Source organism: Gopherus flavomarginatus, chromosome 3 (assembly GCF_025201925.1).
Source record: "Gopherus flavomarginatus isolate rGopFla2 chromosome 3, rGopFla2.mat.asm, whole genome shotgun sequence".
Lineage (NCBI taxonomy): Eukaryota > Metazoa > Chordata > Testudines > Testudinidae > Gopherus > Gopherus flavomarginatus.
This window is the reverse complement of record NC_066619.1, coordinates 132,242,284-132,314,372: the sequence shown is the minus strand read 5'-3', so window position 1 is coordinate 132,314,372 and position 72,089 is coordinate 132,242,284. Positions and strand designations below refer to the sequence as shown.

The following is a 72,089-nucleotide window of genomic DNA, read 5'->3' as shown; positions in this document are numbered from 1 at the left end:
TTGAAGACATGGCATTAGGGTTGCCAACTTTCTAATTGCACAAAACTGAGCACTGTAGCCCCACCCCTTGCCCTGTGGCCCCGCCCCTTCTCTGACCCCTCCCACTTACTCCAGCCCCACCCTCAGTCATTCACTCTCCCCCACCCTCACTCACTTTCACTGGGCTGGGGCAGGGGGTTGGGGTGTAGGGTGGGGAGGTGAAGGCTCCAGCTGGGGGTGCGGGCTCTGGGGTGGGGCTGGGGATGAGGGATTTGAGGTGTAGGAGGGGGCTCTGGGCTGGGGTATGGGGCTGGGGTGCAGGAGGGAGTGCAGGGTGCAGGCTGTGGGCAGGGGGTTGGGGTGTGGGGTCTGGGAGGGAGTTAGGGTGTAGGAGGAGGTTACGACCTGGAGCAGGGGGTTCGGGGTGTGGGCTGCAGCTGGGCAGCGCTTACCTCAAGTGGCTCCCAGTTGGTAGCACAGTAGGGCTAAGGGGTAGGCAGCATGCAGAGCTTCCCTGATTGCCCCTGCACCTAGAGGCCAGACATGCCGGCCAATTTGGGGGAGCTGCGCAGACCTAGGGCAGGCAGGGAGCCTGCCTTAGCCCCGCTGCGCCACTCACCGGACTTTTAACAGCCCGGTCCACAGTGCTGACCAGAGCCGCCAGGGTCCCTTTTCGACTAGGCATTTCAGTCGAAAATCGGATGCCTGGCAACCCTATAGCTGTGCATATGTGTCTGTGTCCATAGTTAGATCACCAAAAAAATACATCATTTGTTCATAACTTTGTCAATAAAGTTGTTCTACCCTGCAAGTGGCTTCCTGAGCCCACCTCTTATCAAGGTTCTACCTGTATAAATTCCACCTGCAGTTTCAGTTGGAGACAATATTCTCCTTCCTCTAAACTACTAAGTAGTGTTGTGTTCTACACCAGAGGTGGTTGCATTTCTCTTAATGGGTGGAGTGACCCTTACATATCCCTGACCTAACTCACAGCAGCATTTGAGGCTTAATTTGTGGTTGCAAAACACTTTTAGATCAGCAGAACTACAGTAGAACAGGCTAAAGCACTATTATTGCTCTAAAACACGTTGCTCTCTGAACCAATGCCACAACCCTTGTGGAAATGGAAATTGCTTAATGCATGTGAAAGCACAGAAACAACATCTCTGGAGGTAGGCAGAGTACAGCACCATACACACTGACACAGACTGATTGATCTCAGTGAGGAAGCTTACACTGGTGCTCACTCAGGCCAGAACGATTAGTCCCTTCCTTTTATGAGCCTTAAAATTCATTTACAGACTTGGAGGAGATTGTGGGAGGAGCAATACTGTTCCGTTGCATACCTAGCTGGATGCACAGTGAGTTTCTTCAAGGAAGTATCTCGTTTTATTTTGTTGCCACACAAAATAACCCATCACCACTATAACATGGGATTCATTCCACTAGGAGAGGGGCCATCTGACAGCAGATTTCATTTTGTTTTAGGGTGTGTTGGCTCTTCACTGCTGCAGTTGCAAGGAGGGCACTGGCAGATGGTTAGAACTGATAGAAAAACAGTGCTCTGAACTGTTTTTCCAGTGGAAAAGGCTTTTGTGACTAATGCATAAATAAATAATAAATAGAATAAAGTGAACTGCATTTTGGCTGAAATGTTTTGTTTGCCAACAAACTTGTCAAGTGATTTTTTAAAAATGTATCATTTTAGTGGGGAAAAACTGACTCTCACTTTTATGAGTTAAAAACGAGTGAGAGCCAGTGATGCAAAAAATAAAAAAAAATAAAAAAAAACTTTCAAGGGAAGCATTGAAATAAATAAAAACATTGATTTCTTTAGAAATGTGCAAAAGATACAATCCTTTTCTTCACCACAGACTAGCTCTCAGGCTAGTCTCTCTAGCTGGCGCAGGAAGGAAGACAATAGGGTAGGTCAGACCAGAATCAGGCCCAATATAAATTGGGGGGATGTTTACTGAAGCGGATGAATCATATTCACCAGTGCACTCTACTGGCTTGCACTGCTTCAGCAATCTGCAGCATCTTAACCAGCCAGTTAAATGGGGTTTCTGGCTGCTTTGTGGTGTTGGGCTGGTGCATGGCACAGGGCCCAGACCCAGTGAGTCCAGCCTAGTGGATCTACATGGGTCCAACATAAAACAGTTGCAGGTGCGTCACTCCCAGTAAAAGCAGTTCCAGTAAGAATGATCTGCCCCTCTTTGCTCCTTAATGGGAATGGTTTCAGCAAGTGGGGACTCAATGATGCTTTCTGACCTCAGGCCACTGCACAGTATCTTACAGCTGTTTAATCTTGTATTAGCCATGATGGGCCCACTTCCTATGACTAGCTGACCATCTTACACACATCGTTTTGTGGCTTATAGTTTGGTACATGAAGGAATCTTTGATACATGGAGGAATCAATATCTTCATCAACGAGTTAGATATTGGCATAGAAAGTACACTTATTAAGTTTGCAGATGATACCAAACTGGGAGGCATTGCAACTGCTTTGGAGGATAGGGTCATAATTCAAAATTATCCGGACAAATTGGAGAAATGGTCTGAGGTAAACCAGATAAAGTTTAATAAAAACAAATGCAAAGAGCTCCACTTAGGAAGGAACAATCAGTTTCACACATACAGAATGGGAAGAGACTGTCTAGGAAGGAGTACGGCAGAAAGGGATCTAGGGGTTATAGTGGACCACAAGCTAAATATGAGTGAACAATATGATGCTGTTGCAAAAAAATCAAACATGATTCTGGGGTGCATTAACAGGTGTGTTGTGAGCAAGACACGAGAAGTCATTCTTCCGCTTTACTCTGCGCTGGTCAGGCCTCAGCTGGAGTATTGTGTACAGTTCTGGGCACCGCATTTCAAGAAAGATGTGGAGAAATTGGAGAGGGTCCAGAGAAGAACAACAAGAATGATTAAGGGTCTAGCGAACATGACCTATGAAGGAAGGCTGAAAGAACTGGGTTTGTTTAGTTTGGAAAAGAGAAGACTGAGAGGGGACATGATAGCAGTTTTCAGGTATCTAAAAGGGTGTCATCAGGAGGAGGGAGAAAGCTTGTTCACCTTAGCCTCTAATGATAGAACAAGAAGCAATGGGCTTAAACTGCAGCAAGGGAGGTTTAGGTTGGACATCAGGAAAAAGTTCCTAACTGTCAGGGTGGTTAAACACTGGAATAAATTGCCTAGGGAGGCTATGGAATCTCCATCTCTGGAGATATTTAAGAGTAGGTTAGATAAATGTCTATCAGAGATGGTCTAGACAGTATTTGGTCCTGCCATGAGGGCAGGAGACTGGACTCGATGACCTCTCGAGGTCCCTTCCAGTCCTAGAATCTACAAATCTATGAATGTTCTTAATCATTTTGTCAGCTGCAGGATCCCAACATCTTAAAGTCCACCGACCCTCAAAACAAGTTTGCAGCCTATGTGCCAAGGGTATTAGAGACTTATCATAGCCATGAATCTATGTAACCAGAGGAAGGGTTGGTTTGGTTCTCTCCAGAGTGAACTTCTCCAGTACAAGGTGCGATTCAGAAATAATGTCCATAGTCTTTCAACGAACAAGCCACATGCATCCAAGTGTGAGCTGCAGAGTTGGCCCAGTGCTCAGTCAGTTTCAGGAGCTGAGGCAGTGATTGCAAATGGTGCTGAGGTTCATGCACTAACTCAGTCCAAATGGGAGCTGCATGTGTGTATGTCAGTGGCATTTATGTCCTTGAATAGCTGCAGGATCCTTTGGCCCCACCTGATGGGCTCTCAGCCCCACTGCTGCTAGCTGGAGGAGCCATCCGAGCCCTTTTGGAAAGGTCTGGGGGCATTTGTGGTGTGGAGATCCCAACCTGACACACAGGGAAGGATTGGCTGGGTACTTTCTTCATCTTCTTGATTCTGACTAAGCCAGCAGCTTGGTGTCCTTCAGGCCAGGCTGACAGATATAATTGCCCCCTCCCTTTAGGATGACCAGATGTCCCAATTTTATAGGGACAGTCCAGGTTTTGGGGGCTTTTCCATATATAGGCACCTATTACTCCCACCCCCATCCTGAATTTTTACACTTGCTATCTGGTCAGCCTACCTTCCTCTCCCGCCCCCCACCTCAGCCCTATCCAAACTGGGGCCCCACAGTTAGTAAATGCAAAACTATAGGGAGCCCCACTGGGTAAGCACCCCCACCCCAGCCAATGGGAGCCTGCCATCCCTGCATTCTGCAACAGCTGCCACTCAACCCCTAGCACAATCAGGGTCTGGGAGGCCAGATGCCCAAGCGCACCATGCCTCAGAGAAGATACACCCAATCCCCAAAGCCTCAGGGCCCAAACGCCAGGGGCAGCTCTAGGGATTTTGCCGCCCCAAGGCGTGCCTGCAGGAGGTTCACCGAAGCCGCAGGACCAGCGGACCCTCCGCAGGCAAGCCGTCGGAGGCAGCCTGCCTGCTGCCCCCATGGTGCTGACAGAGTGCTGCCCCGCAGCTTGCACCAAGCATGCACTTGGCGTGCTGGGGCCTGGAGCCGCCCCTGCCCAAAAATCCATCCCTGACGTAGCAGAACGCTTCTGCCCCTCCATGGGTCAGGATGGCAGGTGCTGCTCTGGGACTGGCCCAGGTGCCCCAGCTCAGAGGGCTGCCCGGACAGAACTGGGAGCTGGTGGCAGGGCTTGGGGCATGGATCCCCCTCCTGGCTCTTATTCTGCTGTGATGGGCTGGCTCACAGAAACCATCCTGGGAGCTGCCAACTGATGTTCCAAGACTACTTCTGCCCCTGTTTTCCTTCCCAGCCTGGGACTCCAGCATCCTGTCTTGCTGAGCCAGACAAGCCCGTCTGCTCCAACACAGACCCAGGGTCTGAATTACTTGCCCCAAAACTGCAGACTTAACTGAAAGCAGCTAACAGAAGTGTGCTTGTCTCTGACATTCAGATGCCCAAGTCCCAATGGGGTCTAAAACCAAATAAATCTGTTTTACCCTGTATAAAACTTATACCACGGTAAATTCATAAATTGTTCGCCCTCTATAACGTTGATAGAGAGATATGCACAGCTGTTTGCTCCCCCAGGTATTAATACATATTCTGAGTTAATTAATAAATAAAAAGTGATTTTATTAAATACAGAAAGTAGGATTTAAGTGGTTCCAAGTAGTGACAGACAGAACAAAGTGAATTACCAAGTAAAATAAAATAAAACATGCCAGTCTATGTCTAATTCAACTGAATACAAATAAAATCCTCACCCTTAGAGATGCTTCACTACGTTTCTTCACAGACTTTCAAAAAGCCTTTGACAAGGTCCCTCACCAAAGGCTCTTACACAAAATAAGGGATCTGTACTGGGACAAGTGCTGTTCAACATATTTATAAATGAGCTGAGAAAAGAGGTAAACAGTGAGGTGGCAAAATTTGCAGATGACACCAAATCATTGAAGATAATTAAATCCAAAGCAGACTGCAAAGAGTTACTAATGGATCTCACAAAACTGAGTGACTGGGCAACAAAACGGCAGATGAAATTCAATGTTGATAAATGCAAAGTAATGCACATTGGAAAACATAATCCCAGCTATACATATAAAACTTAATATTCTTAACACTCAAAAAGAGACCTTGGAGTCATGGATAGTTCTCTGAAAACATCCACTCAATGTTCAGAGCAGTCAAAAAAGCGAATAGAATGTTGAGAATCATTAGGAAATGGCTAGCTAATAAGACGGAAAATTTTATAATGCCACTATATAAATCCATGGTTTGCCCAAACCTTGAATACTACATGCAGTTCCGCTCATCCCATCTCAGAAATGATCCACAATATTAGAATTGTAAAAGGTACAGAGAAGGGAAACAAAATTAATTTAGGGTATGGAAAAGCTTCAGTATGAGGAGAAATTAAAAACACTGGAACTTTTCAGTGAGGAAAAGAGATGACTAAGGGATGATATGACTGAGGTCTATAAAATCATGACTGGTGTGGAGAAAGTAAATAAGGGAGTGTTATTTACCCATTCATATAACATAAGAAACTTCATCCAATGAAGTTAATAGGCAGCAGGTTTAAAACAAACATAAAGAAGTACTTCTTCACATAACGCACAGTCAACCTGTGGAACTCATTGCCAGGGGATGCTGCCAAGGCCAAAACTATAACAGGATTCATAAAAGGAAATAGATAAGTTGATGGAGGATAGGTTTATCAATGGCTATTAGCCAAGATGGTCAGGGATGCAACCCCATGCTCTGGGTGTCCCTAGCCTCTGACTGCCGGAAGCCGGGAGTGGATGATAGGGGATTGATCATTTGATGATTACCTATTCTGTTCATTCTGAAGCACCTGGCATTGGCCACTGTTAGAAGACAGGATACTGGGCTAGATGGACCCAATGGTCTGGCCTAGTGTCATAACATTTCTTCCTAGATCTGGACCTTAGCGTCCAAAATATGGGTGTTAGCATGAAAACCTCCAAGCTTAGTTACCAGCTTGGACCTGGTATTGCTGCCACCAGCTAAGAATTATACAGTGCCTAGCTCACTGTGGTCTCCCCAAAACCTTCCCTGGGGGACCCCCAGACTCAGATGCCTTGAGTCTTACAACAAAGGGAAATAACCTCCTTCCCTTGTTCCCTTGTTACTTCCTCCCAGGCTCCCCTCCCTGGACGACCCTAGGAGATTCCCTGCTTCCAGTCCTGGAAACACAAGTACCGAGAGATCTAATCTCTCCCCCTCACCCAGAGGGTATGCAAAGTCAGGCTTAGTAAATCTAACACAAAGAGATTTTCCCCTTGACTTCTTCCTCCCACCAATTCCCTGGTGAGCTGCAGACTCAATTCCCTGGAGTCCCCACTAAAGAAAAACTCCAACAGGTCTTAAAAAGAAAGCTTTATATAAAAAGAGTGAGAAAGGACATAATATATAGTCTCTGTATCAAGGTGGCAATATACAGGGTCAATTGCTTAAAGGGAAAAAATGAATAAACAGCTTTATCCAAAAAGAATACAATTGAACACATTCCAGCAACTACACACATGTAAATACAAAAGAAAACAATATAAACCTATTGTCTTACTATCCTTGTACTTACAACTTGGAAACAGAAGATTAGAAAGCCAGGAGATAGAAAAATCACTCTCAGAGCCGAGAGGGTCAGACCCAAGACAAAGAACAAAGAACTCACACCCAAAACTTCCCTCCACCCAGATTTGAAAAAGTCTTGTTTCCTGATTGGTCCTCTGGTCAGGTGTTTCAGGTTCCCTGTGTTAACCCTTTACAGGTAAAAGAACATTAACCCTTAGCTATCTGTTTATGACACGCCCCCCAAATTGCAGACAGTGGGGAACCTCACTGGCCGCGATTTCCTCCTAGAACTTTAAAATAAACAGAGTAATACAACACATGCACATTTACATATACCACTAAGTATATAACTAACAGACTTTTACATTTTAAGAACACGTTTTAACTACTGGATTCTGGGAAACTCTCACAGGACAGAGCATCAGCTACTTTGTTAGAAGCTCCTGAAATGTGCTGAATTTCAAAATCAAAATCTTGGAGAGCTAAACTGCAACAAAGAAGTTTCTTGTTGTTCCCTTTGGCAGTATGAAGCCACTTTAGCGCAGCATGGTCAGTTTGTAGTTGGAACCACCATCCCCAAACATATGGGCATAGCTTTTCCAGGGCGTACACAATGGCGTAGCATTCCTTTTCACTGACTGACCAGTGACTTTCCCTCTCAGACAGTTTCTTGCTGAGAAACACGACAGGATGGAAGTTGTGATTCGTTGCTTCCTGCATGAGAACTGCTCCTATACCACGCTCAGATGCATCCGTGGTTACTAGGAATGGCTTGTCAAAGTCCGGGGCCCTGAGCACAGGGTCAGACATGAGCGTCGCCTTAAGTTGGGTAAAGGCCTTTTGACACTCATCAGTCCACTTAGCTGCATTTGGCTGGGTCTTTTTGGTCAAGTCGGTCAGTGGGGCAGCGATTTGGCTGTAGTGTGGTACAAATGGCCTGTAGTACCCGGCCAAGCCTAGGAAGGATTGAACCTGTTTCTTTGACTTTGGGACAGGCCACTTTTGGATAGCATCCACCTTGGCCTGTAGGGGGTTTATGGTTCCTCGACCCACCTGGTGTCCCAGGTAAGTCACTCCGTTTTGGCCTATTTGACACTTTTTGGCCTTAACAGTTAGTCCGGCCTGCCTGATGCGCTCAAAGACCTTTTCCAGGTGTTCTAGGTGTTCGGGCCAGGAGTCAGAAAAAATGGCCACATCATCGAGGTAGGCAACTGCCCATTCGCCCAGTCCTGCTAGTAAACCATCTACCAGCCTCTGGAAGGTGGCGGGTGCATTTCGCAGCCTGAAAGGAAGGACATTAAATTCATACACCCCCACATGGGTGACGAATGCTGACCTTTCCTTGGCAGGTTCGTCTAGCAGTACTTGCCAGTACCCCTTGGTTAAGTCTATTGTAGAGATGAACTGGGCACGTCCCAACTTCTCCAATAGCTCATCGGTGCGTGGCATTGGATAGTTGTCCGGACGAGTTACCGCATTTAGCTTACGGTAGTCCATGCAAAAGCCTATTTCCCCATCTGGTTTGGGTACCAGAACCACTGGAGATGCCCATGCACTGGTAGATGAGCGGTTTATACCCATCTGTAGCATATTCTGGATCTCCCGTTCTATAGCAGCTTGGGCGTGAGGAGACACCCGGTAGGGTGGGGTTCTAATGGGGTGAGCATTACCTGTGTCAATGGAGTGGTATGCCCGTTCAGTCCATCCTGGGGTGGCTGAGAACAATGGGCCAAACTAGTGCACAGCTCCTTGATTTGTTGCCGCTGCAGACGTTCCAGGGTTGTGGAGAGGTTCACCTCTTCCACGCCACCGTCTTTTTTCCCGTCATAGTAGACACCTTCAGGCCACTCAGCATCATCTCCCTGGACTGTAAACTGACAAACCTGTAAGTCTCTGGAATAGAAAGGCTTGAGAGAATTAACATGGTACACTCTGGGCTTTAGTGAGGCATTGGGAAATGCTATGAGGTAGTTCACAGTTCCCAGGCGCTCTTGGACTGTGAACGGCCCTTCCCATGATGCTTCCATCTTATGGGCCTGTTGCACCTTCAAGACCATAACCTGGTCTCCTACTTTGAAGGAACGTTCTCTGGTATGTTTGTCATACCAGGTCTTTTGCTCTTCCTGAGCATCCTTTAGGTTTTCTTTAGCAAGAGCTAAAGAGTGTCAGAGGGTGTTTTGTAGGTTGCTTACAAAGTCCAGAATGTTAGTTCCTGGAGAAGGCATAAACCCCTCCTATTGCTGCTTCACCAACTGTAATAGCCCCTTAACCTCGTGGCCATACACAAGCTCAAACGGTGAAAACCCTAAACTGGGATGTGGTACAGCCCTGTAGGCAAAAAGCAACTGCTGCAACACTAGGTCCCAATTATTGGAGTGTTCGTTGACAAATTTACGTATCATGGCCCTCAAAGTTCCATTAAACCTTTCCACCAGGCCATTGGTTTGATGGTGGTATGGGGTGGCAACCAAGTGGTTCACCCCATGAGTTTCCCACAGTTTTTGCATGGTCCCTGCCAGGAAATTAGATCCTGAATCATTAAGGATGTCGGAGGGCCAACCTACCCTGGCAAAAATGTCTGTTAGGGCCTGACACACAGCGTTAGCCCTGGCATTGCCTAGAGCTACTGCTTCCGGCCATGGGGTAGCAAAGTCCACGGAAGTCAGTACGCACTGCTTTCCTCTGGGCGTCTTTTTTGGGAAAGGACCCAGATTATCCACAGCGACTCGCTGAAATGGGACCTCAATTATGGGGAGTGGCTGGAGAGGGGCCTTGACCTGGTCTTGGGGTTTTCCCACTCTTTGGCATACCTCACAAGACCGGACATACTTGGTAACATCCTTGCCTATCCCCTCCCAGTGGAAGGACTTCCCCAATCTGTCTTTGGTTCTGTTCACCCCAGAATGGCCACTGGGATGATCATGGGCTAAGCTTAAGAGCTTCCCCTGGTACTTAGTTGGAACCACCAACTGTTTTTGCGGTTGCCATTCTTCCCGGTGTCCACCAGAAAGAATCTCCTTGTATAAAAGTCCTTGGTCTATAACAAACCAGGATCGGTGAGAAGAGCTGAGAGGCGGTGGGGTGCTCCGTGCCGCTGCCCAAGCTTTCTGAAGGCTATCATCTGCTTCCTGCTCAGTCTGGAACTGTTCCCTTGAGGCTGGGGTCACCAGTTCTTCCTCAGACTGTGGACTTGGGCTTGGTCCCTCTGGAAGCGATGTAGGTGATGGGGTTGTTTCCGTTGCTGGTGAACCGCTCTCCACTGGTGTACCTGAGGGTATTTCAGTCTCTGGCTGAGCCTTTTGGGTATGGCTGTCTGTTGCTTCTGCCAGTTCTGGCTCGCTGGCGCCCTCTGGCGTTGAGTTTGAAGATGTGGTTGCAATTGCTGGTGCTGGTTGCTGTTCCAGTTCCGGGCCTGGGACTGGAGGTGCTGTGGCTGTTTGAGTGGTTGGCATGGAATCCGGGTCCACTACCTCTGTCTGGGTCTCTGGTAACACAGACGGGGCGTCTGTGGACGGCTCAGGAACAGGAATGGGTCTGGAAGCTTGCTGGGTTTCGCTACGTGTAACCATTCCCACTCTCTTGGCCCGCTTCACCTGGTTGGCCAAGTCTTCCCCCAGTAGCATGGGGATGGAATAATTGTCATAGACTGCAAAAGACCACATTCCTGACCAGCCTTTGTACTGGACAGGCAGTTCAGCTGTAGGCAAGTCTACAGCCTGTGACATGAAGGGGTAAATTGTCACTTGGGCCTTTGGGTTGATGAATTTGGGGTCAACGAAGGATTGGTGGATAGCTGACACTTGTGCCCCCGTGTCTCTCCATGCAGTAACCTTCTTTCCGCCCACTCTCAAAATTTCCCTTCACTCTAAGGGTATTTGAGAGGCATCTGGGCCTGGGGATCTTTGGTGTGATGGTGGTGTAATGAACTGCACTCGGCTGGCGTTCTTTGGGCAGTTGGCCTTGATATGTCCCAGTTCATTACACTTAAAGCATCTTCCAGCTGACTGGTCACTGGGTCGAGGTGGGTTACTGGAGACTGGTGAGGTGGGAGAATAGGGTGTCTGTGGTTTTCCTTGGGTTGTAGGTGGGGTCTTTGGCTGCCCTCGGTTGTAGGGTTTATTGTCAGTGTGCCCTCTGGGGTATTCGTTCCCCTTGACAGTAGCTTTCTTGCTTTCTGCCACTTCCATCCATCTGGCTCCAATCTCCCCCGCCTCGGTGAGATTTTTGGGTTTTCCATCTTGTATGTACCGTGTTATGTCCTCAGGAACACCATCCAAGAACTTTTCCATTTGTATGAGGAGCTGCAGTTCGTCTCTGGATTTAACATTGGTTCCTGATATCCAGGCCTCATAATTCTTTCCAACGTAGTAGGCGTGTTTGGGAAATGACACATCTGGTTTCCACTTTTGGGTTCTGAAACACTGACGGGCATGATCCGGGGTTATCCCCATTCTGTATCTGGCCTTGGTTTGAAAAAGTTTATAGTCGTTCATTTTCTCCTTAGGCATTTCAGCTGCCACCTCTGCTAAAGGTCCACTGAGCTGTGACCTCAATTCTACCATGTATTGGTCTTCAGGGATGCTGTACCCAAGACAGGCCCTTTCAAAATTTTCTAAGAAGGCCTCAGTGTCATCACCTGCCTTGTAGGTGGGAAATTTCTTGGGATGTGGAACCATAATTGGCGAAGGGTTGTTAGGATTGGCTGGAGCATGCTGCCCAGCCTGCGCTAACTCCAGTTCATGTTTTCTCTGTTTTTCCCTCTCTTCCCTTTCTTTTTGTTGTTTTTCCATTTCTCGGTGGTAGGCTGCCTCTTCTTCTGCTTGTTTCATTTTGTGGGCCACCTCTTCTTCTTGTAGCTTTCTGTGGTGGGCTGAATTTTTGGCGTCTTCTTGTTTTTGTAGCCTTTCCATCTCTTGTTTGTGAGTTGCCTCATCTCTGGCCATTTGTGTTCTTAGTAGTTCTATCTGTTTTTCCATTGCTTCCGGCTATACTGCTTCTGGTTTTCGTGACATTCTGGTTCCTGTTTTCTTGTGTTGGGGTGCCCTCCGGTGTTTATTGTCTGAACTGCTGGCTCTGTTGTCTCCTGGGGTCTGCCTAGCAACAGTGCCTTTTTCCATTTCTTCCTCTAGCTAATCTTTTAAATGTAAAGTAAACCAGAAAAACCACTTTATTTGCATGTGTATTTTGCTGGGTACTTGACTCTCAATTGGAGTGCTATTGTCTCGCAAAAGACCCTTAATAGTTCCTTAATGGTTCCTTGCTTAATATGCAAGCTACTGCCAGGAGAGAACAGAAAAAAAAATTTCTCTCTGGTTCCTTTTAAAACCAAACCCTCTCTGCTTAAAAGCCCCTAGCAGAGAAAAGGAAAATATAATATTCCTATTGGCTTCTGGATTCTATCTTTCCACACCACTGCACACCATGTCATAACATTTCTTCCCAGATCTGGACCTTAGCGTGAAAAATATGGGTGTTAGCATGAAAACCTCCAAACTTAGTTACCAGCTTGGACCTGGTATCGCTGCCACCAGCTAAGAATTATACAGTGCCTAGCTCACTGTGGTCTCCCCAAAACCTTCCCTGGGGGACCCCCAGACTCAGATGCCTTGAGTCTTACAACAAAGGGAAATAACCCCCTTCCCTTGTTTCCTTGGTACTTCCTCCCAGGCTCCCCTCCCTGGACGACCCTAGGAGATTCCCTGCATCCAGTCCTGGAAACACAAGTACCGAGAGATCTAATCTCTCCCCCTCACCCAGAGGGTATACAAAGTCAGGCTTAGTAAATCTAACACAAAGAGATTTTCCCCTTGACTTCTTCCTCCCACCAATTCCCTGGTGAGCTGCAAACTCAGTTCCCTGGAGTCCCCACTAAAGAAAAACTCCAACAGGTCTTAAAAAGAAAGCTTTATATAAAAAGAGTGAAAAAGGACATAATATATAGTCTCTGTATCAAGGTGGCAATATACAGGGCCAATTGCTTAAAGGGAAAAAATGAATAAACAGCTTTATCCAAAAAGAATACAATTTAAAACATTCCAGCAACTACACACATGTAAATACAAAAGAAAACAATATAAACCTATTGTCTTACTATCCTTGTACTTACAACTTGGAAACAGAAGATTAGAAAGCCAAGAGATAGAAAAATCACTCTCAGAGCCGAGAGGGTCAGACCCAAGACAAAGAACAAAGAACTCACACCCAAAACTTCCCTCCACCCAGATTTGAAAAAGTCTTGTTTCCTGATTGGTCCTCTGGTCAGGTGTTTCAGGTTCCCTGTGTTAACCCTTTACAGGTAAAAGAACATTAACCCTTAGCTATCTGTTTATGACACCTAGTATGCCCTTCTTATGTTCCTACAGAGCTGGAACAGAGCTAGTAGGCCCCATCCTGACACTTTCCCAATAGCCAATGCACAAGCCCTCCCCAAGGGACATTATCCAGGGTCTGTCCAGACTAGATTGAAATTGCCCAAGGGAAGGTGCTCTCATCTATCCCATGGAAGAGATGATTCACCAGATCTCACTGTCATCAGCCTCTATTTTCCCTTCTTTAACACTGTCCCCTCACAGTTGGTTATGTCCCCTCATTCCACCCTAAAAAATTCCTCGTTTACAACCTTCCAAGGCCTAGGCTCTTATCCTGTCTCACATCGCCTGAGGCGCCCCAAACTAGACGGGTTTCCTGGAGCTCTTTTCATCTCCCCTGATGACTCAGTCCCTCTATTTCTGTTACCCTTCTCTGGCCAGCCTCCAGTTTGCCCTGATCTTTCTCTTTGCCTAGCCCTGGGCTCAAAAATTCAGGTGCTATAAACCCAGGCTCTTGTAGTCAAGGCCCTGAATATTTCAGAGCATGCTGGATCTGATTTCCCCCCATTCCCAGGCACTTGAGTGCAGCAGATGGAAGTGCATTTTAATTAAAAAAGCAGCAGGTTGTGGAATGCAATCTGATAATGACTAATACAATCAGTACAGTAGCTCCCTTTGCCATTTGTTATGCAGTAAATTCCTCTCGGGGGGGGGGAAACTGAAATAGTTCAGCCAAAAACTGAACACTTTGGGGTTTTGGACATTTGGATTTTTGATGAAATATCAAACTTGGCTGCAAAATGCAGACACTTTTCTCACACACAAATAAACTGTTCCATCAAAAACTCAATTTTTCATCGAAAACCAACTTGGAGCGGAAATTTCTAACCTGTCCTAGTTTTCCCTTTGAGTTATCAGCTTGTATTTACAACCTGGACTCCATCTTAGAGCATTTGTTGTTTGGGGCTGGGAATTTCCTTAGTTCTTTGCTACAGACGTCAGGGAAAAAGCCTGGTTCCCACGCTAAGTCTGGCTCTCGTCTCTCCACTCCTCCGCTGATCTGTCATGGGGTGGGAGGAATAGAGCACTCCTGCTACACACAGTAGCACTTGGGGGAATTGGCCTCTCTTGACCCCTCACAGGTCTCAAAACTGGAGAGGAGTCAGATATTGTGGTTCTACCCTGGCCTGGAGATGGGCAAGCCCCTCTGCCCCCTGTACTGCTTGCCATAGTGCTCATCCTGTTCTTTCCTCTTTTGAAGATGCTAACAGACATTTGCCTTTCTTAGCCCTCGTCCAGACTAACCCGCGGCATCGGCGGGTTAAAATCGATTGCTCGGGGATCGATATATCGCGTCTAGTCTGGACGCGGTGTATCGATCCCCGAGCGCGCTTACATCGATTCCGGAACTCCATCAATCCGAACGGAGTTCCGGAATCGACACGGAGAGCCGCGGACATCGATGCAGCGCCGTCCAGACTGGTGAGTACCTCGATTTTAGAAATTCGACTTCAGCTACGTTATTCACGTAGCTGAAGTTGCGTATCTAAAATCGATTTTAATTCCTAGTCTGGACGTGGCCTTAGGTTTGGCTCCTTCTGCAGCCAATCGACAACAATATTTCTTGCATTTCTTCCGTTTGCTCCTCTAATCTTTATCCCTTGCAATCCTGAAGATGCTGCTTCTGTGAGAACAGAAGCGGATGGGTTTCTAACGCTGAAAAGGTAGATTTGGCATCCATGCGTTGCCAGAAGCAACACTAAAATATTTGTTTGTTCTTTCTCTCACTCCCAATTCCGTCAATCCGCAGAGGGAACAATTTGATGGTTAGACTCATAGATTTTAAGGTCAGAAGAGACCATTGTGATCACCTGGTCTGACCTAGTTCTTTTCCTGCTAGTAGATAGAACCCTCTATTGTAAAAAAAATTTACCCTGATTGTAAGCTCAACTGTAAAACTTAGTACAAGTTTATAGAATGTTACCATAACCCACAACAATAAATGTTAATGGAAAAAGGTACAAAAGGAAAACAAATAAACAAAAAAAGAGCTACTTATATAATTTAAGAACTGTGTTAAAACCATGCCTGGTGAATAAGGGACATGTGAGAGCAGAAATCAATGGACCAAAATTGGTGTGGCAAAAATGAAACCTAATTGGTAAACCAAATAATAAGGCGATTCCATTCATCACTCCCTTCTGGGGCCTTTAAAAGAAAAGATGTTGGGGGAAAAACAAGGAGGAGAGTGAACACAACAATTGCTGACAGAACGAAGGGAAGGAATGAAATTAGCCATTATGGCTGCCACCTGCCCTTGGGTTCTACTGTAACACCACTGGGCCTTTAATCCCCAAAAATGTCCTGATGAGGCCAGGCCAAATAAAGGGACCCAGATGACATCGCTACCTCCACCTGCTTTGAGTAAATCCCAACCATCACCTGGGACATAATATTTTGTCACCTACACCATCTCCTTTTTCCTTCTGTCTGATTAGAATCTGGCTTAGCCAGCCAAGACTGCGTCTCTGGTCACAGGCTTACAAGAGTGTTGCAAAATATGCAAAGAAAAGTAATGGCCAAATCAGCCTGCTGCTGGTACAAGGTTGCCAAGTCTTGGAACGGCTGATAAGAAGGCCTGCTATGCCTGTTTTTGTGGTTGCAAGTAAAAATCAGCAGGAGACATAGAAGTTGCATTTTCTATCTTTGCAGTTCTTTTCTCTCCTCTCTTGTGTATATATTGCTCTCCCTTCTAGAAAATGGGATCAGACTTTAACAGCAGCAGCAGCAAGAACGACAACTCCAGTCCAGTTCAACAACAAAAAAAAATATTTTCCACAAGAAAAAAACAGTTTTTCTCATTGCTAGTACCATCTGAAAGACTGTCAAATGAGGAAGGGGGGCTCCTTTTAAAAGTTTTCTCTAGCTAAAGGGAAAGGGAACAAGAAATGTTGTTAAAACACTCACATCTCACTGAATACTTTACATTTCAAATGCTTTAACTATTTTCCTTCAGTTCTGTTTCTTTCATAAAAGGTTAAAAAACAATAATGTGTTTAGGGTGACCAGATGTCCTGATTTTATAGGGACAGTCTCGATTTTGGGGTCTTTTTCTTATATAGGCTCCTATTACCCCCCCCCACCCGGTCCCAATTTTTCACATTTGCTGTCTGGTCACCCTAAATGTGTTTGCCATGCTGAGGTCTCTGAATCCCAAACCCTGAACCTTGCATAAATCTGTTTAATATTGGACAGTTTCAGGGTCATTTTAACACTCTTGGGGCCCCTTTATTCCATTTAAATTAAAACTCCACCGCTCCCTCTTTCAAACTGTCTCACTGCAATTTTGGCATATCTTGCCCCTTGAAACAGTTCAAGAGCTAAAGGTTTTTTTTCCATTTTTGTCTGCTTTTATATCCTTAAGCTTTTTGGGTCAGAGACCATCTTTTTTGTTATATTTTTGAACAGCCCATAGCACAATGGGGCGTTGGGACTCTAGGCGCCACTGTAATAAATATTAAAACTTCTCCATTGTCTTCATTAAAGATTATGATCCTGCAAATCTTTTGGGGAAATATTTTTTAAAAACAAAAACCTCGAGTGCTTAAGCAGCAGCTTTCCCAGAATTCTTATGACATCAGAAAAACTAGAGTCAAACTCATGTGTCCCTGATTATCTAACTAGAATTCTTGAAATCCCCCCAGGAATAATAATTTGAAATAAACCAAACTATGTGCCTGTTTCCTCAGTCATATTTATGTCACAGTTTGGTTAGTTACAATGTTATCAGCCGCCACACAAACCAGACTACCCAAATACGACTATTATCTAACTCTCTCCCGGAGTTTGAGCTTCACAGAATTCTAAGCCTCTTAGTGAGTCTCTGAATGGGGTCTTTATGAATACAAGGCCAATTATTACCTTAGCTGCACTGGATATTAAGTAAACAGGAAGATTTGCAAGAATAGCCATTTTCATTCATCGACCTTCCATCTACGCAGCTTCAGGTTCATGTATAAACACAAATGACGAACTCCTAGAGATGTGAGCACAATTCCCATGGACTTTAAGCATGCAATAGGAGCTGGATACATACAGGAGAAGGTAAAGTTGGGTACTATGAAATAAGCTAAGACCACGGACACTTCTATAAAATGACTGACAACCCTCAGTAGCAGAACTGAGCTCTCGGAGACTTAAAAATCAAGTGAAAGTTGCCTAAGATTTGGTGACTGCAGAGGGATTATAAAGATGCCTGAATTTGAACTCTCTAGCAATAGAGTACAGAGCATACAGTCATACCTCTTACTTCAAATGCCCTTCCTGAACAGACTCATGACAAAAAATATTTTTGATACATTTCTTTTCCATCTTAAGGATGCATTTAATGAAACTTGTTTATTGTACATGTAGCCCTCCTAGCATAGGCTGAAAAGAATAAGGTCAGTAGTTTGAAAGTTAGGAAAACACGAATTCGCCCATCTTGTGTGTATTTGAACTGGGATACCTTTAGTATACTGTGCAGTCTTATTACTGAAATTCTTGTCCTTTCCCTCCCCTTCCCCTATGGTCTACGTATATTCCTCATTTGCGGTCATCTCTGAGTTTGGACGGCAATCTCTTTGGATAGGGTCTGTAACTTTCCCATTAAGTGATCAAAACTGACACCTAATAATAATATTCATAATAAAATTAGACAGAAAAAATTCTACAGCACAAGTGCCAAAATTGCTATTTACATAATAATAGCTTTCAAACTGCTTGGCTGGTTTAATTCAATCTTTCCTTGAACCTTAGATCTTAATGAGAGCTACAAGACAAGGTGGTCATATCTGGCTTCATTCATGTTTCAGCTGTGAGCCAGACTGAGCTCTAGTTCTAAATCCTGAGTAAGGGCTGGCATATCATCATGGCAAGCTGGGAAGCGTCCAGAAAAGGAATAGCATAATAATAGTACCCAGCTATTATCAAATGCTTTTCCATCAGCAGATCTCAAAGTGCTTCATTTTACAGATGAGGAAACTGATGTACAGAAGGAAAGTGACATGCCCAAGGACACCTAGAGGCAGAGCCAGAAACAGAATCCATGGCTCCTGTGCCCCAGCCTAGTGCTCTGTCCACTAGCCACATTCCTCCCTAGAGTCACTATGCTGTCCTCCTTGCAGCTTAATTCTCTCCCTCCACTAATGCTGCTGGCTCAGCTCTGCCAGCCAACACTTGGGGGTGGAGCATGTTCTGCTCACAACCTACCCTTCTCTCTCTGTCTCACCTTGCCCATCTGTTTGGTAAAGAAGTACTGCAGAGGCAGCTGTTGCTGTTCCCTTTGTATCTGAACTGGGATGCAGGGAGCCCTAACATGGACAGCTGCTTTAAGGCCAGTCCCTCTCTGGCTCTGTATGAGCACAAAATGTCCACTCAAAACATGGGGGGCGGAGGAGGCTTTATTTCTGCTTGAATAACTCCAAAATGGCTGTGCTAACTTGGCCCAAACTTTTTTAAAAACTCACCTTTGGGCTGAGCCTGAGTATAGAAAATGTTAGCCCAAGAGGTCTTTGGTCAAGAAAGTCACAGGCACCTAAGAGAAATATGGGGGGGGGACACAATAGGAGTTGAAATTCAGCCTCAACTGCAGCATGCATCACTCACCATCTGTTAGAATTTCACTGGAAAATAAAGGGTAAGCAGAATGTGCATGATTTCTGGCCCCAGCTGGAGAGCCCAGAGATAAGGGAACATGGCTCATCTTGGGGTGTTTCTTAATAAAGAAATGATAAATACATTTTCCCACACTCACAGCCACATGCACTGCTCCGGCTCATCCTATTACCTCTTTCCTTGGCAAGCAGGGATTCAGATTGGCAAGCAGGGCCCAGAGCAAAGAGGCTCTGTTCCCATTGCTAAAATAATGTGTTTAATAAATATAGGAAGCAGACTAAAGAGAGTGGGAACTGCCTCATTTCCCTAGCTCTGATCCTGCTGGAATGATGAAGAAACTTGAAGCTGGTTGTAACTGAGCCAAAGCACTGCTAGGATGAAATTCTATCACTTAGACAAAGACCCCTCCTGTCTCTCTTTCTCTTGCATATTTTCCTAACCTTGCACAAGTTTCGAACAGTGGCATCTTTGACCTACTGCAACAATAACTTAGGAATCTATCATCTGACTTCAACTTCAGTGGATCTGCACCTGATCACCATACCAGCAAAACAACCAATGGGAGAAGCGATTTGGCCTCCACACCCTCTACCCACCCCCTCCAGAAGGGAGCCCTATCAGCAATGTCTGTGCTATTGCATTGCATTTTGAAAGCAGTGTCTGGCTGGAGGATTAGATAACTCTGGCAGGCAGTATCTGCAGCATGATTATTAATTAGAGCACAGTTACCAACACCGCAGTGTAAGCTATTTTAAACCCAAAGCCTGCAGTTTACTGGTGAAGGGGAGAGTTTCTCTATTGTCCAATTCCATTTGCTTGAATAAACAAGAGGATCCTGTTTAGCATTAAAAATAAGGGGGACGGGGGGAAGGCAGGGCAGAGTGAAGTGAAACCGTTGCAGGTATTTATTGGTGACAATCAGACAGGATGTGGGCTGCAATGAGTGACTACAAAAGGAGAAACACAGCACTGTAGCACAGTAGTAATTGGAACACTATATAATTTGAGTTTTACAGAAGCTATTTACCAAGGGCCAGATCATGCATGCAGGGAAATAAGGGGACAAAAGGAGCCACATTACTCCTGTGAGATTGTTCCCCATACTGCAGGTAGCAGTATGAGTATAAGGGGGAAAACAGATTCCTGCTACTGCCCTTATTGACAAGTGGGCAGGGAGTGGCTCTGCCCCATATTACATGCCAGTCATCCCAATTTAGCTAGAATTTAGGATAAGTAGTGTGTGCTAGGAAAAGGACTGGTGCAGATCATTTTCCCCATGGATCAAGGAGAGAGCTAAAGGACCACACGGATGGAATGATAATATAGTCCCTTCCTTTGCTCCTGGGGCAGGCCAACAATGTGTTGCTCCTTACTCAGGGCAGATCACAAGGTTACAGTCCCTCTTTCCTTGGCAAACAGGACCCAGAGCCAGGAGACTCAGTTCTAAGAAATAGAATTTGTATGATGCTGCTGAAGTAAAATAAATTTGGTACAGAACTAGGGATTAGGCTGGTAAAAATCTTTTAGCCAAAAAATGGGATTTCATTAAAAAAATGAAACATTTCAGGAAAAAAATCAATTTCAATAAAAAATGCTTTTGAACAAATTTCAAAAGGAAGATTTTTTATTTTTTAATTGAAACTTTTGTCTTCAAATAGTGAGAAAAAATTCCACTTTCTCACCATTTTTTTAACTACTCCTCCCTCCCCCAGTGGACAAAAAGGAAAAAAGCTGGAGAAAGTGAAGAAAAACACACCTTCTCATTCATTTACTTTTTCTCATTAGAAAAAGTTGGGGAAAAGTTTTGTTAAAAAGTGAGAGAAAGTGTGTGTATGAATGGGTGGAGGGGGTAAAACATTATGACACTTTCAAAATATTTCCCCTAGAAAAGTGTGAAAATATTAAAAAGTGAGAGTGTTACTTTTTCTCAATTTCTTAAACTTCACCTTGTTAGTGTCACTGCTATCTCAGAGTACAAATGAAATATTTGAATCTGATTCTCCCCTCAGTTGCAGAGGTGTAAATTAGGAGTACTGCCATTGGAGTTAATGCATTTACGCCAAAGTGAGGGGTGAATACAACCCTTTTGTTTTTGGGAACCATGACATTTCTGCAGGCTTATTTTGATGTTAACCTTCTACACTGTCTTTTGGTGCAATTAACAGCATCATTTTGCAACTCCAGTGTCTGATAAATTCCATTCCACTAGACCTTTTTTTTTCTTGTTAGCAATAACATTGTTTGTATTTTGGAGAACTTTATTACCTTCCACCCATTTCTACATTTGCCAGTACTATAAATCACTTTGTCTTTTATTAACTATGCTTTCCCCATAACATCATTTACTTTAAGCGGTTCCAAGATTCAAATCCAAATAATAGTTGGACTGAGTATATTTAGATCTACATAGGAAGATTCTTCTCAATCTGATCACAATTATCTGCAGCCGAAAGGAAAATTTGGAAGCACTGGGAAATGCGCACATTCAGAACAGCACAACTGCAAACCATTTAGAGATAAGGGATTCATTCTTCCTTTGTCACGTCGCACATCTCTCAGATTTTCTTGTAACTGGCGACTCATTTGTTCAAGTTACAAGAACCTGCTATTCTTCCTCCTTGAATTTCACAAGCAGGAGGGGATTTTTGTATGGCGTTTGAGGGTCTGCATCCTCCTAAAAAAGGGCCAGGGCAGCAGAAAAAGGGAGAAATTGATTCCAATGAACAATTTCTTGGTAACACACTTGATCGTACTCAAGTTGGAGGGGTGACATCCTGCAGCTGGTATTTACAAGATGTGCAAGTGAGTGAGTGCACAGACCAGAGAGCCCCAGTATTAATTCTGTTCTGGAGATTGCTGCTTGTCTGTACAACATTTGCGGGTGGTCTATAAAGAGTTGGCTCATTATATGATACTGGCTCTGCCTCCTTATTTCTATTTGCTAAATCATATTAAAAGGCAGCTAAAATATATTAAACACCTTCCTTTACAACACAAGTGATTGCTGGAGTCATAGATGTAAGAAGAGGTACGTCTCCATCAGCCACGCTCTCTATTCTAGATGGAGCTGGTAGCACCACCACCTGTGATGGCTGCCTGACGTTTTCCATTAGGATACTAAATGGGAGGGCTCTCAGTTACTACAGAGAATTTTTTCCCAAGTGTCTGGTTGGTGGGTCGTGTCCACATGCTCAGGCTCTAACTGATCACCATATTTGGAGTAGGGAACGAATTTCCCCCCCAGGTCAGATTGGCAGAGACCCTGGGGATTTTTTGCCTTTCTCTGCAGCATGGGGAACAGGTCACTTGCAGGTTTAAACGAGTGTAAATGATGAATTTTCTGTAATGTGAAGTCTTTAAACCATGGTTTGAGGATTTCAGTAACACAGCCAGAGGTTAGGGATCTATTTCAGGAGTGGGTGAGGTTCTGTGGCCTGCTGTGTGCAGGAGGTCAGACTAGATGATCACGATGGTCTCTTCTGACTTTAAAGTCTATTAGTCTATTAGCTTGTTTTAAGTTCCTTATCATTTTGCCAAACTTTACTATTTGGGCTGATGGGTTTTTGTTTTTGTTTTTTGCTTTTTTGGGGGGGGGGGGTTTGTATCTAAAACAGTTTAGCTCTTTGCAAGAATTAGATGAGGGACAAACATGTTGGTTTGCCCATATTACAAAAAAAAAAAATCTTACAATTGTTTTGTGGAGAAGTTCTAGCACCTCCTTGCTTTACAGCAGGGACTTGAAATTTGGCAGAGTGGTTACTCTGGTGCCAGGGATGTGCCTTTTGCTGTTCCTGTTAAATGCTACTCAAATTTGGCCATGTTATATAAGCCTTTGAAAAATCTCAGTTCACACATACTCATTAGAGACTATTCAGAGTTTAACAGCTAAATTCTCCAAAGATTCTGTCCACAACAAGCATGCTCCAGACGAGGACTGCAGGGGCTGAGCAGGATTTTCCTTGCAATCACTGTTGCAGGCTGCTGTAGTGGCAGGCCCTGGAACTGAGAGCAGAGAGACTGTCTCTCCCGTGTTCTCAGCGCTCCCCCTGAAGGCATGAAGGCCTTGGAGGAGAACCCTCATTCACTGCAGAGGGGGCAAGGAATGGAGGCAAGAAAGGGACATAGGTGCTGGAACTAGGAGAGCACCCTCTGGCTTGAAGTGGTTTCCATTATATGCAGGGTTTACAGTTTGGTTCAATGGCTCTCAGCACACACACACACACCCCGCCCTATAAAAATTGTTCCAGCCTCCCTGGAAAGGGATGCAGACGTACCACTAGGAAAGGGGAGCAGCTTGACTGAAATGCTGAGGGGACAAGAGCTGAATCAAGAAGAAGGCACAGAGGGAGTAGATTGAGACAAGGAGCTGTAAGGGAAGACTGGTACTGGGAGCCAGGGATGGGAGTGAGACTGGAATGAGGAACTGGAGGAGACATGGACAGAAATTTGCCAGGCTTCAAGAAGATGAGTCTCCGTTCATGAGAGAACACTCTCCTTTGAAACCCAAAATGGAATCCAAGATTCCTGAGTCCCGGCAGTCCTCTTCTGTCAGCAAATATCTCTTGAAATGCATTGGCAAAGCGTGTCACTTTCCCCTCTGGTGCCTGGCCCACACAGAGGGTGAAAACCTACTACTACAGTCACTCTATTAGCTCAAGGGGCAGAGGATCTAAAGATTTCAATCCTGCTGGTGTGCCAAGTGGGTATCAAAATGGTCCCACACGATGGGATTTCTGTTTTCCTAGTTTGTTTTTTAAACCTAGGAAATTACACACAGAACCCCTACATTTAAGGTTGCAAACTCAAGCACTCAGAAGTTAGAAAATGCCAGCACTGGCCTTCACTCATACTCAGAGCACGGTACAGCCCTTGCATTGAATGAGTCAGGCATCTTGGGGGAAAAAACAGTATGTGATCATGTAATTAAAGGTTGTATTATAATGCACACACACAAGGAGGCTGAATAACGGTTTCACAGGCAACCTCAATTTTAACATTTCCTAACTTATGAGTCCTTGACTTTACAACCTTAATGTTGTTTTCATGCAGTTGTGTGTGTGTAAGGGTTTATCTACACATGGAGTTATCCAGGGATAGCTATTTGAAAAAGCTTTGGAAGTGGATTAAGCTAAACAGGAACAAGACACTCTTTTTCCAGAATAAGAATGTCCACATACGGCACTAATCAGGCATTATTAATCCAAATTAACTCAAGTGTAGACAAGCCCTAATTCTATATAGATTCTTAGGCTGTACTGAGTGCTTTCCAGAAGCACATACCTGCGTTTGAGGATCCTTCTGTAAAGGTTTTTAAAACTGGGCTCTCCAGCTGACAGAAGAGCTCAATTAGAGGATATGGGTTTACAAAATAAATGTGCATGAGGAGTAATCACCCACCACTACTCCTCATGCAAGAAACTCCCCAGCAAACTGCTTAAGCAAAAGCACAGCAAACTGCAGCTGAACTCTCGCCTGCAAGAAGATGGGAAGCATGAGCGTAGTTACAGAGTTAGAGACTGAATGCTGGTATTTGGAACTGAGCATGGGGCCCCTCCTCCGCCCTCACATATGATTTTATAGCCAATAGGTGGTGAGGGTTATTTGCATATTTCCATTCACATAAGGAGCGTGAAGCAGTGACAGAAAGGGGCTTCTCCTACTCCAGGAGACCTAGTGGCACTTTTTGCCCTTAACTTTAGGGAAACTTTGCACTGAGCCCCAGGCTGCACAAACTGCACTCACTTGATTTCCTCTGGACACTGGGAAAGAGAGACATCTCCAGTGATGGCAAGGGGAGCACTGCTGGCAGCCCTGGGCCTGTGGATCCACTACCTCGCTGCTCTCTGTACAGCTACTGCCACGACACAAGCCACTGTCCCAAGTAAGTCTGAGTCCTTGGCGTGGGAGAAACACTGGAAGCTGCGAGACAATATCACTTTTGCAAACATCAACTGAACTTTTGTTTCTGACTTTATACTAAAGGGGGGAGTGCTGGGGATGTGCACAGGGGAAAGGGGGGCTGCTGGGGACATGCACAGGTGGGTATCAGAGCATGCATGGGAGAGACAAGATTGAGGTGCAGGGGGCATGTACAGGTGGCTGTTGGGGATGTGCATGTCAGAAAGAGGAGGTTTGGGGGGGCATGCATGGTGGCGCCCAGGGTTATGACTGGACAGATGCAGGGGGATGTTGGGTGCATGCACAGGAAGGAAAGAAGCATCGGGGCATGCACAGGGGAGGATGTGAGGTGGACAGGAGGGGGTATTTGGGGCATGTACGGAGGAGGGGTGTGGGGCAGGCAGGAGCTTGTTTAGGGGAGGGTGTGGGGCATGCACAGGGGAGGCTGTGGGGCAAGCGGGGGGGTTGGGGGCATGGATAGGGTGGCTGTGGGGCAGGCAGGAGGGGACTGGGGGCATGCACAGGGGAGGGTGTGGGACATGCACAGGGGAGGCTGTGGGGCAAGCGGGGGGGTTGGGGGCATGGATAGGGTGGCTGTGGGGCAGGCAGGAGGGGACTGGGGGCATGCACAGGGGAGGGTGTGGGACATGCACGGGGAGGCTGTGTGGCAAGTGGGGGGGTTGGGGGCATGGATAGGGTGGCTGTGGGGCAGGCAGGAGGGGACTGGGGGCACGCACAGAGGAGGGTGTGGGGCAGGCAGGGGGAGGGTGTGGGACATGCACAGGGGAGGCTGTGTGGCAAGCGGGGGGGGGTTGGGGGCATGGATAGGGTGGCTGGGGGCATGCACAGAGGAGGGTGGGGGGCAGACAGGGGGAGGGTGTGGGACATGCACAGGGGAGGCTGTGTGGCAAGCGGGGGGGTTGGGGGCATGGATAGGGTGGCTGTGGGGCAGGCAGGAGGGGACTGGGGGCATGCACAGAGGAGGGTGTGGGGCAGGCAGGGGGAGGGTGTGGGACATGCACAGGGGAGGCTGTGTGGCAGGCGGGGGGGTTGGGGGCATGGATAGGGTGGCTGGGGGCACGCACAGAGGAGGGTGGGGGGCAGGCAGGAGGTTGTTTGGAGGAGGGTATGGGGCAGCCTGGGCCACGCACGGGGGAGGGAGGGGCGAGGGGCGCGCCGCGGGAGCGGGGGGGTGCGGGGAGGCCCGGATGGGGACTGCCGGTAGCGCGCGGCGCGGGCGCTGGAATGCCTGGCACGCGGGCCAAGGTCACCGTGGCGCGCGGTCCGGCGCGGCGGGGGAAGTCCCGGCGGCTGGGCCGCTCCCGGGGCGTGGCTGGCCGGGCGCGCGGGCCCTTTGCCCGGGGTGCCGGAGCCGCGCGGGCGAGCCAGGCCAGCAGTTGTGCGCCTCGTGCCCGGCGCTGCACACACCCGGGAGACACTGGCCCCTGCCCCAAATTGCTACAGTCCCAGCCCGGGGTCTCCTACACCGCTGTCACTGCCCTGAGCTGCTGGAGTCCCTCCTGCTCTGCCCCAGGGAGACAGAATCAGGCCCCTAGCCCCAGGCAGGGCACCTGGTTACTGGCCCCTAGGGTCTTCTCCATCACTGACAAGCAGGTACTGACTCAAGGAGATGCTTCCAGTGACCAAGCAGGGGACTGGGTTACTTTTTTTTTCATGTGCAATGTGGCATCTGATTGCCCCCTGTTGGTGATAAAGGAGCTGGGCCCTAGTTGTGTGTGTTTATTAGGTGGGTCAAGTGGCCCATCCAGTTGCACAATAGACACAGCTGGAACATCTTGAGCATGTTTTAAAAACAAAAACTAGTTGCGACATGTAATAATGCATTGGCGTTGTAACTAATGCCTTTAAAGAAGATGAAGCAATTAGAGTAAAGTTTGAAGATGAATATAACACATAGTGGAGATATATATAGCACACACAGAACATGGAATGGAAGAATGTATCATCTAGGGAATAGTAGAATTTCACTAATTTTCACTTTGTTAATCCACAAAACTAGTACACTTTCAACAAAGAAACTTTCAACCAACTCTTCCATCAAAGATGGGAGAGAGACTAATGCATTTTAAAAATCTAAGCAGTTAGAAAAAAATTTGGACATATCTGGTGGAAACCACCAAGCAAAACTAAGATCGTAGCTAGCTATGGCCCAGATCCTCAGCAGTTACGACCACCCCATTCGCCGCAGGCATTTAGGTGGAGGGAGCTGGGCAGGTGGGTGCGGGGAGGGCTGCCTGCAGCAAATGGGGTGGAGGGGGGCGGCACGCAGGGGAACTCCCCGCCCCAGCTCACCCCTGCTCCGCGCACGATCACCCGAGCACGCTGCGGCCGCTTCATTTCTCCCACCTCCCAGGCTTGCGGCGCCAATCAGCTTAGGCACCGCTAGCCTGGGAGGCAGGAGAAGTGTAGCGGCCACGGCGTGCTCGGGGTGATCATGCACGGAGCAGGGGTGAGCTAGGGCCGGGGGGGTGCCTCAGGACAGAGAGTGGGAGGTGAGGAGCTGCTGCAAGGGGGGGTGCCTCAGGGTGAGGAGGAGAGCTGCTGGGGGGGAAGGCGCCTCAGGGCAGAGTGAGAGGGACGCAAGGTGGAAGTTTCGCCTAGGGCGCGAAACATCCTTGCACCAGCCCTATCAGCAGTACTTAGATGCCTAACTGCCTTTGAGGATCTGGGGCTACATTTTTTCTCATTGTTGACACTTCCTTGGGAAACATTAAAAAGAAAATGGATGGAGTGTTAGGGCCACAAGTTGGGTGACTATATCAAGTCGGCAAGAGCAAACGGGACAAATGCCCACTTTTGCCAAAAAAGTCGGAACGGTTGGGACAGAGATTAAAAAAGGGACTGTCCTGGCCAAAACATGACGTATGGTCACCCTAGGCCACAGTGAAAAGGAATATAGTCTCACCTTGAATCTAATCTTATTCTGTCGGTGGTTATTGTAGGGCACCCATCACAATAATAGCTTAGTGGCATAAAATGAGAATTCTCTTCTCTCCCAGAGCAAATCTGTAAACATCGTTTTCATTACTATAGCTACTTCCATGCTTTGAAGCCTTTTTGCTTAATGTGTTAGTTCTCCCTAATAACAGATGATGTGGGAACCACTTGTGAGAACATCTCAGATCTAGCCATGCCATGAGCCTGGCTTTCCTTTAAACTCTCATTGAAGTCAATGGGTGTTTTAGGAGCAGAGGACAGCAGGATCTGGGCCGCAGGAAACATAACGTCTGATTCCTTAAGAAACAATACACAGAGATGTTCAAAGGAAGATTATATTTACAGGGCTAAATTCTGATCTCAGTTTAATCAGTGTAAATCTGGAGTAATTCCATCTAAATCAAAGGAGTTACACCAGTTTACATTAGTGTAAACAATTGAAAAATTTGGTCCTCAGCTTTTAATATTACTTGTAAATTCTGTGTTTGGAATAGTTCTGCCAGAGCTGCTGGTATATGAACTTTCCAGCAGAATCTTTTGGCACTTCTGAGAGGGCATATTGGAGAACTAACTGCATAGTGCAATCATAGGATCCTGTTAGATTTATTATGTATGAGAAAATTTCATTTTTGGGAAACTGGCCTGTACTTATACTCCCTTGGGCACCATTATAAAAAGGGCCCTTGTGTTTATTATTGTAGAAGTCTGCTCACAGCTGCACTTTATCATCTTAACACTGTTTTAAAGTGTGATTATTTACAGTGTTTTAGGATGCTAGAACCACTGAGCTTTGTGGATGGTCCTAAAATGTAGGAGAGATGGTCCAGTGTGTCTAAAGGATGGGAAAACACCCCCAGTATATTATTTTACAAACATACCAAATGCACTTTAGGGATGCAGTCATTCTACAGGGAATGACTCAGGCTTTGAACCAGCGTGTGCAGACATTTGTGCCCACATGGAGTCGATCTGAGTCCTATGGAGCAATGTGCAAGTGCAGTAGTTAGACCACGTAATATTTATTGCAAGATTAAAGCCACGGAGTTCTTTCCTCATGTGTGGGATTAATAAACTAAGCTGAAGCTCTTGCACGCTGTAGTTAAACAATAGCCTGCTTTATGGGTTGTTTTGTGGAGTTGTAACTAACAGTGTGATCCTATTGTATTGTTTAAACCACTCAGATCAAATCAAGCATGATTATTTCTGTAATTTAGTCCTTGCAAAGGTATTTCACTTGTCTGAGTTACAAAACTTTACTTTGTTAGGGAACATGGGCTGATATAAGAAGCTTGGTGGGGTATTCAAGGTGATTGAGACATGATGTTCTATTGCACTTTATCAGCTGTAGGACTAGTTATCTCAGCAGAACTCTCACTGTTGTTTGTGTCAATGTTTGAGCATATGTGTGTTAATTTCAATGGAGCTGTGCCAGCCGAGGATCTAACCCATGATGTTTTTATGTATCTAACAATTTGAATTTCCACATCTGCGTATGTAACATGACGAATGATGAAATTCTTGTTTTTCCAAGATTCCTTCCTTAATCCACAGTTCAAATCCATTGATCCATAGTGAATAATTATTTAGATCTTATGATACTTCATATCCTACACCTACATGGGGTAGTTCCACCAGCTCAAAATTCAATTGTCTACCCACCCAACAATAGAGATCAATTCGATGATGGGCACAGTCTTTCTGCCATTGAAGTCAATGGTAATTTTGTCATTGACTTCAGTGGGAACAGGATCGGGTCCATAATGCTTGATTCTATCCTTCCACTTGAGTCAGGAGCCATTTCAACATCTATAGAAGAATTTCAAAGTCTATAGTCTTTCCTTTGGCTTCAGTGGGCAACAAATCAGGCCATAACGTCAGTGGAGTTACTGCTGATTTTCACGGCTGCAGTACTGCCAACCTCATGCAGTCAAAAATCACAAGTTAACCTCAAAAAACCATGAGCTTGACTTAAAAATCACAAGGATTTTTTAAAAAACAATAAATATTTATTTTGCTTATGGGTGCTTATGGGCACACTTGTTTCACTTGTGGATTCCTCCCTACCAAGAGGGCTAGAAAAGTATCCTTTTTAACAAAAGGAAAGTTAAGATTCTCTTGAAGCCTCCTGATTCCAGCACCAGGGCTTTAAGAAAAACACCAAATATTGTGAGACTTGGGATAAAATCATGAGAATGGGCAACATTGCTAGGGCAATATCAGAAAAGCAAGTTCTTTCTGTGCAGAATCTTCACTTAGCCTGTTATTCATAACACTTCTGCTTCCTTCAATTACAAAAATAAAATAAGAAACAAAACATTGTAGATTGTTATTTTGACTGGCTCCCGGACAAATATTATGGTTAAAATGTGTACAATAAAAAGCCCAGAGTGAATTTCATGGCAAGAAAATTGAGTTTCTTTATAGTGCATCATCCCTACACAGATAACAAATGCCAGAAAATTATACTTTGTATTTAAAAATATGCCTCTAAAAAGTACTGCAGCACTGACTACAATGATATTATTAATGTGCATAAAGCAACATGCATGCTTTCATACCTTGCTAAATCAGGACCATAGCAAATATTAATTTTTAAAAAGGAATAATTTTGCACTTAAGTCACCATTCCCTATAAGGCCTTGTCTAAACACAAAGTTGCACCATCTTACCTAAAATTGGTTGAAAACCTTTGTGTGGATACTCTTCATTTGACTGAAACCTGACTTCTATCAATTTTAGCTTATGTCCATTCTGTGCCAAATTCAGCTAAATTAATATAAGCCATTTTAAACCAATAAAAGATTGGAGGGGCAATGCAGCAGTTTCACTAAATTGTTTTTAAAACCCACTTTTAGTTAAACTGACGTGAGTTTGTGTATAGACAACACTACGGTTCTTTGGCTCTATGGAAGAACTCAACAGTTAAAACCCTGCATCAGAATTTCCTTGCAGCTAGTTTACAAATATGAAACTAAATTGGTGTGATGAGATTTTCTTCTCTTTATGGTCCCTACAATCATTATGCCTTCAAGAAAAGGTATTATTATTCAAACTAATTTGTGGTAGTACGACAAGATACTGCTTTTATCCTTTGAACAGGGGCACAAATTGAACTGGCAAATTTTAGTTTTCTGAGTGGCTGTACATGGCTGTTTAATAATGTGTCTTAGCTGCGCCTACTTTTAGTCCATAGACCTTCTTCGTTATTTTAAAACAGTACGTAGTCCATATATATTTAAGCACTGTTCAGCAAGGGAGATTTAGGTTAGATATTAGAAAAGATTTTCCTAACTATAAGGATAGTCAAGTACTGGAATAGATCACCAAGGAAGGTTGGGGAATCCCCTTAATTGGAAGTTTTTAAGAATAGGTTAGACAAACACTTGTCAGGAATGGTCTAGATATACTTGGTCCTTTCTCAGTATGTGGTGAGGGACTAGATGACCTCTTGAGGTCCTTTGCAGCCTATATTCAGTGTGTGTGTGGTGTATATGAATGAATGTGTGTACACATGCACACATACTGAAATTGCAGATTCTAAATGGTCAGAAGGGAGAAAGAATTGTAATTGTAGTGAATTCTTGTTTTAAGATGTGAGTTGCAGCCAAATCATCTTATGCTGTGATCTAATCAGATTTTGCATGCCAAACAAAGGGAGTTCAGGCCAGTACTTGAGGAAGACCTCCAATGAACACCTCAGAACAGCAGGAAGTAATTACTGGTGACGCACATACATAATGTATGCTGAGTATGTAACTATCTGGTGTACCTTGCTGCTGGAGTTGCTCCTCTTCAGTTGAGTCTCTGACCATTTGTGGCCACTAAAGAGTCCATGGCACTTATTGTAAGTACAGGGTTGCTAATCCTGGCAGTCTAGATGAATCGCTATTCATTTTGACTTCTTAGATCTCCCCTGCAATTTCAGCTGGACATAGTAACCACCTTCTCCTCCTCTGAGCAGTGGCTCATGGCTTTGCATGCTTACATGGTTGATGTGGTCGCAAAGGTGACTGCATATCAATGGTGGATGAAATAGTCCCTATATATAAAGGTGTTTTATGAGGCTGAATTAATGAATATTGGTAAAGCACTTGGAGCTCCTCCAATGAAAGGTGCTATAGAAATGCAAGCTCTTTTTGTTAATAATCACATACACGTCAACGTAAGAGCATTCCTGGGAGTTACTTAACTATTACAAACTAGAGGGTCTATTCCATGCAGTATGGTAGCTGTGTCAGCCCCAGGATATTAGAGAGAAGGTGTATGAGGTAATATCTTTCTTTTAGAGGGTATACTGTCAGCTATCAGAAATAATAGTCTATGTATTGAAATGAACGCACTATTAAGCAGATGCCAGTTTAGTCTATATTTTGGATGATTATCAAATAGTCTTAATGCAGTGGGGAATTGCCATGTAGTAGCTAAATACAAAGAAAATAGTATAAAGGGAATGCAGCTGGAGTATTCTTATTTGCCTTCCTGTATGAAACAGGACCTTACACATGCAAAGTCTTTATGAGGTTCTGTGCATTTCATAGTTGAAAGCTGCTTTTATTCCTTTTTAAGACTTTATTGAGTCATCACTGAGTGGAAAGAAAGTTTGATGCTTAACTAAGAACTATTCAGCCTTCAGGGCTTTCTCTCTATGGGTTGAAGAAAAATTATCCTAGTTACTCTAAGGCTGTTTTTCAGAAAGAGGGTAATGGATTAAAGAGATAATTAACATTTGTGGTGAGAGTGAGAAGTTCTGAATGGGCTGTATATGGGGTGGAAGGGGGAGGAATCCCCAAAGGCAGCAATTTATAAGGAATAGATATAGTCAGGCCGACACTAGAAACTTTTACTGGTATTGCAATGTCATTTAGGGGGTGTGACTTTTATTTCTTTATTTATTGCCAGTGTCAGGGCCGGCTCCGGCTTTTTTGCCACCCGAAGCGGCGAAGAAGGAAGCAGGGGAAAAAAAAAGTAAAACCGCAATTGACAGCACTTCGGCGGCAGTTCTACCACGCTGCTTCATTCTTTGGCGGCAATTCGGCGGCTCGTCCTTCCCTCCGAGAGAGACTGAGGGACCCGCTGCTGAATTGCTGCCAAAGACCTGGACGTGCTGCCCCTTCCGATTGGCCGCCCCAAGCATCTGCTTCCTGAACTGGTGCCTGGAGCTGGCCAGTGTACAAATGTCAAATGCCCTAGTGTAGACAGTACTGCTGGCATGAAAGTGCTTTTGCCCATATAACTAATATTCCTGTATCGCTGTTTATTTGTGATGCTGGATGCTAACACCCACAGTAACAGTTATGTTTTGTTTGCAGGACTTCAGAGCACATGCAATACTAACAGTTTAGGCCTCAGTTCAAGAAGGTAATTTAAGCATGGGTATAACTTTAAGCACATGAGGAATCCAATTAACTTCAGTGCATCTACTCAAGTGCTTAAATTTAGGCACTTGCTTAATTAAATTGCCTTATTCAACAAGGTAACTGAACACAAAAGGTTGGGTTTTAAATCAATGAAGCATATATAATACATGGAATTACATATATAATACATGAAATTTACAGAATGACAATATTGAAAAATATAGATACCAGGCAGGAAATATTCTCATATTCTTAACATCTTCATTCCAGAAAATCAACTTTCTGTCATGGAAAAAAATCAAGCAAAAATGGCCATTATTTGTGTGTGTCTTGCAAAATGCCATACTTTGTATCTTTGTGTTCCCTGCTCTGGGTCTGAGCATTTAATGATTATATTCCCAGAACTCTGTGAAATCCTGCTGCAAATGGTGCCAATAAACAAACGTAAACAGAACTGAGCAGTATTAGCTTTTGCTGGGTTGAGAAGAGGAGAAATCAATATTTGCTAAAAGGAAATCTGCCAACTAAGGCCCCAGTTCAGCAAAGCATATATGCACATGTCTAGATACATCTCTGTTCAGCAAAACCTGTAGTTAATCACAAGCTGAAGTGCTTTGCTGAGAATAAGGATGGCCTGGACACATCAGGGCCTAAAAAGGGGCAGAAATATTGGTTTCTAGTTTTAAGGAGAGTATTCTAAACAGAGGAAATACCATTATAAAAGTGTATGATTTTTATACGGCACTGAGTGTGAAATCCAAATAGCACAGACTTTCCTCCTTCCTCTTGTCATAAAAATGAAAAGTAATTTATAGTTTTTTTTCTGAAAGCTGAGGGATTTCTCCAAGAAAGAGCTGCTCATTGCATGCATAGCATACCACATGCCATTACTAATATGCCCTTTCTCCTTCCCTAGAGTGGATAGAGAGTAGCTTTTCTTAGAAAGTTGGTTATCAGATTGTCTGCCATAATATTGCCTTTGAAACATGGGCTTCTGTTTCGTTGGCTCACTTTTAATCCCCAAGGCTGCCTTTTGACCTTCCCACTTGCTTTTTATTTTAGTCGGAACAAACCCAGACACCCGCATGGAATAAAAGCATGGATGAGTTTGCTGCTACTCATTAATTACTGAAGAATCAGTTTGTTATTGCTTAAGTGATTTTCATTAAAGCTGAAATTATGGGGAAGACACATCATCAATACTATGAAGCTCATTAGGAACTCAGTGATTTCTTCCTCTTCCCCCACCCCTCAATTTGAAACCCTTGGGCATTTCTCCACAATCCAGTGCTAACTGCTTTTCAGATGCACCAGTTTTATCTCTTCCATTACCGGATTAAAATAGAAGCCTAAAATAAACACATATTCCTATAATTGGTCAGTTTCTACGTCCTTGTTCTGGCAGGGAAATGGGCCTTAGAGTAGGGTGAATGGATTTTACCTTGTCTTCTGACATCTTTAGATCTGTGATGATCAAAAGGTTTGGTTTTTTTATTATGCATCTTCCTAAACCTGTTTTAATACCTGTTTCCAATATGCTGTCTCCACTATAGGAAGCACCGTAGAAACAAAGAGAGATTTTGAGGGGATCAAGAGCAAATTTTCTTTAAGGACAGCTGACGAACCTGATGATGACATCTGCTACTTGGTCCCTGGTCAAGAAGACACTATGGCACGATGCAACTTCAACCATACCAGTAAAACCTTTGTGGTGATCCATGGATGGACGGTAAGAGGAAACTTCTCCTGGAGCTGAGCTGCAGTCAGAACTGCTATTGATGTCAGTGGGAGCTCCACACACACACAGCAACTGCAGTGTCAGGCCCTGTAGTGCCATCCACTGAAATGCACTGAAACGTTAGCCCATGGCAGACGTGGTTACAGTAAAAAAGGGGTTTACTTTCCCCATTGTATGGCTCCTTCAGCATTTGGGAGGCGGCGACTCTCTCTCACTATATGTATGAGCAGCACCTAACCCAGTGAGGAGCCAATCTCAGCTGAGGCTTCTAGGTGCTACTGCAATACAAATAATAATGTGAAATCTCTTTTCAGGTAACTGGAATGTATGAGAGCTGGGTCCCAAAGCTGGTGGATGCTCTGTATAAGAGGGAACCCGACTCTAATGTCGTCGTTGTAGATTGGCTAAGTCGTGCCCAGCAGCATTATCCAGTATCTGCTGCCTACACTAAACTGGTGGGAAAGGATGTAGCAATATTTATTGACTGGATGGAGGTAAGCACTTGTACAGAGGGCTAGATCACCTGGATTGTGTAGGTGCTAGGAGTTAGACTACTTTAACGGTACAGTTTAGTTTGTTCTATCTCCATTCTAGATTTCTTTCAAGAGGAGCTTCAGGCCATTCAGAAAGTGGGTGTGATTTTTCTAGCCAAATATTTAATAATGGAGGCAAAACTAGGTACATGTTCTACGTGGCTCGCACACACACGTCTGAACTGCTTTGGAGAGATCACAACTGGAAGAGTGTGTGTTCATTTGTAATCATTTCAACAGCAGAAAGATTCTGATGAACCAGCGGGAATTCAGAGAGGAATAGAAAGGGATGGAGTGGTTGAATTATCAGGAAAAGTTAAAAGAATTGAAGTTCAGCTTTCCTAGAAGACAATGAAGGCAGGGCACATGGTAAGAGGAACTGACATTGGTGCAGACCAATGGTCTAAAGTTAGGCGCCTAAATCTATGCTTAGGACTGATTTCATAGTTGCTGAGCAACCCCAGTACACAATGAAGTCCACAAAAGTGTGACTGGGGCAAGAAGGAGAATGCCATCCGTTGGGAGGCGTGGGGTCCGGGACAAATCAGCCTGCCTGCTAGTCTCCTCAGCATCCGTCCAGCACGCCCCCACCGTCTGCTGCTCTCCTCCTCACCGTCTGCCCACCTGCTTGCCTTCCCGTTCGCTTCCTTATCCCGCTTGCCCTCCCACCTCTCCTCACTGCCTACCTCCTCACCCCCTCCCGCCTGCTCGCCTCCCCGCTCGCCTCCTCATCCCACTTGCCCTCCCGCCTCACTTTGCCACCCGCCTCCTCGCCTGAATATCAGGACCGATTGTACATCGGTTGGGATGCAGGACAAAGGGCTAGATATCTGGACAGTCTGATTTTTATCAAAGCACGGGGCCCACCAAAGCCCAGGGGGGCCGCCTTGATTTGCCCTACCCAAGGGACAGCTCTGAATCGGGCATATTGATTCCCTGAGCAATACTGAGCTACTGCCCAGCATCTTGTTTGATGGAGGCCAATACCACATGCCTCGGGAGAGATTGCAAGAAACCCCATAGTTGGATAATTAAGAATCTCTTCCTAAGTCCCATCTGTCAGTGGTGAGCTTATGTCCTGAAGCATAAGTGTTTATATACATAAAATGTCTTAATCCTCTCTGCAACTTTGGATGTTCTCATTATCTATCTAAATGTCAAGGCCGTGGCTTCACTGGGGAATAGGGGTGTTCTTAAATCATGTTCACTAACACAAGATAAAATCCTAGTAAAAAGGCAGTTCAGAGTCTTCACATGAGTTAGCAGGTCAGGATCAGAACCCCACTACCCGTAGGCTAATTCCACTCCTCGGGGAAGGGGTTTCAGAAGCACTCGGTGCTCAAAAGCTGGCCTGCTCTCCTCACATTGATGTCGTGGCCAATGCCGAGTGCTTGTGAAAGTCCCCCCTACACCTTTTTAAAACCCCATTAAGATTTTAGACTCAGCAATCCATTGTTCTTGTATTATAACAATAGTCTACCAATATTGGAATGGCAGAAGGAGTGGGGTTTTTTACTGTAGGGTGGTACTAGGGGACAAGGCTAAGAAAAGGAAAATCTAGGATAAATAGCAGGAGACATTTCTTAGTGATAAAATCTCTTAAACTATGGAATAGCCTCCCAAGTGCCAAGTGGAAACTCCTCACCTGGGACAGGTTAAACTAGACTGGACAAAGCACCAGAAAATATAGCATAGGGAACAATGCTACTATGGTATCAGGGTAGTGCTGTGATTCGTATGAAAATCAATTATGGGATATGTGCACAGCTCACCCTCTCTGAGCTGGGCAGTGATGAGAGCAGCATATATGAGGTCAGCCTTGCTTGACATTAATTTTCTTTAGAAGATTTTCAAAAGCACAAATGGGAGTGAAGTGCCCCACTCCCAATGGCTTTCACTGGGAGTCTATCTGCCTTTGTGCCTTTGAACTATAGAACCACAGGGTTATGAGGGACCGCAAGGGTCATCTTGTCTAGCCCCCCAAATCTGCCTTTAATCTTTTACATGGCACCTAATCCTGTCCCCACTGAACTAAATGTCAAACCATATTGTCTTCAGTCAGGGACTGAGTAGGTTTACAGTAAATTGCAATTTTTCAGATACTTTTTCTGTCTTAATTGTTTTGGTTTTGCACCCTTGGAATTTAAACTTTTTTTTTTAAATCTTCCATAGGAACAATTCAATTACCCACTCGACAACCTCCATTTGCTGGGCTATAGTCTTGGTGCCCATGCTGCTGGGATTGCTGGAAGTCTAACCAAAACGAAGATTAACAGGATCACTGGTAAGAAAAATCCTGCTATGCGGTTTGTGTGCTCACAAAGAGAGAATCGGGGAGCCTGTTTCTCCCCTGGCTTGAATATTACCTTCTTCTTGAAATTTGGTTTGGTTTTAGTTAGGGCTGTTGATTAATCACCGTTAACTCATGCGATTAACTCAAAAAAATTAATCGTGATTTAAAAAATTAATCATGATTAATCGCAGTTTTAATCACACTGTTAAAAAATAGACTACCAATTGAAATTATTAAATATTTTAGATGTTTTTCTACATTTTCATATATATTGTATTCTGCGTTGCAAATGAAATCAGTGTATATTATTTTTATTACAAATATTTGCCCTGTAAAAAACAAAAGAAATAGTATTTTTCAATTCACCTCATGCAAGTACTGTAGTGCAATCTCTTTGTCCTGAAAGTGCAATTTACAAATGTAGATTTTATTTTTGTTACATAACTACACTCAAAAACATAATGTAAAACTTCAAAGCCTACAAGTCCACTCAGTCCTACTTCTTGTTCAGCCAATTGCTCAGACAAAAAATTTTATTTACATTTACAGAAGATACTGCTGCCCACTTCTTATTTACAATATCATCAGAAAGTGAGACAAGGCATTTTCATGGCACTTTTGTAGCCGGCATTGCAAGGTATTTACATGCCACATATGGTAAACATTCGTATGCCACTTTATCCTTCGGCCACCATTCCAGAGGACGTGCTTCCATGCTGATAACGCTCGTTAAAAAATAATGCTTTAATTAAATTTGTGACTGAACTTCTTGGGGGAGAACTGTATGTCTCCTGCTCTGTTTTAGCCGCATTCTGCTATATATTTTGTGTTACAGCAATCTCAGATGATGACCCAGCACATGTTCATTTTAAGAACAGTTTCACTGCAGATTTGACAAAATGCAAAGAAGGTACCAATATGAGATTTCTAAAGATAGCTACAGAACCCAAACCACCAAAAAAGAAAATCAACCTTCTGTTGGTGGCATCTGACTCAGACAGTGAAAATGAAGATGCATCAGTCCGCACTGCTTGGGATTGTTATCAAGCAGAACCTGTCATCAGCATGGAGGCATGTCCCCTGGAATGGTAGTTGAAACATGAAGGGACCATATAACTCTTTAGGTCATCTGGCACGTAAATATCTTGCAACGCTGGCTACAACAATGCCATGTTTGCAAACTTTCAGGTGACACTGTAAACAAGAAGCAGGCAGCATTATCTCCTGCAAATGTAAACAACCTTGTTTATCTTAGCGATTGACTGAACAAGAAATATGACTGAGTGAACTTGGAGGCTCTAAAATTTTACATTGTTTTATTTTCAAATGCAGTTATTTTTTGTATATAATTCTACATTTGTAAGTTCAACTTGCATGATAAAGAGATTGCATTTTAGTACTTGTATTAGGTGACTTGAAAAATACTATTTTTTGTTTTTTACAGTGCAAATCAAAAATAAATATAATCAAAAAAAAGTAATAAAAAATAAATATAAATTGACCGCTGTACTCTTTGTATTCTGTGTTGTAGTTGAAATCAATATATTTGAAAATGTAGAAAATATCCAAAAATATTTAAATGTATTCTGTTATGACATTGCGATTAATCACATGATTAATACGATTAATTTTTTTATCTCTCGATAGCCCTAGTTTTAGCGATGGTGATTGTGCCTGTGTTTTATGCCTTTTATTGTTGAGTTGCGAGGCCTATAGTGATTAATGATTTGTGTGATGATTGGCCCTACAGGCCTGGGCCCCACTGCGCTAGGCACGGTACTTTGACCTAAGCAGGCAGGAAACCCCCCATTTTGTCTGTGGGTCTGTCTTCACTGCAGAGCTAGCTCAGGCTGTTACACTGATATTGCCTCTAACCTCCTTCCTGTCCACCTGCAGAGTTTTGTGTTTTAAACCCAGGTTGGTTGGCCCTGCTGGGGCTATTGGCTAGATCACAAGTGCTGCTTTGACTTGGGTTGGTAACCCATCCACTTTGTAGTGAGGACACAGGTTAACTCTCTCAAGTGCTGATAGTCCTCCAGTGCCTTCCCACAATTCCTTTCCCTTCCTGCCCCACTTATGCCTAGAAAGACAGAACACACTTCTCACAATTCACTAGGAGAGAATTGTAGAGCAGCTCAATTCATTACAACACAAAGAATAATGGGATATGCCCCCAGAACCCCAGTGTTCCCCCCGGGTGAGTGCAGCACTATATCAGTGAGGACACAGTAACTTGGGTAGGGTATTGCAGTGTTGATGCTCACACCGAGGTGAAGCTAACCCCAGTGTTCAGACCCAGGTGCTGAGCCCCTGAATTAAACATAGAACTGTCCTAGCAACGTTAACCATCTGTTTTAGACACGTTTGCCATTATGTTATGGGAATTTGCACAGTAAGGGAAGTGGATGTAAGTGTCACAATTGAGGTTTTTATTTACTGTTAGAGCAGGTCACTTTTTTGACTTTTGTAATTGATGTAATTTTGAAATTTGAAATTTCTTTAAAAATCAGGAAAATTGACAATGATTATTTTCATTATTCGTGTCGTCCCCCCCATACACACCTGTTTTCAGACCAGCAGGTGAGCTGGTTGAAACATTTTTTTTTTTTTGACATTTTGAATTTTTAAAACATCAGTTTTTTTTCAAAATCTGGAAAAAATGGGAAAACATTTTGAGAAAAGTCATTTTTTTCCACCAGCTATAAATACCGCAAACCTGTAAGAGTTAAACTGCCTAATTTCTTTACACATCTTTTATATACATCATATTCTGTGTAATAATAATGAAGCTTTAATGTTTGTATTTAATACTTTAGCATACATGAATGTGTGCTTTCATTAATGTATTTAAGGAGCTGATAATGCACACAAAACAACTTTTAAACTAAGGCTCCCCAAACTTGGGGACTGTAACACAGATTACATCAGTTTCATCCATTGGTTTGAATTTTTTTACCCCCATGAAGGTTTAGATCCAGCTGGACCTAACTTTGAATATGCTGAAGCAACCACGCGCCTCTCCCCGGATGATGCTGCTTTTGTCGATGTCCTACACACCTACACCAGGGGGTCTCCAGATCGCAGCATTGGGATACAGAAGCCTGTTGGGCATATTGACATCTACCCAAATGGAGGAGGCTTCCAGCCAGGCTGTAATCTAGGTGAAGCTCTGCGCCTTATTGCAGAAAAAGGCCTTGCAGGTAAGGCTAGTTTGGAAAGAGAAGGCTAACACCTGCCCAAGTGATCTTGGGGTGGAGTGGGAGGGATTTCCAACAGCACCTAAGGGCCAGGCTACATTGCAGCTGGAAGTGTGAGTTCCAGCTCAGGTAGACATACGTATGCCAGCGTTGATTAAGCTAGCATGCTAAAAATAGCAGTGTTACCATGTCTATGTGGGCGCTGGGTCTAGCTGGCCCAAATAAGTACCTAGGGTCCTGGATGGGACTGTACTTGGGCAACTTGTCTGTCCTCCCACTTGCGCCGCTGCAGCTATGCTGCTATTTTTATTGAGCAAGCTTAATCAAAACTAGCACGCTACATCTACCCGAGCTGCTAATTGCTCCTCCTGCTCCAGCCTAGATGGACCCTTAGCTACTTAGAAGCATAAATCCTACTGAAAGTCAATGGGACTGGTGCTCCGTAGGCACTTGTGACAATCCCCCCACAAGGCCCTCATCTCAGATTGTTTTATCACTGATAACTCTGACTGGGTAATCTGATTCTCTTCCTTCTAAGATGTGGATCAACTGGTGAAGTGCTCTCATGAACGCTCCATCCACCTCTTCATTGACTCCCTCTTGTACGAAGACAAGCCAAGCCTGGCCTACCGCTGCAACACAAAGGAAACCTTTGAGAAGGGGCTGTGTCTGAGCTGCAGGAAGAACCGCTGCAACAATCTGGGCTATACAGTCAACAAAGTGAGAGCCAAGAGAAACAGCAAAATGTATTTGAAGACTCGCTCTCAAATGCCCTATAAAGGTAGGTGGCAGCCGTTTCATTGTGGAAAAGCGATTTTTGTTCATGCTGCGTTGTGTGGGAGGAGAATGATCTTGCTTCTTTGCGAACTGCGATCAGGAGACACTGAGCTATTGAAGATCTTTGAGTTTTTCCCATAAGGAGAGGAGGGCAAGGAAACTGATGTAACACAGTGTTAAGAGATCCAAAGGGAAAAAGTCCTATCTTGTCTAATGTAGTCAGTAACTCTGCTTGGAACAGTCTGACTCTCTGAATTTTTCCATCTCTTTCTTTTCCAAACTGTTGCTGGAAAAACTAAAAGCAAACCAAAGTGCGGCAAGTGACTTGCTCTGAGATGTGCAGGCATCAAACTCACACTCTATAGAGTAATGCCTGTGCCAAAGCCTGCCACTGCAAGACATACACTTTTTTTTTTTCTAATTGCCACAGTGGCTGGTCTGAAGAGGAAATTGCTGGAAAGAATCGGAAAGCTTTCAGCCAGGGAGGAACTGTTAAAGGTAGATGGCTAGCTAGGTCAGCCTAGCAGCATTAACAGTAACATATGAAGGACCCAAGTATGGTGTGCCACAAGCACTGAGTAAGGAGCAGCAAAAAGCTGCACTACTCCAGAAGTAAACCAAGGACAAGCGGTACTCCCCGTTTCTCTGGTGCTGCCAGTGTTGGAACCGTGGGCAGACTGGAATTTGTGGGTGTTTACAGTGCAGTGGTGATTCACTGAATCAGTTACAACAAACTTCACAGAGACTTTTTGCACAAGAAAGAACTACTCCTTTAAGTCTGGATGTGCAGGGTTAGCCCCAGCACTGAGACACAGGAACCTTCCCCATGAAACGACACCAAGCCAGCACTGAAGCCCCAGCAAACAATTTATATTGCCATTCCAATGCCAAGCGGTAAATAATCCTGAAGTATTCGATTCTGCCATCCTTGCTCCTGTTAAGTAATCCTTAACACAAGAGAGTCCCCTTGATATCTGTGGAACTACTCACATAACAAAGGGCTAGTGAGCTTGAGTGGCAGATCCACACGAGGGTTTTGCCAAGCTGTCAGATTTGCTAGTCTCTCTCTCTCTCTCTCTGTGCAGGCTGTTCTTAATGATGAATTTTCCTTTTCTGTTTCTTCCTCCACCCAGTCTTTCATTACCAGGTCAAGGTCCATTTTTTTGGAAAGGTGAATGTGACCAAGACAAATCAGCCATTCCTGGTCTCTTTGTATGGCACTGCCGATGAGAGCAAGAACATTGCTTTGATATTGTGAGTATCAACGGAAATCCAGACAAGCACAAGTACAACCCACTGCTCAGGCTATCTCCTGCTAGGCTTCAACCACAGAGGGTATGACTCTATTGCAGCCCAAACTAAAGAACCTGGCTCTCTAGCACAAGCAGTAGAGACTTATGCTTTGAGCTCTTGTGGTTCAAATCTGGCTCAGATAGCAGCTGTCAGCTGTGCAGTACTGAGGCTTAGCATATAGTCTCCATAAGGGCCACTTTGATCAGAGATTTGAAAAAGAAACGTCAGGTCAGGCTTGTGGCTCATCATAATCAAAAGTTCTCCAAGCCAAAGAAATTCAAGACCTTATTATGACATCAGTCTTCAAGCTCCCTGCACTATAATAGCTTGGATTTGCTCTTATGCAAGAGCGGTGCTCTTTTTCCTCCCCCATGGTGGAGTCTTAATGTTCTGTTCCCACTAAGTTAAAGGCAAAGACTTACCTGTATCTTAACATAGAGTTTTGTTGTCCAACATGGGTCTGCCACAAGCCGCACACATGGGGGTGCATAGGAGCTGACCAGCAACAGATTGACTCAGAGATGGGAGCTAGTGTGGGTTGTAAGGGCCTGAGCTGAAGTCAGTGGAAAGATGCCCATTAACTACAGAACACGTGGAATCAGGCCCAAAGTGAGACAGAGCACGCTTGCCTATCTCCGAAAATACACAAAGGCTTACTCACAGATTGTAACTTATTTTTTTCCACAGACCTGAAATTTCCACGAACAAGACCTACTCCGCCCTGGTTTACACCGAGATCAATATTGGAGATCTCCTCATGCTGACACTGCAGTGGGAGAAGGAATCCATTTTCAGCTGGTCGGACTGGTGGACCTCCTATGCTTTTGACATCCAGAGGGTCAGAGTGAAGGCAGGAGAAACGCAGAAAAAGTAATTACAGTAAAAATTGAATATTGGATTTAATTGCCATGTGTCAGGACTCTCAAGATACCTGGTGGGAGTGGAAAGAGATTAGGAGCATTTATTTGAATAAAAGCCAGGAGTCAGAGTCACAGTTACACGCTGTTTGTTTGTTTGTGCTGCTCTAGTGATGCAAAGAGTTATCAACCTGGCTCAAGCAGCTAATTAGGTTAGGTTTACAGATGTTTCACATCACTGTAACAGCTAGAGCATCTCAGTGATTCTGGTCCCATAAATTGCACTAAGCACTATTCAGCCATGCACTTAAGTATGTGGCTAACATTAAGGATATGAGTAATCATATGGACTTCAGTGGAACTATTCATGTGCTTAACAATCTTGCTGAATCAGCGACTTTGATGGTATTTGCAGACCAGCTCGCCTGCCTCCTTCTGAGCATTTGTGTAAATAACACTTTTTCATCACAAAGAATGTTCATGAGAAGGGAGGGACTCCTGAACACCCTTCCACATTTGTATTCCCACAGGAAATGTGTGTGTGGCCATCTTGGAAACTCTTTATTCGCTTGGGAATCCTCCGATCAGGAGGGCAGCAACTACAGCATGTGACTTTGTTGTGAATGAATACCGCATACCAAGCAGCACTCATGAGTAGTTCAGAAGCAGAAATGCATTCACATAAACCAAATTTTGAACAGTGACCATATTCATAAAGCTCGAAATCTGTTGGCAGAAAATCTGAACTGAAAAAGGGACTTAAATCTGACCAATTGTTTGTAGTGTAATACATCCAGCTCTGAATTTGGTACAGTAGTAAGTTTTCCAAAATACACAGTAATGAGAGCTGGACAAATATGGAAAAAATAATCAAGTAACTTTGGCCATTAAAAGCAGCTGCTGGGTTTGGGTGAAACTGGCAACATACTTCATTCACAAAGTTTCAGGGGAGCAAGATTTTTAACCAAGAATGTTCAGAGAATGCAAAGTCACATGAATATTCATATGTGTAAACTCCTAGGCCAGAATTTGCACAGGAAGTGAGGTTCTTACAGCCATTTAAAAAACATGTCATTAATCACAAAGGGTGAAATTCTGTGGAGAGGGCCTGCAAAAAGTCCAGTTTACCTCCTATACATGCAGAAATAAATTTGGGAAAGAAGTGCTTTCCTGAATCAGGTCCCAAGGGCCTGATTGCTCAGCACCTTGCACTGTGACCCTTTAGGAGTTGAGGTCATTTAGCACTTCGCAGAGTTGGGCCAATAAATGACACAATTTGGCTGCATGCAGTTTTCACTCCAAGTGGAGTAGCCATTTGTCCATAACAGTGCATTGAAACAAGTCAGTGTCTTTTTAAAATCTCTTACCAATGAAGTTTCATTGTACTTAAGTTCTCTAGAAACTGCCTGTGCTGTTTGAGATTGTACAGAATTTTTATAAATGACATTACTGGAATGTTTAAAAACAAATATTGGTCTTATTTTTCACATAGGATATCTAATGTTATTTTTAGCACCGTGTAAATAGATTTTTTTTGGTTTGTTGGCATTTTAAAAAAAATTTAGTTTGGACAAAAATGTTTTGTCTTGGTAAAATAGTTTGTTTAGACTTTTAGATGTTTTTGGATTAAGTAAAATTTAAAGGAAATTTTGAAATGGAAAGTCCATTGCAAACTGAAATTTAAACATTTTGTTTAAGAAAGTGTCAAAACAAATTTTTCAATTTTTGAAGGGCGGTGGATAGAGGGGAGAGCAGGGTTGAAACTAAAAACTTGGCAAAATTGGCACAAATTGGTGAAATGTTTCAGTGTTGCCAAACCGACCGTACTTTTTTTGGCTGAAAAAATTTTCAGCTGAAAAATTTCTCCAAGCTCTAGCCATTCCTTAACCAATTGCTCATGCATTTAAGAAACAAATGATCCCATCCTTGACAAAGGCACACTGTTTCTGGGCATTGGTTGCATTTTAAGAGCTAAAATGGTTGTCCCTGCTCAGCTGTGTGAAAACTCTTATGTTTGATCTGCAGGATGGTGTTCTGCTCTCGTGATGGGATCTCTCACCTCACAAAAGGGAAGGAGGCTGTGGTATTTGTGAAATGCACTGCTAAGCCCAACAATACAGACACAGGGTAAGAGCTCTACTGCAACATATGATGCCACACAGACAAATCAATGAATGTAGAACATTGTTTTAAGGATGTTCTCAGTATTGGCTGAAACCAGGCAGTGCTGAAAGTCTTCATAGACTCAATCATAGACTTCTAGACTTTAAGGTTAGAAGGGACCATTATGATCATCTAGTCTGACCTCCTGCACAATGCAGGTCACAGACTCTCACCCACCCACTCCTTTATCAAACCTGTGTCTGAGCCACTGAAGTCCTCAGATCATGGTTTAAAGACTTCAAGGTGCAGAGAATCCTCCAGCAAGTGATCTGTGCCCCACGCTGCAGAGGAAGACGAAAATCCCCCAGCGTTTCTGCCAATCTTCCCTGGAGGAAAATTCCTTTCCGACCCCAGATACGGCAATCAGCTAAACCCTGAGCATGTGGGCAAGACTCACCAGCCGGACACCCAGGAAAGCATTCTCTGTAGTAACCTCAGATCGCACCCCATCTAACATCCCATCACAGGCCATTGGGCATAATTACCGCTAGTAGTCAAAGACCAAGTAATTGCCAAAATTAGGCTATCCATTATACCATCCCCTTCATAAACTTATCAAGCTTAGTCTTGAAGCCAGATATGTCTTTTGCCCCCACTACTCCCCTTGGAAGGCTGTTCCAGAACTTCACTCCTTTAATGGTAAGAAACCTTCGTCTAATTTCAAGTCTAAACTTCCTGATGGCTGTTTATATCCATTTTGTTCTTGTGTCTACATTGGTACTGAGCTTAAATAATCTCTCCCCCTCCCTGATATTTATTCCTCTGATATATTTATAGAGCATTCATATCCCCCCTCAACCTTCTTTTGGTTAGGCTAAACAAGCCAAGCTCTTTGAGTCTCCTTTCATATGACAGGTTTTCCATTCCTCGGATCATCTTAGTGGCCCTTCCCTGATTCAGTTTGAATTCATCCTTCTTAAACATGGGAGACCAGAACTGCACACAATATTCCAGATGAGGTCTCACCAGTGCCTTGTATAACAGTACTAACACCTCCTTATCTCTAGTGGAAATATCTCACCTGATGCATCCCAAGACCACATTAGCTTTTTTCACAGCCTGTGGAGATCCGTCTCCACCTCTGTTACTTCCAACTGATGCCTCCCCAGCTTATAACAATAGTTCTTGTTATTAATCCCTAAATGCATGACCTTACACTTTTCACTATTACAGTTCGTCCTATTACGATTACTCCAGTTTACAAGGTCATCCAGATCTTCCTGTATGATATCCTGGTCCTTCTCTGTGTTAACAATACCTCCCAGCTTTGTGTCATCCGCAAACTTTATTAGCACATTCCCGCTTTTTGTGCCAAGGTCAGTAATAAAAAGATTAAATAAGATTGGTCCCAAAACCAATCCCTGAGGAACTCCACTAGTAACCTCCCTCCAGCCTGACAATTCACCTTTTAGTACGATCCATTGTAGTCTCCCCTTTAACCAGTTCCTTATCCACCTTTCAGTTTTCATATTGATCCCCATCTTTTCCAATTTAGCTAATAATTCCCCATGTGGAACCATATCAGATGCCTTACTGAAATCAAGGTAAATTAGATCCACTGCATTTCCTTTGTCTAAAAAATCTGTTACCTTCTCAAAGAAGGAGATCAGGTTGGTTTGGCACAATCTACCTTTTGTAAAACCATGTTGTATTTTGTCCCAATTACCTTTGATCTCAATGTCCTTTACTATTTTTTCCTTCAGAATTTTTTCCAAGGCTTTGCATACTGCAGATGTCAAACTGACAGGCCTGTAGTTGCCCAGATCACCTTTTTTCCCCTTTCTTAAAGATAGGAACTATGTTAGCAATTCTTCAGTCATATGGTACAACCCCTGAGTTTACAGATTCATTAAAAATGCTTGCTAATAGGCTTGCAATTTAGTGTGCCAGTTCCTTTAATATTCTTGGATGAACATTATCTGGGCCCCTTGATTTTGTCCCATTAAGCTGTTCGAGTTTGGCTTCTACCTCGGATGTGGTAATATCTACCTCCATATCCTCATTCCCATTTGTCATCCTACCATTATCCCTAAGCTCCTCATTAGCCTCATTAAAGACTGAGGCAAACTATTTGTTTAGATATTGGGCCATGCCTAGGTTATCCTTAACCTCCATTCCAACCTCAGTGTTTAGCAGTCCCACTTCTTCTTTCTTTGTTTTCTTCTTATTTATATGGCTATAGAACCTTTTACTGTTGGTTTTAATTCCCTTTGCAAGGAAAAATTCTACATAGCTTTTGGCCTTTCTAACTTTATCCCTACATGTTCTGACCTCAATAAGGTAGCTTTCTTGTGAGAAAACAGTCTCATGAGATTGCCACATTGACTTCCATGGTAATGCTGGTCAGTGCTAGGTGAGCTTTGGGAAGCGTCTGAACTTTTCCAAGGTTATCAAAACTCAAGTGACTGAATATTTGGTCCTGGTTCTCTGCTACCCTGTATAGTCATAGACCCCTGTGCAAAGGGAGAGCACAAGAGGTGTAAAGCCCTACCATGCTTTGCACATGAGGGGCCAAGTAGGATATAAAGTGATACCTTCTAACTCAGCAGGAAACAAGCACACTCTTGTCTTCAGGACCATTTGTGGTTTCTTTTAAAACATGTCCATCTTCATTTGGGCTTTACAGCTAGGTTTCAGACTGTCAGTGGTGGGTAGTATTTGATACAGTAGCTATTTTTAGGTCTCATGGATGCACCTGCCTATTTAGGTCTCAGTTCTCCATAGTGGTGCACTAGGCCCTCACTCCACGGCTAAGTCCCATTGAAGTCAATGTGAACTGTTGGCGCTCAGCACTTCTATAAAAATCAGGTGTGTGTAATAATTAGTGACCAACAGCCATCAAAGAGTTGAGCAGCTAACTTATTGTCACACAAAACAATTGTTTAGACTTTGAAAAAATCCCACAAATAAAGTTAATATAGGTTATAAACTTCTCCTATTTCTCTTTTAGAGACCAGTCAAGACCTTAAAGAAAGATCAGCTCGTGAATTTTCTGAAGAATGAAGTGGATGAAACATTTCTGCTTTGGATGGAAAAATAATCCCCCTTATGTCGGATGCTGAGAACTGAATGTATTGAAATATTTAGCAGCTGTAATACTGCTGGCCTTTTCGTCTGCTATTCCTAGTTATTCTAGTAGACTCTTTCTTTTGTACAGAGTCTCAGAACGCACAAAGTGGTTACTTAACTATAAAGAACATATTAGCCAAGTAGTTTAAAGTACATCTACAAAAAGTATAACGTCTTGATTACCGGGAAGAATTAAGAGTTATTTTGCCTCAAAATACCACCTTGTAACAAGGTTTCTTGATATAATGTACTGTATAGCAAATTCTTAGTATTTATTGAAAAGTCTAATTTCTGGGCCTGTATTTTGGCTTTTTAAACTTGATTTGTTACTTTTAAAGATTTTTCTAAAACTGGACAGATGTCTGTTTTTGTGGTTGGGCAACATCCATTCAGCTAATTAATGAGTTTAAAGACCCTTCGCTGACCGTCGCTCAAGGTGGTCAAATATGTATTTAGCATTCAGGAAAGCATACACCTGCTCTTGCTAAGGCTGGTACTCAAAAGATGCCCAGGCCTGAATGAATATGGAAAGAGAAAATTCTGGATAATAATGCATTGCACTTGAGGTAAACTCCAGTGCTATGAGTACTGATTTATCCTTAAGTATGACCTGTTAATCTATACTCTGTTAAATAGTTCATCCTGCAATAAATTTCCAATCATAGGAGATGCTAGCATTTTCATTGTCCTATGATGATATTTTAACATTAATGGGTAACATCTTTTTCAAATAAAGCCATCTAAACTCTGACATCGCTCTAGGTTAGGGGCTTCAAAAGAAGTAACAAACTGAAAACTGCAGAAACTTATTTTCATCACCTGTTTACAACACCAATGCAAAATGAGGTGAAAACCGGACCATTCTGCTCTGACCCTGGAGTTTCAGTCATTCGAGCCACAGCTGTTCTAGCCTTGTGTTCTCCTGTATTTTCCAGACATGAAAATGGACAGGCTGCATGATCATCCTTCTCTTTGCTGATATTCGTGTTTCCAAAGACTACTCTCTATTTATTTCTTGCCTATGACATAGAGGTAGAAGCTGTGAGCTGCAAGATGGTCTGAAATGTCACATATTTCAGTAAGGTGCAGGATCTAGGCCATTCAAGGAGCCTGAGTGTATTGTTCACAAAACACAGTGCTCTGAGATCACTTGAATTAAAAGTGCCACAAACAAACACACAAGTACTGTAAAACTGAAGGGTTGGGGTTTTTTATAATAAATAATGTATATTTATTCAAATGCCATGAAAAGTTCAGTAGCCTTCTTCTATTAAACCATAAATCAAAAATTGGGGAGGAAATACGAGTTAGAATATGATTACAGAGCCATTTTTCGTAATCCTTGCATTTATTACAAAGCATATGGTGAAGGTGGCATTTGTGCTAAGTCTTCCAGAACAAAAAAACGACACCTATCTTTATGTTATTTTTCAATCGACATACCATTAGCGGATCAGGTGAACAAAGAGCTAACCCAGTGCAATATGTTGGAATGCCAACAGCTCAAAAGGTGCTAAAAATGTGATGTCTTAACCCAATGAATTATAGCTGAGAGAGGTGTTCCGTGAGTATTGGAGCATATCACTCAAGACCTCTAAAAGTGATAAAACAAAGTGATTCATGTTTCCAGCTGACATTGCTTTTACTTGCATTTTCCTGAAAGATGTGAGGACATGTATACTTTTAATACAGGATCTAATGAAACACCTACAGCACTTGAAGGCCCAATGGTGAAAGGTCTCTACATGTGGACACATGATTTAGCTTGAAATGTTATTTATTACCTGTAAATATATATATTTTTATGTGTATAAAGGTAGTTTGTATTTATTGCTGAGATTATCAAGACTAACTCCATTTATTCAGTTGTGTGCTATTAATCCTGTATATAGCTTTCAAAAAGCTACTTAACCATGCTTACGAAATAATGCACTGTAATATGCATTTTCTAAAGAAAGCATCTCAATTTTGTACAGAATGGAAACCTAAGGTTTTAATAAAATTGTCAAATTAATTCCCTAGTTAGACTAGTTTTGTTTTTCAGAAATAAGCATTGAATATTAGTGGTATTTTAAAACTGACACAATTTGCTGGACTCTGGGAACAGGTAGAGGGAGACATTTTCAAAAGCGACTAGTGATTGTCAGTGCTTTTAATTTTGGTTGTCCTGTCTGAGATGCCTTAAAGGAGCCAGATTTTAAGGAAATGGCAGAAAAAAATCAGACCCTTCTAAGATACTTCAAGGTGGACACCCCCAAATCAAGCCACCTCAAATTACTAGCCACTCCTGAAAATCTTGGCCCAAAGGAAAAAAGAGGCATAATACTTGCCATGAGAGGCATAATACTTGCTGCAGCACCAGTGTTGATGCCCTGGTCTGTTAATGTGCTCTGATTGGCCTCCAGAAGTGTCCCACAATGCCTGTTCTAGCCACTCTGGTCATCAATTTGACCTCTACTGCCCTGCCCTCAGGTGACCAACCTTCAGACGCGCCCTTTAAATTCTCTGGGAATTTTGAAAATCCCCTTCCTGTTTGCTCAGCCAGGTGTGGAGTGTTCTCAGTGCATCTTTCCAGGTGACCATGCCTTCACCCACCAGGCGATCCCCAGTATGGATCAATGGCGAGGTGCTGGACCTCATCAGTGGGGAGGAAGCTGTTCAGTCCCAGCTGCGCTCCAGCCATAGGAATTACAATACCTTTGGGCAGATATAAAGGGCCATGATAGAAAGGGGCCATGACCAGGAAGCAGTGCAGGGTTAAAGTGAAGGAGCTGCAGAATGCCTACGATAAAGCACGAGAGGCAAACTGCCTCTCCAGTGCTGCCCCCACACCCTGCTGTTTCTACAAAGAGCTGGACACAATACTTGGGTGCGACCCCACCTCCACTCTAAAGAGCACCATGGACACTTCAGAGGCCATGCCAGCCCAGAGTGCAACAAGGCAGGAGGAGGAAAGTGGGAGCGAGGGTGCTGAGGAGAAGGGGGGCCCAGAGCCAGAGGACAGCCCGGCATCCCTAGATGCATGCAGCCAGGAGTTGTTCTCAAGCCAGGCGGAAGGAAGCCAGTCGCAGCAGACGGTGCTTGTGGAAGAACAAACAGCAGAGGAGGTGCCCAGTAAGCGGCTTTTATTTTGGGAAGGGAGTTGTTGGGTGCGGGCTGTTGGGGTGAGGAGGGTTGCAGAAAGAAAGGTTAGGGCTCCATACATGCCTAGATGCGGAATGGGACGTTGATGTGCTCTCACGCATTGTGGTAATCGGCCTCAGTGATCTCATTGAAGGTCTCAGGCAGAAGCTGGGCAATCTGCTTGCGCAGGTCCCTTGGCAGAGCTGCTGTGCTCCTTGTCCCAGTCAGGCTAACATGTCCGCACCACTGTGCCATGACAGACGGGGGGGACCATTGCTGCACACAGGAAAGCGCATATGGGCCAGGGCAGAAGCCACATTGTTGCAGAAGACCCTTCCTTGCTTCCCAGGTCACCCACAGCAGTGAGATACCTTCCAGGACGAACCAATCTTGTAGAAAATGTGGGGACAGTGTTGAGTATAGGGGCTGCCTGCAGCTATTGGCTCTCCCCAAGGCATAGGACCCCAGAGGACAGTACAACCCAGGAACAATCAGTCTTCCCCATCCCTGTGGTTACTCACCATTTTGGGGCTCTTGTGGGTTATATGCACTTTCCTTGAGACAGGCTGTTTGTACTATTGTGTGCACTGTGCATGTCTTTAAATTCAGCTGAATCATTGCTCGGCCTGGTGTGAACAATGCTGCCTCTGTTAAGTGTTGCATTTTAGCTTTACAGACAAAACCTTGAGATCCCAGCTGTCTTTGTTATCAACGGCCAAAAGGCTGCAAAGACTCAGGAAGCTTTCACAAAGAAGCAAGGAGGACCTTCTGCATGGAGTCATGCAGCTGTCCCTTACTGAAAATCAAAAAGTACAAGAGTGGCAGGAGACTGAAAGGAGGCTCCACCAGCAGAATGCGGATCACTAGCAGCAAACCATGGAGCGGCTGCTAAGCATCATGGAGCACCAAGCAGACTCGATGCAGGTGCTCATAGCACTGCATATGGAGCAGATCCGCACCCGCACCCACACCCGCAGCTCTTGTCCCAAAACTCTTTCCTTTGTGCCTCCTTGTCACTGCCAACCCACTACCCAACATCTGATTTCTTATCACCACCATCTGCCTCCAACACCTGTAGCTTCACCACCCAGCCCTGCAAACTATGACACTTACCCACTGCACTCAACCCCCATTACCATGCATTTTAGCCAGCCTGAAGTGCCGCACTCATTGTGAGGCACTCCAGCCAGGAAGGCTGAATATGATAACAGGACATACACAAATCTGTGATTGTCCCATTCCCCACCCTGCCGCCTTCCCTCCTCCCACACAAAAGTAGCATTCCACGTTGATGAGCATGCCCATGAATGCCACAAGCAATCTCGTGTTGTCTGCGTTACATGAGTCGACATCATCGGACTCCTTACTGTCACTTTGTAGCATAAAGAGTAACTTGACTGTAATTCGTGACGTGCTGGCGAGACCCATCAGTGTATTCCTCAGCACAGATGTGTCATGCCACGTGTATTTCTCCAGCAGTTGTGTTTCTTTTAAATAAATGATTTTTTTGGTTTTGGAAACATTCTTTATTGCATTAAGTAAAAGATAGCATAGCCCAGGAAAGCAACAGGCACTACTAGTCAATGTATCATATGTAGCAAACACAGATGCCTACTAGCATTGGAACCACGGCACTTCACTCCCATGCAGGGCACCAAACATTACTGGTGGCTTTTGGCATCAAATTGCTCCCTCAAGGCATGCCTAATCCTTACAGCCTGGGCCCCTGTAATAGCCCTAATCTCTGGTTGTTCAAATTCAGTCTCCAGGCGTTGAATCTCTGAGGTCCATGCCTGAGTGAAGCTTTCACTCTACCCTTCACAAATGTTATGGAGGGTACAGCACATGGCTATAACCGTGGGGATGTTGTCATCAGCCAGGTCCAGCTTCCCATACAAACAGCACCAACGGCCTTTTAAACAGTCAAAAGCACACTCAACAGTCATTCTGCACCGACTCAGCCTGTTGTTGAACTGCTCCTTGCTGCTGTCAAGTCTCCCTGTGTAGGGTTTCATGAGCCATGGCATGAAAGGGCAAGCGAGGTCTCCTAGGGTCACAATGGGCATTTTGACTTCCCCTATGGTGATCTTCGGGTCTGGGAAGAAAGTTCCAGCTTTCAGCTTCCTGAACAGGCCTGTGTTCTGAAAGATGTGTGCGCCATGCACCTTTCCAGACCAGCCTGTGTTAATGTCGGTGAAATGCCTATGGTGATCCACAAGTGCCCGGAGAACCATAGAGAAATACTCCTTCCAATCTATGTATTCGGAGGCTAAGTGGGCTGGTGCCAGAATTGGAATATGCATCCCATCTATCGCCCCTCCGCAGTTAGGGAAACCCATTTGTGCAAAGCCATCCACAATGTCACGCATGTTGCCCAGAGTCATGGATCTTCTAAGCAGGATACGATTAATGGCCCTGCAAACTTGCATCAACACGATTCTAACGGTCAACTTTCCCACTCCAAACTGGTTAGCGACCGATCGGTAGCTGTCTGGAGTTGCTAGCTTCCAGATTGCAATAGCCACCCACTTCTCCACCAGCAGGGCACCTCTCAATCTTATGTCCTTTTGCTTCAGGGTGGGGGCGAACTCATCACACAATCCGATGAAAGTGGCTTTCCTCATCCGAAAGTTCTGCAGCCACTGTTCATCATCCCAGACTTGCATGACAATGTGATCCCAACACTCAGTGCTTGTTTCCAGAGCCCAGAAGTAGCATTCCACGTTGGTGAGCATACCCATGAATGTCACAAGCAATCTTATGTCGTCTGCATTATGTGAGTCAGCATCGTCGGACTCCTCACTGTCACTTTGTAGCATAAAGAGTAACTTGACTGTAATTCGTGACGTGCTGGCGAGACCCATCAGCATATTTCTCAGCAGTTTGGGATCCATTCCTAGAGACCAAAAGAGAGCCAGAGCCAGGGACAGCTCTAGGTATTTTGTATCAGAGGAGTAGCCGTGTTAATCTGGATCTGTAAAAGCAGCAAAGAATCCTGTGGCACCTTATAGACTAACAGACGTTTTGAAGCATGAGCTTTCGTGGGTGAATACTCACTTTGTTGGATGCATGTCATCCGACGAAGTGGGTATTCACCCATGAAAGCTCATGCTCCAAAACATCTGTTAGTCTATAAGGTGCCACAGGAGCCTTTGCTGCTCTTTCAGGTATTTTGCCGCCCCAAGCATGGCAGGCAGGCTGCCTTCAGCGACTTGCCTCTGGGAGGTCCTTGGTCCCACGGATTCGGCGGCACACCTGCAGGAGGTCCGCCGAAGCCGCGGGACCAGCGGACCCTCCGCAGGCATGCCGCCAAAGGCAGCCTGCCTGCCGCCCCCACAGCAACCGGCAGAGTGCCACCCGTGGCTTGCCACCCCAGGCACACGCTTGGCGTGCTGGTGTCTGGAGCCATCCTTGGACAGAGCACGCAGTACGAAAACCATTGAAAGATGGTGCCAATTGTTGATGGAAGCAGAGGGATTACTGGGATGCGAAGCAATGCATCACGGACCATTGGGACAGGATGCAGGATGCCCTGTACCCTTCCTCCTCCTTCTCACAAGAAACAGTGCCAGAATGGGAAGAGGTACTCTATGGGATAGCTCAGTGGTTTGAGCAGTGGCCTGCTAAATCCAGGGTTGTGAGCTCTATCCTTGAGGGGGCTACTTAGGGATCTGGGGCAAAATCAGTACTCAGTCCTGCTAGTGAAGGCAAGGGACAAGACTTGATGACCTTTCAGGGTCCCTTCCAGTTCTATGAGATAGGTAATATCTCCATATATATATATATATGTTTGCCACAAATATGGCCACACTCATGCTCTTGCAGCTGACAGCATGAACACACAGCAGCGCTTTCCCTGCTGCAGTCTCCAAGGGCTGGTTTAACATCTGCAAGTGTAGCCAAACCCTCTGTGAATAGTTTCAGCCACATGCACAAGGGGAAAAAAAATCAAAAGTTGAAATCAATGTCAACTTTCCACTTTGAAACAATATTTCATTCTGAAATTTAGCTAGAGTTGTTTTACAAAATTAAGGGCAAAAATCCCCTGAAAATATGACAACTCTCCACAACAAAACTTCAAGTCGAGCAAAATGTTTTGTTCAAACCAAAATTATATATATTTTTTCACTTTGGCCAGTGAAGTGAAAAAACAATAATTCTCTCAGCTCTAGATGGATGGTCAGAGGCATAAATTCAGGAACCAGTTCTGGAGTCCTGAGATGAGCCATAAGAGAGGTTTGGTTTGAGGGATGGGATAAAGCTGACCTCACGCTTATTGTAGCTGACCCAGTTCTCCTTTCTTTATATGGGAGAGGCTGCATTGGCTATTCTTATCTAACTTTTGCCATTTCATAGCAAAGTTACAGCAGGGCACGTCTCCCTAATCATAGAATCATAGACGATTAGGGTTGGAAGAGACCTCAGGATGTCATCTAGTCCAACCCCCTCCTCAAAGCACGACCAACCCCAAGTAATCCCACAGCAATGCTTATCTGACCCTGTAATGCTCTCCAGAATGTCGCAAGAAGGAAAGGAGACATGAGATTTCCAAAGAAAAGGGTGGAAGGGAAGATGAGAGAGGGTGGGTCAGCTGGGGAAGTGAAATGGGAGGTAGAGGAGGGGCAGGAGTATTTGATGTGAATATAGGATGCAAGAGGAAGTGGTGACCTCAACATTTTTGTTATAGTCCCTCTGTTGGATGTTTGTTTTTCCACCAGCGCTAAGAGAATCTCACAAAATAAGAGCCGGGGATATTCTCCTGGCCATGTGTCGTACTTCTGCCCCTCCCTCGCCCATTGAAGGAACTCAGCTGCCAGCTTTCACTATAATTATATGAAGTCTCACAATATTTGGTCTTAAAGCACCCAGGTCCTGGAATCATGGATTAAGTGAGGCCCTGATACCAAAATAAGTATGTAGCCCTCAGTGTTGCAGAGAAAAGCTCAACGTGGCACTGACAGACTTAAAATCCCAGACCCACGATTTTTAAAAAATGCACAATTTTAAGCCAATTTCATGAATTTTTTAGGTTCTCACTCTTGATTTCTGAATGTTTTGGACAGACAATACTGAGAATTGAAATACCAGGAAAACCACAGGGCCAAATTCTGCCCTCTGATCCTATCCCTCTAGCATCTGAGCACTTCACTGTAGCACTAGTGGAAATGAATTTCAACCAACCTGGAGCAATAGTAGACAAGGTCTTATGGAGAGACCAATTAGAAAGAAAGGGAGTCAAAGGGGGCTGGCAGTTCCTAAAAGCTATAATACTAGAAGCTCAAAAATCAAGCTATTCCAATGCAGAAGAAAGATAAGAGCCACCATAGGAGACCAATAGGGCTGCACAAGGAGCTTTTTAGCTATCTAAAACCCAAAAGGGATACATGCAGGAAATGGAAGGAGGGGTATGTCACTAAGGAAATATACATGGGAACAACATGAGAGCGCAGGGACAAAGTAAGGAAAGTCAAGGCAAGGAATGAGTTACAACTGGCAAGAAATGTTAAGAGACCACAAGAAGGGGTTCTACAAATATGTCAGACAAAAAAGAAAGATCAAGGATGGTGTGGGCCCTGCTGCTCAATGGAGAAGATGAGCTGACAATGAAAGATAAGAAGGCAGAGCTGCTCAATGCCTACTTTGCTTCAGTCTATTCACAAAAAATAACATGTGACCAGATGACTAGTGTCTAGTCACTTTATTTTTAATAAAAAGAAAGACAGAAGAATAAAGATTAAATAAAATAGTTATGCTTTTACATTTTAAATAGAGACATCTATCTGAGGCTTTAGATGCCCTATCATTAATTAACTGAACTAAACCTCATCAACATTAAAAATCATCACTGCTGCAGGAACTCAGCCTGCCACCTACATCTTCACCCTCTAGGAAGCACACCCATAGCCCTCCTCCCCGAACCCTCCAAACAGATACCTTTTGCAGCACGCCCAGAAAGTCACAAATAAATCAAGGCGGGATTGGAGTTCACAAGACGCACAAAGGGAACATGGGAATGGGAAGTGGCAGGGGAGGGAGAATGACTTTTGGCAGGATGTAGTTCAGCAATGCTCTCAAGAACATGCTTAACTTTTAGAACGTGCGTCTCACTATTCAGCAAAGTTCACTTCCCTGAACGGAGGCCTTAGTGCTTTCAAAGTTAACCCAGCTAGAACAATGTGTACAAATCAGGAAAGTAGATGCTCCAGGACTGGACACAAACTGTATCATCACCTTTAGATAATATCATTCAAAAGTCATTCGGGTCACATCAACTCTGTGTTCTTAGTCACAGGAACATCTCATGTAACATGCAATTGTAACTTGACACCTTTTTCTTCCTTTACTCAGATTGACTCTGGATCTCATAGACTCATAGACTCTAGAACTGGAAGGGACCTCGAGAGGTCATCGAGTCCAGTCCCCTGCCCTCATGGCAGGACCAAATACTGTCTAGACCATCCCTGATAGACATTTATCTAACCTACTCTTAAATATCTCCAGAGATGGAGATTCCACAACTTCCCTAGGCAATTTATTCCAGTGTTTAACTACCCTGACAGTTAGGAACTTTTTCCTAATGTCCAACCTAAATCTCCCTTGCTGCAGTTTAAGCCCATTGCTTCTTGTTCTATCATTGGAGGCTAAGGTGAACAAGTTTTCTCCCACATCCTGATGACACCCTTTTAGATACCTGAAAACTGCTATCATGTCCCCTCTCAGTCTTCTCTTTTCCAAACTAAACAAACCCAATTCCTTCAGCCTTCCTTCATAGGTCATGTTCTCAAGACCTTTAATCATTCTTGTTGCTCTTCTCTGGACCCTCTCCAATTTCTCCACATCTTTCTTGAAATGCGATGCCCAGAACTGGACACAATACTCCAGTTGAGGCCTAACCAGCGCAGAGTAAAGCGGAAGAATTACTTCTCGTGTCTTGTTTACAACACACCTGTTAATGCAATTATTATCACTAGGGCCCTACCAAATTCACAATCCATTTTGGTTAATTTCATGGACATAGGATTTAAATAATAACATATTTCACAATTTCAGATATAAGCTTTATACATGTAAGCAGAGTCCCAGTATGAGCTCTACCCTGACATCTGGTGGTGAATTGTGATGAGTGTGGAAAAGAACTTCAGGGACTGATCTTGTTTGCGTAGGCACACCCACCCTGCCTAGCATAAGCGCACAGCAGCCCAAAATTGTCACTTTGGCAGCTGTGGGATCCCCAGTTTCTCTGTCATTGGGGCAGGAGGAATAAAGTGTTGTTACCCTAATTATGTGAATCAAGGACAATAAAACTGTTTTATGACAGAGTGTCTCACCATCAAGTAAGTAGCACTTGCTAGACAAGGGACATGGGTTCCAAAACCTGGTGAATTGAGAAAGGTTGGGGGGCAGGTAGGTGCATGTAATGCCCTCCCATGCACCCCTTGCCAGCTTTAAACACCAATTGCACTTTCTCCATTGTTAAATAATAGTGCTAATTTTGATTCTGTTAGGACTCTAATTACAGACTGCTGTGATGAATTCATTTTGGGCTAATAGGGGGACCAGCACTGGGGCTTCCCTACTACAAACAAAAATCTCTAAAAGCTAAAATCACTGAGTGCTGTATTAACTAGAGGGGGAGCCTAGAGATATATTGTTAAGTGGTCGGCAAAGTGGAGCAGTTTGTGGAACAGTTGAAGCAGCCCATGGGATGGTGAGTGAAGTGGAGCACTTTGCGGGAACGGCTGGAGGAGCGGAGCAGCTGGTAGAACGGAGCAGTTCGTGGTGAAGGCAGAAGCAGAACCCCATAGAGAGGCGGGGCAGTCGGCCTCGGACCATGTAAGGTGCCCATGTGCCCCTTTCTTCCCCCCCATTTCCACCCAGCTGAAGAGGGTGAGGAGTAGACCTCTGCAAATGAACTTTTGAACTCTGGGGCTGCACTGATCAGGAACAGAGACTTTTGGATTGTTGGATTTTTGGGTTGCTGGACTCAAAAGACCTTTGGGGTGATCTTTTGGGTGGTTGGACTTAAGACCCTGAGGGCAAAAGGACACTGCCAACTTACTTGGGGGTGGGTCTTTGGCTCATGGTTTGTGTTATGAATCCTGTTTGTGGTGTTTCCCCAACATAATGCCACATTGTTCCCCTCCTTTATTAAAAGGATTTTGCTACACTCAGACTCCGTGCTTGCGAGAGGGGAAGTATTGCCTCCTAGAGGTGCCCGGGGGGTGGTATGTAATTGTCTCAGGTCACTGGGTGGGTGCTCAAGCTGGTTTTGTATTGCATTATTGAAACGGAACCCCTGGATACTGAACCCGGCCCTTGTTGCTGCCAACTCAAATGGGCAGAAGGGTTACATACAGAGTAAAACGAACTTATTTGGGGTTTGGATCCCACTGGGAACTGGGTGTCTGGGTGCTAGAGACAGGAGCACTTTCTAGGCTGTTTTCAGTTAAGTCTGAAGTTTTTGGGGGATGTGGTTCAGACCCTGGGTCTGTGTTGGAGCAGCCTGGTGTTTCTGGTTCAACAAGGCAGGGTTCTGAAGTCCTAACCTGCCAGGGAACATGGGCTTAGAAGTAGTTTCAACACATCAGGTGACAGTCCCAAGGGGTCTCTGTGACCCAACCCGTCATACCCCTTTCACTAAAATGTCAAGGTTCATGAACCCCCTCCTAAAAAATGAATATTTCCAGGGATTTTCTCCTTTACTTGAGTATAAATTATAAAATCAATGATCTTGGAAATACAAAATTTGTTTTTATGACATGCTTATTCAACACTATTTATTAATTATTTTTTATCATTTTTATTATTTTTTATCATTTTTATTATTTATTATTATTTTTATTACATTATGAAAACAGCAACACTCTTCCCAGATCTCACTTTCATAGCTTGTATCACTTTGAATAAGCCTGTTATAAGACAAGGCTCCAAAGTTTCATCAAGGACTATCAGATGTGAAACAGCATGAAGGTATTTAAGAAGCCAACTCAAAGAGTTCCTCTTACACAAGCATTCAGGTCTTGAGCAGTCCAGGCACAACGTATGTTACAACGAAGCTTACACTTGTTCTTCATAACAAGTTTAAAAACAACACTAGCAGCCTAAAGCGACAAAGAGTCCTGTGGCACCTTAAAGACTGAGGGTATGGTTACACTTGCTGCTGTACAGCACTGGGAGTTAAACCTGTCTTCGTACAGCTGAGTAGGGAAAGCGCTGCAGTCTGTCCACACTGACAGCTACCAGCGCACTGTCATGGCCACATCTGCAGCATCTGCAGCGGCACTGGGAGCGGTGCATTATGGGCAGCTATCCCAGCGTTCAAGTGGCTGCAACGCGCTTTTCAAAAGGGGAGGGTGGAGTGTGACAGGGAGAGTGGGGGGGAGAGACAGTGGATTTTTGGAGCCGACACTCTGTCAGCAGCTGCCTTGCAAGTTCCGACCCGCTCACTGAAAGCAAATAGCCCTCTTTGTTTTTTTCCTCACAGACCAGATAAGCAGCCTCCCCAAAATGGATCTCTCCCGCATGTCACTCTGCTTCTCTCCTCAAGCCCCTTCCTTCCCTCTCTTCAAGCAAACACTAGCTGTGGGCATTCCAAAGGGAGCTCATTCACAGCAAACAGGAGCTGTGTTTGTTTTTTTGATAAGCAGCTCCGGGAGCCCCGAGTTCACAACAAAACAAAGAGAGTTATCTTTACTTAACAGCATTATGGGAAGCTTCCAGAGGTCTGTTACAGCGTAGTTAGGTTATTCCCTGTTTACGCTGGCACCTCAGTGCTATAGCTGAAGTGCTATTTTTCTTTATTCCTCTCGTCAAGGTGGAGTACAGGCAGCGCTGTAGCCAGGGAGATACAGCGCTGTATGTGCCTTGCCAGTGTGGACGGGGAGTGAGTTACAGCGCCGTAAAGCCACCACCAGTGCTGCAACTCTCAAGTATAGCCAAGGCCTAACAGATGTATTGGAGCATGAGCTTTCATGGGTGAATACCCACGTCAAACACATGTAATAGAAATTTCCAGAGGCAGGTATAAATATGCAGGCAAGAATCAGTCTGGAGATAACGAGGTTAGTTCAGTCAGGGAGGATGAGGCCCTCTTCCAGCAGTTGAGGAGTGAACACCAAGGGAAGAGAAACTGCTTTTGTAGTTGGCTAGCCATTCAGTCTTTGTTTAATCCTGATCTGATGGTGTCAAATTTGCAAATGAACTGAAGCTCAGTAGTTTCTCTTTGAAGTCTGGTCCTGAAGTTTTTTTGCTGTCAGATGACTGCCTTTACATCTGCTATTGTGTGGCCAGAGAGGTTGAAGTGCTCTCCTACAGGTATTTGTATATTGCCATTCCTAATATCTGACTTGTGTCCATCTATCCTTTTACTTAGGGACTGTCCAGTTTGGCCGATGTACATAGCAGAGGGGCATTGCTGGCACATGATGGAGTATATAACATTGGTGGATGTGCAGGTGAATGAACCAGTGATGTTGTAGCTGATCTGGTTAGGTCCTGTGATGGTGTTGCTGATGTAGATATGTGAGCAGAGTTGTCATCAAGGTTTGTTGCATGGATTGGTTCCTGAGTAAGAGTAGTTACGGTGTGGTGTGTGGTTGCTGGCAAGAACATGCTTAAGGTTTGTGGGTTGTCTGTGGGCAAGGATTGGCCTGCCTCCCAAGGTCTGAGAAAGGGAGGATCATTGTCCAGGATGGGTTGTAGATCCCTGATGATGCGTTAGAGGGGTTTTAGCTGAGGACTGTAGGTACTGGCCAGTGGAGTTCTGTTGGTTTCTTTCTTGGGCTTGTTTTGTAGCAGGATGCTTCTGGGTACACGTCTGGCTCTGTTGATTTGTTTCCTTATTTCCTCATAAATAGGTCTGACTACCAGAAGGAGGCTGCCAGACAACTCTCCAATATCAAATTCTACAGGCCACTTTCCTCAGATCCCACTGAGGAATGTATTAAGAAACTGCACCAATTACTCAGGACACTCCCTACACTAACACAGGAACAAATCAACACACCCTTAGAGGCCCAGCCGGGGTTATTCTATCTACTACCCAAGATCCACAACCTAGAAACCCTGGACGCTCTATCATCTCTGGAATCAGCACTCTCACTGAAGGACTATCCAGATATGTGGACTCTCTACTCCGACCGTATGCCACCAGCTCTCCCAGCTATCTTCATGACTGTCATAAACAGATAGCTAAGGGTTAATGTTCTTTTACCTGAAACACCTGACCAGAGGACCAATCAGGAAACAAGACTTTTTCAAATCTGGGTGAAGCGAAGTTTTGGGTGTGAGTTCTTTGTTCTTTGTCTTGGGTCTGACCCTCTCGGCTCTGAGAGTGATTTTTCTATCTCCTGGCTTTCTAATCTTCTGTTTCCAAGTTGTAAGTACAAAGATAGTAAGACAATAGGTTTATATAGTTTTTTTGTATTTACATGTGTGTAGTTGCTAGAGTGTTTTGAATTGTATTCTTTTTGGATAAAGCTGTTTATTCATTTTTTCCCTTTAAGCAATTGACCCTGTATATTGCCACCTTGATACAGAGACTATATATTATGACCTTTTTCACTCTTTTTATATAAAGCTTTCTTTTTAAGACCTGTTGGAGTTTTTCTTTAGTGGGGACTCCAGGGAATTGAGTCTGCAGCTCACCAGGGAATTGGTGAGAGGAAGAAGTCAGGGGGAAAATCTCTTTGTTAGATTTACTAAGCCTGACTTTGCATACCCTCTGGGTGAGGCGAGGGGAGAGAGATTAGCTCTCTCGGTACTTGTGTTTCCAGGACTGAAAGCAGGGAATCTCCTAGGGTCGTCCAGGGAGGGGAGCCTGGGAGGAAGTACCAAGGAAACAAGGGGAGGGCGTTATTTCCCTTTGTTGTAAGACTCAAGGAATCTGAGTCTTGGGGTCCCCCAGGGAAAGTTTTGGGGGGACCAGAGGGTATCAGGCCCTAAAAATTCCTGATTGGTGGCAGCGCTATCAGATCTAAGCTGGTAATTAAGCTTAGGGGAATTCATGCTAACACCCATATTTTGGACGCTAAGGTCCAGATCTGGGAAGAAATGTTATGACAGTGACATAACTGAGTTCCTGAGAAAACTACAATGCATTGGTGATCTCCCAGAAAACAGCATACTAGAGACAATGGATGTGGAGGCTCGCTACACAAACATCTCACACACAGATGGAATATAAGCTGTCAGGAACAGTATCCTTGATGATGCCACTGCACAACTGGTTGCTGAGCTCTGTGACTTTATCCTCACGCACAACTATTTCAAATTTGGTGACAATATATACCTCCAGACCAGTGGCACCGCTATGGGCACCCACATGGCCCCACAATATGCCAACATTTTTATGGCCGACCTGGAACAATGCTTCCTCAGCTCTTGTCCACTCATGCCCCTTCTTTACCTACGCTACATTGATGACATCTTCATCAAATGGACCCGTGGGAAGGAGACTCTGGAAGAATTCCATCACAATTTCAACAGCTTCCACCCCACCATCAACCTCATCCTGGACCAATCTATATGGGAGATCCACTTCCTAGACACCACATTACAAATAAGTGATGGTCATGTTAACACCACCCTATACCGAAAACCCACCGACCGCTATGCCTACCTTCATGCCGCCAGCTTCCACCCCGGACACACCACACTATCCATCATCTACAGCCAAGTGCTGAGGTACAACCGCATTTGCTCCAACTTCTCAGACAGAGACCAGCACCTACAAGGTCCTCACCAAGCATTCTCAAAACTGCGATACCCACACGAGGAAATAAGGAAACAAATCAACAGAGCCAGACGTGTACCCAGAGGCCTTCTGCTACAAGACAAGCCCAAGAAAGAAACCAACAGAACTTCACTGGCCAACTCTGCCTACATATCTACACCAGCGACAGCATCACAGGACCTAACCAGATCAGCTACAACATCACTGGTTCATTCACCTGCACATCCACCAATGTTATATACAGCATCATGTGCCAGCAATGCCCACTTCAACCTCCCTGGCCACACAATAGCAGATGTAAAGGCAGTCATCTGACAGCAAAAAAACTTCAGGACCAGACTTCAAAGAGAAACTGCTGAGCTTCAGTTCATTTGCAAATTTGACACCATCAGATCAGGATTAAACAAAGACTGTGAATGGCTAGCCAACTACAGAAGCAGTTTCTTCTCCATTGGTGTTCACACCTCAACTGCTAGAAGAGGGCCTCACCCTCCCTGACTGAACTAACCTCTTTATCTCCAGACTGATTCTTGCCTTCATATTTATACCTGCCTCTGGAAATTTCAATTACATGTGTCTGACAAAGTGGGTATTCACCCATTAAAGTTTATGCTCCAATACGTCTGTTAGCCTTTAAGGTGCTGCAGGACTCTTTGTTGCTTTTTACAGATTCAGAGTAACATTGCTACCCCTCGGATACATGATACTAGCAGCCTATTTAATTTTAAAAACAGTAAAACATATCCACCTCCCTTTCCATTTCTGATAAGGGAGTCTTGAAGTTTAAATCTCCTCAGTATGATAGATATGCTTGCATTGATCTGCTTAGCTCTTGGAAGTCCCCAAGGCTCTGGGCTGCTGGCCCCATACTGCCCAGTTAAGAGAACCCATCCATTTTAAAAAGAAGCTATTTTAATTCTTTAGAGCTCCTAGATATTTTGAAGTATTTCCTTGTAACTTTCCCTGAAATTCCATCTCTACCCTACCAGTGAACATGTGAATTTCTATTAGGCTGGGAGGTGAGGGGATTCCTTACTGAGGGACTGATTCAAAGCCCATGGCGGTCAGTGGGAGTCTTTCCATTGATTTCAATGTATCAGGCCATAACGATATCTCACTTTAACAGGAAAACTCAACTCACCCTTACCTAGAGCAGAAAAAATCAGGCAGCTACTGACTTTGCTTCTCTCACTTACAAGTATATTGTAGCTGACTCACTGCAGGAAGTGACTGTGAATGCTGTGGGACACCCACCCCTTAGGGCCTAGATTCACAAATGTATTTATTCAACAAACTCCCATTCAGAGGCCATGCAGCTGGGGACTACCTGAGCTGTGGACTGAACATTTTTTGGCCGGGTCAAACCTGAGTAGTAGGTTGCAAGGCCACTAACTCAGAGTTGAAGGGGATAGGTGTAGGGAGAGAGGTAAGGTCAATGATGCGGGGGGAGAATGCCTGAGAGGGAGAAGAGGAGGGTCAGGCAAGGGGAGAAAATCTATAGCGGCCCCCTTTAAATGGTGCTCCACAGTCTCCAGTCCCATTGAAAGTCAAGGAAGTTAACTTTAAACACGTGTTTAAGTTCCACTGACTTAAATGGTATTTAAGCCCACACTTAAACCCATGCTTAAGTGCTTTGCCAGATGGGGCCATATTGTGGTGAATTTTATTAAAAATTGCAAAGCAAATAAATATAAATAAATCCTAAAGAAAAGTGATGAATCTAACTATTGTATAAAGATCATCTTGATTACACAATAACAGAGTAAGATACACATCAGATAGAAATACAGAATAAATGAGTAGAGGCTACATTTGCAGTTGGTTAATTATTAGATGTGTGAAATGTAGGCATGGGAAAGTAAAGGAGTGTTTTGGATGAAATATTTTGCTAAGGCAGAACACCCACCCACATATTTTGGAATTTAATCAAAATTATTGTTTATATATGCACTAATTTTTTAAAAATAATATTTAGAGGCCAGACACAAAATTAAGCCAGATTTCCTCATTATTTTTGGCAAAGTTCTGCCTGCAGTTTAAAGGAGTTTGGCTTATCTTCTTTGCCCGGCAATCTTAATTTCTTTGAAAAAGGAGATACAGGCCAAAGCTGGGCCCAGGAAAAGCATGGCCCCATATCAATCCAATTTTAAGTTTTCAGAGAAGAGATAAATCATGGAATATGGTGAGTGTAAAAATGTAAGCACAAGGACTTGCTCAGGACTTGGGACATGGCTTGCTTTTTCATTATGCAACTTGGGCTGTATTTCTTTGTTTCTCTTTTTAACTTCGGCACCTTAAAAGATCCACTGACACCTCATGAAGAACTTTGAAAAGATTTTACATAACATTTTTATATATTAATCATTTCGATTTAAATTTGAAAAAAGGGAGACTTTTTTGAAGCTGGCATTTAAAGAAGCTATGCACCCAAATCCCATTGAAATTCAATAAAAGTTGAGGGCCTGCTCTTTTGAAAACCCCACTCTGAATTTCCACGATATGCTTCAGAATTGTTAGGTGATACTCCTTTCTCACCAAGGTTTAACTAGTGTGGTGTACACCCTCATGTCCAGTATAGGATGAATGACTACTATATGAAAAGGTTTCTTCTTTTTCGTTATATTTTTGTTGTCTGAGCAAATAGGAGAGACCTTGTAGTCAGAATCTTTTCTGCATTATTGGATGGCGTTTTCAGCAACTTTGACACAATGTATGTCCTGTGGTTTTCTTGTCTGACATCTTACTTAATGCTATTGAGTGTAACACATTTTTCCCTGTATAGCTGTATGCAGCTATTATTGGCTCATGTCTCTTATCTGACCACTCATCATGCATTAATACCAGGGTAGATACTTGTAGTTCTTCCTTGAATTTTTCCTCTCTTCCTTCATTTTCACCACATAGAAGTGGGCTTGTGAGATAAGCTATGTCCCTCCAGACAGATTTAGTGTGCTTCAAGTGTTCCTTTCAATCACTCAGTGTGAGCTACAGTAAAGGTAAGGTTGTTTGCGGAACAGAAGACTGCCACTTGTTCATCAGGTTCAGGTCTCCCTTTCTTTCCTTTGTTTAATGGTCTCATTGCAGACTGGTTGTTGCCAGTTTTTGGATGTTGAAGATGAATTCTGTTTCCAAATGAAATGGAAGAGCAACTAGATGGTCTGGAACAGGGATTTAAGTCATCATGGCTTTATTAGATGATGATCATAAAATATTGAAAACATCTCACTAACAGCATACTAGTCATCAGAATTATCAGTATTCTGCGCCTTCCACTTCAATGGACAAGGCTTCATTCAATGGCACATTTGATCTTGAAGAATCCAAAGAAATCAATTTTCTACATAAATCCTTTTCATATCGTTCCTTAAATATATTTCACTTCAGAGGAATTATCTACTTTCATTTCTTCAGTCCTTTGAGTTTGTCTCCTACCACTTCCTTCAGTGTCAGCTATGTTGGGTCTCAGGATCACACACCGAGGATCTGTGATCTGTAAATATTAATCACCCATTTTCAGTATTTTTAATAACACATTTGTGGTATTTATCTGCAGCTTTTACAGACAGAAGGAGGAAAAAAAAGCCTCCTAATGAATTCAACATTCTGAAGACCTAAACATAAACTAGTCATCTTCAAATATAACCAGGCTATCACATGTCCTACTCACTTTCTAGGGGGATTCCACAGTCTAGCCAATAAAGTCCTATTTACCACTTTATGACTCCACCCACGCTCCTCTCCAACTACCAATGACAGTTCTTACCACCTACCAGCCACACCCTTCTCTCCAATCACCAGCATCTCCAACTATTCCCCTTCCCCTCTAGGCTTCTAGAACCATCTCATTTCCTCACAGGCCTAAAGGGAATAACAAGAACTTCATCCTTTCCTGTTTAACTTTTCAGAATGAAGTTTTCATTCACAAACTGAAATCCAAGCTGAACGTTTCTAGCCTTGGAAACTTTTCATCTCTTCGTTGAAGTTCATGGTAAACACTACAGAATGACTTGGGAACTAAAAATTGAACAGACCTGGAAAAATCCTAAAATATGTTTAAAAAAATACAAAATGCATTTTTTTTCTGTTCTGAAAAAAAGAGAAAAAACAGGCAGAGGGCAAGAGATCTTTTCACAACCCTGATTGCAACTGTGAGTGAGCCATCCTAAAAGACAAACTGTTAAGTAAAGACTGGGAGGTGGTGAAACAAACTGACTCTTACCCACAGTACTGAGCACTCTGGCAGGCATAAATAGAGACCAACCCTTGTTAGAAACATGGCCGGCTCTAGGTTTTTTGCTGCTCCAAGCACAAAAAAAAACAACCAAACCCTCCAAGAGTGCAACTGCTGAAGCAAAAAAAAAACACAACAACCTGAAATGCCGCCCCTAGAATTGTGCCACCCCAACCACCCGGAATGCTGCCCCTGGAATTCTGCCGCCCCAAGCATGTGCTTGGTTTGCTGGTGCCTAGAGCTGGCCCAGATTAGAACTCAGAAAAGCTGGCACTCTTATTCCCCCGCTATTCATTTGAGGAAAAATATTGATTTATGGATTGTAGGCTCACAATGTTTTGCTGGCCATCTTGTATGCAGGGACTAGCTTTACAGGTTTCTCCACTGCATCTCTGCAGTATTTGCTACTGATTTTATTGTAATTATTATTTTATACCAGCTTTGAACAAAATGATTATCCCGGAGCGCAGCTCCATACCATGCAGTGTGCTCTAGCTTTCACATGAATCACTTCTCCTGGGCTAAATCATGTGCTGTGTGCCTCTCCTTCTCCCACTTCCCTTCCAGCAGGGGTTAGAGGCCTTGGAGAGAATATCTACACTGCCATTAGACACCCGGAGCTCGCCTGTGCCAGCTGCCTCAGGTTTGTGGGGCTCAGGCTGCAGGATTGTTTAATAGCAGTCTACACATTCTCCTGCAGCCTGAGCTCTGGGACCCTCCCACCTTGCAGTGCCCTACAACCTGGGTCCCAGCCCGAGTGTCTACACTGCAACTGAACAGCCTGGTAGCCCTGCAAGCCCGAGTCAGCTGGCATGAGCCAGCCATGGGTTTTTAATCGCAGGATAGACTGAGAGGACTAATGGAGTGACCCAGGAGCCTTTGGTTGGTTTTTGAGGGATGGTGTGGCTCCCTTATATACTGTTCACATGGAGAAAAGCAGACTTTGAGTGGCCCTGTTATTTTCACCAGCAGGGTGTGGTGAGAGGAGCAGCACCTCAGGCTGCTAGGCATCATGCCCAACCCCACCAGATGTTAAACATGCAGTGGCTCTGCTCCCATCTCCAGAACTCACTGCAGCTCCTAGGCCACAGACAGCTGGGGGCTGAGGGCCTTCTGGGAACCATGAGGGGATCCAGGACGGGACAGCAGTGAAGAAGCCCTGCAACGGTACAGCCAATATTTAACAATTTGACTGGGGAAAATATTTCCTGTACCTTGAGAGTTGGGGGAGAGCAGCATACATTGCATTTTTAGGGGGAGGGGAAGCGTTTTTACCTTTTTGTACAAATTTTAGATGACTTCTTCCACAACCACCTCTGGTGGCACTGCATGGTATATTCCTATACATGTCTGAGGTCCCCATCACTGCCAGCCACAAATGTTCAAGATCAATGAGTCAGCTGCCTCCCCCACTCCACCCCTCACCCTCATGACATTTTTAAGTAGTAATACATTGTTGCTTGCTTCTAGTTCAGAGCCTTTAGGATGCCAGCAGGCAAGGAGGCAGAGAGTGAGTGGAATTTTGATTCCAGGGCTTAGCTTGTAACGAAAGAGGTGCTGAGATTCAAGCAATGTTTTTACTTTCATAACTGCCGCAGGAAGCCCAGAGATGCCAGGGCTGTGAGCTGCCAAGCCTAGAGGTGTGGAGACTCAGCCCTGGCAAGCCCTGGAACAAATTAAGTACTGCCTGACTCCATGTTTCCAGTCCATTAGCCAGTGGAGCTGAACAGCTGTAAAAGAGGATGCAATCTGCAACTGATATGGACCAGGAGCAGATGACATCCCACTGGAACAAGGTGGGAGAACTGCGAAATGAGCTCCCCAACTCATTCCTTGGCCCTCTCTGTGCTACCCTTGACTCAGGGGGGTTGGTAAATCACAAACTAGCCCTTTAACTTTCCAAGGCTGCAGGGTGGAGCGCAAATCTGTTTCCATGGCGCTTTCACATAAAAGAGGGCATGGTCAGGGGTGTGCACAAGGGAGGAAAGCGGAGGCACGCCCCCCCCCAATAATCATTGAGGGCACAGACCTCCTCCGGCACAGAACATGCCCCTCCAAAAGCAGTGAGATTTAAATTCTTCCACATGCCCCAGGGCACGGTAAATAGCAGAGAGAGGTATATGAAAGTGTACACCAAGGAACCCTAGTCAAGTTCACTCCCTAAAGAAAATTAAGGCTTCTGCTGCCTTAAAGAGAAAGCTGTGACTGGTTAGTGAAAAGCGCTATTGATTTCTGAAAAAGGAATAATATCAACTTCCCTTACAAAAATAAATTAAGTTGTGTTGAAATACTGAGTTCCTTTTCCTTCTTGATTTTCACTCGGGAATCATCTGTCCTGACAGCTCACCATGATGTTAACTTTGAGAACTGCATTAAAACAATCTGACTGCTTCAGGGAAGAAAGGTTACTATCGGCCAAATTCCTGCTGAGACTGCAGGACTGTCACTCCCATGTGACTATTGCTGGCATGGGAAAAAAACATAAGGTCTGACATTCGGAAGGACTCTGTGTACTTCTTTTTGCTATTTTATTTGAAGTGCACAGAGCCAGAAGTGCAGTGGATAGGCATAAAGAGTAGACATCTTGAAAGACAGTCCTAGACTGAATGACTGAGATCTGAGACTATTTTGTCTCCAAGAAAATACCAATGAGCATGGCTTGGAGCAAGCACATGTAAAAAAACAAGGATTATTATCTAAGTATTACACTTATCACCTGGCAGTCATTCATGGGTGATGGCTTGAGAACACACTGTGAAGTAGGGAGATATTTTTTGTGCTCCTTTTCCCTCCCTAAGGAACTCATACTTTCAGCCTAATTAAGAGCAGACAGAAGCCTGGTAAATCAAGGTGCA

At 44.2% G+C, this 72,089-nt stretch overlaps 1 protein-coding gene across 1 annotated transcript; it reads left to right on the top strand.

Annotated features, from left to right (window-relative positions):
• The first annotated feature begins 24,642 nt into the window (after window positions 1-24,642).
• Window positions 24,643-51,161, top strand: LPL (lipoprotein lipase). The gene is made up of 10 exons (XM_050944374.1): window positions 24,643-24,895; window positions 34,781-34,956; window positions 35,280-35,459; window positions 37,671-37,782; window positions 40,758-40,991; window positions 41,527-41,769; window positions 42,899-43,019; window positions 43,746-43,928; window positions 45,941-46,042; window positions 49,029-51,161. Exons 1-10 carry the CDS (start codon window positions 24,799-24,801, stop codon window positions 49,045-49,047), a joined length of 1,467 nt encoding a protein of 488 aa, XP_050800331.1. The 5' UTR covers window positions 24,643-24,798; the 3' UTR covers window positions 49,048-51,161.
• The last annotated feature ends 20,928 nt before the right edge of the window (window positions 51,162-72,089 follow it).

Coding starts and splice junctions, on each gene's coding strand:
- LPL (XM_050944374.1), top strand. CDS start 24,799: ATGGCAAGGGGAGCACTGCTGGCAGCCCTGGGCCTGTGGATCCACTAC. Junction 24,896..34,780: donor GACACAAGCCACTGTCCCAA/GTAAGTCTGAGT, acceptor TCTCCACTATAG/GAAGCACCGTAGAAACAAAG. Junction 43,929..45,940: donor GCAGGAGAAACGCAGAAAAA/GTAATTACAGTA, acceptor TTTGATCTGCAG/GATGGTGTTCTGCTCTCGTG.